Source organism: Convolutriloba macropyga, chromosome 13 (assembly GCF_964194025.1).
Source record: "Convolutriloba macropyga chromosome 13, txConMacr16.3, whole genome shotgun sequence".
Lineage (NCBI taxonomy): Eukaryota > Metazoa > Xenacoelomorpha > Acoela > Convolutidae > Convolutriloba > Convolutriloba macropyga.
In genome coordinates, this window is record NC_134480.1 from 15,306,630 (window position 1) to 15,370,545 (window position 63,916).

General features: G+C 34.3%; 2 protein-coding genes across 2 annotated transcripts; both read left to right on the forward strand.

The window, feature by feature from the left end:
* The first annotated feature begins 1,432 nt into the window (after positions 1–1,432).
* Positions 1,433–34,562, forward strand: LOC142352177 (uncharacterized). The gene is made up of 6 exons (XM_075404586.1): positions 1,433–1,678; positions 2,278–2,607; positions 31,773–31,915; positions 32,738–32,961; positions 33,212–33,298; positions 33,746–34,562. The coding sequence occupies exons 1-6, from the start codon at positions 1,560–1,562 to the stop codon at positions 34,466–34,468; spliced, it is 1,626 nt and encodes a 541-aa protein (XP_075260701.1). The 5' UTR covers positions 1,433–1,559; the 3' UTR covers positions 34,469–34,562.
* Positions 34,563–41,337: 6,775 nt separating this feature from the next.
* Positions 41,338–51,665, forward strand: LOC142351467 (uncharacterized). Its single transcript, XM_075403495.1, has 2 exons — positions 41,338–42,073; positions 50,915–51,665. Exons 1-2 carry the CDS (start codon positions 41,579–41,581, stop codon positions 51,416–51,418), a joined length of 999 nt encoding a protein of 332 aa, XP_075259610.1. The 5' UTR covers positions 41,338–41,578; the 3' UTR covers positions 51,419–51,665.
* The last annotated feature ends 12,251 nt before the right edge of the window (positions 51,666–63,916 follow it).

The following is a 63,916-nucleotide window of genomic DNA, read 5'->3' on the forward strand; positions in this document are numbered from 1 at the left end:
GTTTGACAGTAATTCCCTTGCGTTTTTTTGAACATTTAAAACGAAATCACTCCTGAAGACTTGAGAAAGTGGTTATTTGTGAAAAACAACTCAATTAAAAAATAATATTAGTTTTGTGACGACAACGATTTTTCTGTGTTTGTCTATAGCAACTTGTCCGCATTTTAACAATACTTTTATATCAGAATAATTACGCACAACTTTGTTCTGTTTACGTAACAAAATATTAAATACATTTGAATCCAATTGACACTCTTACAGAAAACTGTTAATCATCTCAAATACCGAACTTCTCAATGTGGCATTATAGTTGAGCGTTCATCAATATTAATATAAAATATTTTTGACATAACATTTGACAATTAAATAACATTTAAAACTGGAAAAAAACTGCTTCATCAATCGAATATCAAACACTTTTTTTAACCCCAGACTTGTATGAATTTGCCCTTTTATGAATAACTAGCTCGGATTAAAGACTTCTCTCGACATTTAGAACCCATAATAGTGCAATGAAGCTATTTGAATAGATATATACGTTTGGAAGACTAGGTGTAATTCATTAAATAAGCAAATACTCGAAAAATACTCGAAGCAAATTCAAAGTCAACTAGAAAAATTTAAACAAATAGACAATTGAGAACAGCACTAATGAATAGTATATCAAGTGAAACGTCTTTTATTGTCCTAAAATCATCTCCCGAGGATCTGCAAGGCTTTAAAATTTAGAACTTTTATCGACATTATTAACTTTTATTAACATTATTAAAAAGTGAAAACTTGAGCTGTATATTGTCGGATTTGGCTGTATTGTGCTAGACAACAACAACACATATCTAGTGTATATGAATTTGACCTTGACGGTAAATCATCAAGGACACTAATAACTTTTTAGCAAAAAAAACTATCAAAAACTCAACAACATTTTTAATTAAATCCCTTCTCTTAATGAAATTTAACGTTATTTTAGTTGTAGGATTAGGGAGACAACAAAATACATTTTACATCGAAGTAGTAATGCCGTTTTCAAAATTAAGCTTCATTAATAATAAAAATAAAATAAAACGTCAAAAGTTTTGACCCACCATAAATGTTTCTTGGAAACCATAGGTAAGACATGTTTGGTTGTATGGCTTCTTTGATTCCAAATATAAGTCCTTACAAAAACTTAAAGGTGATCTCAAATGACGCCTTTTGTATCACGTAATACAACAAATATATCGTAGTTGCCATTGGCCTTCGACGAGAAAAAATTTAGTGGTTTATTGGATCTTGATATCATACACCCCACTATTTATGGTATCTTGGATACCATGGCAAGATTATACATGAAAATTTGGCCCTCCGTGGATGGAACCATGAATGATCTTAAGTATGGTATCTCATATGGGCCAACCCGGGAACACCCAATTTTAAACTGACGTCACTCTTATTGGCTAAAATTGCCTTCGGTTATCTGCCCGATAAGACATGAGAGAACTCAAACACCCGAAAGAATTCATCATTTCTACCAGCAACGCACTCTGCCATCTGGTACGAGGAAGAGTGGAGTGTGTCACATGCAGAACTATTATAATAATCGCAAGACCCTTTCAAATGGCCGACTGCACGGATCAGCCGAAAATACTCCAAGAAGCGAAGGTTCCTGCAGTCCTCCGAGTACTGTGCATTATAACAAGTAAATAATTTGACCGAGCGAGAGAGCATATTTCCATAAATTTATCCTTTTTTACTCAATTAGGGAACAGAATTTTGCATTCAGAACGAAAGATGTAGGTCTGTTTCTCAGGATGAGGTCAGCGATACAAAACGGGTATGGGCCAGACAATCGGGTCGCTGACAGGAGGTCTGGTGCGACCAAGCTCATGGTTTGGACTAAGTTATGGTCGCGCCTTTCCGTCTGGACCATGCTTGTGTTTGGTCTGGCTTATTTACCCTATTTTGGTTTGTTCGCTTTGGTCCATATTCTAAACTGGGGGTCTTTTTCGACTTATTCTCCTCGCCCATTTGTGGAAAGAAAACTTTTTACTTCAATTCGAATTAACTCTGAGTTAGAATTAAAATGAAAATTTTGGAAAATTATTCGTTTTTTATTTTCTATAATTGCATGTAGCCAGCAACAGTTCGTGGGTAAAATTTTGTGCTTTACTGAGATTTCTTTTTTGCTTAGACTTTACATATTATGAACCTACATTTGGAAAAATTGTTCAAATGATACAAATTTTTCTCTTTGTATTGCTGTTCCATTTGTTCATGCTCTCTCGCACTTTCTCGTAGAAACTATTCCAAAGTTCTCAGTTATCGCAAGACATCCTACGCGAATCACAGACGAGCATTGTCAATTTGCGAACAGCGCAAACGTTCCTCAGGATTACGAGATCCGAGCAGCGTCTTCCGAGGAGAAGCCGAAGTCCGGATCCGAGCCCTAAGCACTGGAACCCCTCCCCATGAGGGAGAACTGGACAAGATGCCAATATTCCCGGGCAGCCGGTTGTGTACTGCGCATCAGAAAACGTCAAAAGGAAGTGTGAACTTGTTAAGTCCTCAAAGCACTTCGTGGGAACTGGAATTCAGGAAATTGTCGGCTTCGTGTCCGATTCAGATCACGTTAGTTATAACCATTTTGGGAACAATGGTTAACCGTTCATGCAAAATAATAATAATAGTGGTTTCTACGTAATGCTGGGGAACAGCATTAGGCCAGAGGGCCTTGTTCTCAGCTACCCTTTTTCTTATTGTTGTCCACATTTCAGACAATTCTTTTCCTGGGCAGTATAACTCGTTTTTGGTCAGATAATGGTCTAAAAATTAAGAGCAACCACAGTTGAGACCGGATAGTTATCTTGCAAGATCTTGCAAGAATCTTGTAAAACAACGGTTATCTTGCAAGATCTTGCAAGACGAATGGCTATCTTGCACGATTCTTGCAAGACGAATAGTTATCTTACAAGATTCTTGCAATACGAATGGTTACCTTGCAAGATCTTGCAAGAAAATCTTGCAAAACGATGCATCGTCTTGCAAGATTTTGCAAGAATCTAGCCAGATCTTGCAAAATAACCATTCGGTTTCGGCTCGGGAATCTATCGGTACCAAATTTTCGAGTAAATTTACTCGTTTTTTTACACTTACAGCCGAAAGTAAGTACTTTTCACATTTATTTGATCCTATTTCTTACTTTGAGGCTTTTAATCGCATTGTGAAAACCATTTTCACAAAATTTAAGCGCTTTCCAGATTGAATGAAAGTCAGCGCCCGAAAGCGCCAGCCACTTTCTCTAGAAGCAGTCTTAGTTCGGTACCGGCAGAGGCTCTTAATGTTAGGCTCGCTGCCTTTTAAGAGGAAGGGTGAAAATGGTGGTATCGTATGTCTTTAACGCAAGCTGTGAACCAAGACATGATAAGCAGCAAAAACTCTGTACCTGTGATATTTTAGAGAGATTCTTGATTTTCTAGGGAACTTCTGTTTTCTTTCAGAATAAATTTTGCCTGAGCCCGCTTTAAGCCCAATGGTAACTTAAATTAAAATGAACTTTATGAGAGCTTAAGGAGTTTTATTGAGATTTGGATTTTAACTTAAACTTTTTCAAAAAAACTCAGAGGACTTGGAAAATCACGCAAGATCTTGCCAAGATCTTGAAAACTGTGGTGTGGCGCTTGGGAAATCCAAGATCTTGTAGGGAGTTGGTGTGGATAATGTGGTATGCCGCACTGAGTAAGGATCTAAGACAAAATTCTGGTCGTTTTGATTTTTTAGTTGTTGACGTAGCAATTTAAGGTCAAAATTATTTTAAGGTAAAGCCCGATGTGTTTGCGTTTGTGACGTGTTGCAATCAGGTATGTTTCATGACCAGCGCAATTGCCTTTTTGTAGTTGCTTTTCAGGTCCTTACAGTAGCTCCAACACTTACCTTAACTACATTTTGTGTGAAACATACAAGCTTGAAAATGTTTATGAAGGAAATGCTAAATGCTAAATGACATCCAGTTTACTGAAAAAGCTTTTCTGATGTTTTAAAAACGCCTCGAGCAACCATATTCTATTAATTCAATGAACTTGCGGTTTAACAATGGTATACCTTACAGCTAATAATTTCTGACATGAAAACTGACTATTGTGCAAATGTGAAGTTTTGATTTTATTCAATTTCATTCACCTTTTTTGCTTCTTTTTTTCTTCACTACCTTTAATGAACGTTTCCGCTTGTAGTAAACATTATTTTTATTTACTCTTTGTGTCGGTTTGCAATTGTATTTCAAAAATGCAATTTTGAGCTTGTTGTTTCTTATCAGGATATGCTGATGTGTCCATTCGCAATTTCACAATTATACACACCATAATTACTTGACTTACATATTGTTGAAAACTGATTTTAAGGAATTGACGAAAACTGCCATTGAAAAATTACCGCAGTTTTTACTATTTAACGCTTACATTATTCGTGGTTTTTTCTCTATAAAAATAGCCACTGTGGAAAAAAAAGAAAGATTTTTTTTGCATCTGAATTCAACTTTGTGTTGCTTTGAGGTCATTGATCACTGCTAACATATCTGCAATTTTGATGAGAAGAAAAAGTTTCTCTCTATAAATACCGGAAACAGTCAAACAGAACAGGTCTCCTTATTGACCACAGAATAATAAAATTTGAAAAATTCACAGCAAATTGTGATAATTTTTCTTTAGGATTATAAATATAGCGCAATTAAAGAGCCTGCATCTCATTTGGAGGGTTTCAAAATTAACAAGAAGAGAAAGAGACAAATTGATGAATTAAAAAAATGCTTAAACAATACCGTCTTTAAAACAGCACCCCGTGAAAAAAGAGTGAAACAGTGAGCGAAAAAATGCAAACATGAAAAAAACGGATCATAATATGGACACTATCACAATTTTTTTTCTATTAAGGTTTTCAGCCACAACCAGGTGCTAAAATGTACGCCAAAAAGGTTAAGTTTGTCAAATGAGACATTATACATGTGAGCTAGAATGGAATAATTAAAACACCCGAGTAGAGAACTTCAAATCTCGGAACTGAATGCATCGTAACCACAGTCAAACTTTCTGCTAGTTAAAGTTTTTTTTTTCATTTCTCATGCCTTGAGTTGCCAAAGTAACAATAGAGTAGCAGATTGCAGCAACAAACTTTTATAAATGAATTTAAATTGTGTTTTGCTTAATACAAATCCTTAATTTATTTGCTTCAAAAATAAGAATTCCCTTTACCTTTAAAGTTTTTTTTCGAATCAAATTTTTTCGAAGCAACTGCAGCCACGCTGCAAGACAATCCTATGGCTGCAAATTGCAACGAAACAAAATATTTTCTGAAAATTGAAATCAACAAAAGAAAAAATTGATCTTCAATAAATCTAAATATTTTTTATCAAAATACGAAAAATTGTTTCTTAAACAAATTGTTTTTGGTTAATATCATTCTGCTGGACCTGTTGGGACCTTTATTCTGCTGAGGTATTAATTTTTCTCATATTTTTATATACGTATTTATATGTTGTGGTGAAAGAACAAACAATTTAAACAATCAAAATCTGGAGCCTCATTTCAACTGTTGCGGCTTCTCCTCCTAGTCCAATTTATTGGAGTTTTTTACATACGTCTCTATTTGCTCTTCTCCTAGATTTGTATGGAAGGTTTTGGATATTTGCAGATCTTTGTGGCTTCCTTCAGATGCAAAAGGCACCTATTTATTAATTTCAGCTGATAGATAAATTTTTCCAGACTTTGAAAACAAATGTTTTAAAAAAAATCAACGCATTTTTAAATTTTGCAACGTTGCATTTTGCTGTTCTTTTTGTCCAATTGTGTCACAATCTTATTAATTACAGGTGGCACATCACATAATTGGTGTTGAAAAATGCACAATTAAAACAATCTAATGTTTTTAGTGCTTTGATTTTTGTTTTGACGGATTCAACATCTGTTTTTCGCAAAGTTTAATTTAATTTTTGATGTTTGTCTGAATCTTCGTTTGTTTTGTAGACCTAAGATATAATCTAAAAAGTGACATATCTGAATAGTTTTTTTGAAAAAAAATGAACCTATTTAATGATTTCAGTTGACAGCAAATTTTTTCATTTTTGTGAAATTAATTGTTTTCGAAAAATACAAACGTTTTAATTTCGCCCTTTTGAGTCTTTTTTGTCTATTTGTTAGCCAGTCTCATTATTAGGAGGTCATATCACACCTTATTGGCGTTTAAAGGAGGCAAGTTGATTATATCGTAAATTTACGGAACAGATAATGATTTTAAGGGTTTCGACACCGGTTACTCGCGAAATTTTAATTAAACTTTGTTCGTCTATTGTCGTCGTTTGTTTTTGTAGACGTTCAACTTTAACAGGATAAGGACAGGTATGAATGTTTTTAAATGGATGTTTGATTGGACATCAATATATTTAAAGAATCAGTTGAAATCTAATGGTTTTCATTATTTGAAAACTTTTATTTTCAAAAAATTTGAACGTTTTTTTGAACTCTGCCGTTTTTGTTCTTTTTCTCATCGTGGTACTGAATCTCAAAAAAGACTGGTTCCACGTTCAACTTAGTGTGTTTAATTCAAATTTCTCAATGATATCATTTGTTTCAATCAGCACAAAAGATATCGATTTTTCTATGTTTGTCTAAAGCTTGGTACTCATCCCCGAATGAAACTGAAGTATTGGAGTAATAAACCATTACAGATGAATTACAATTAAATTTTCCTAAAAATGAAACCGTGGCGATGTTTTAGGACGAAAAAAATTGGATGCTGATATTTAAAAAGACAAAGAGTTAAGTTATTGGTAAAAATTGTATTTGGATTGACTTTTGGTTGATAGGTTCGGTGTATTGTTTATTTAGATTAGAAGTAAACTTCTGCTTTGTCCATATTTGTGTATTGACGTTGCTCTGCGTTAAAACTTTGCTTGTACATGTGCTGTTTCTAGATGTTGCAGAGAATCTTTTGAACAAAGATAATAGCTCTTAATTAGACCCCTCATCTTTAAGAAGTCTATCATCATTAGCATCTATTAACTTGAGATAAGTTTTTTTTTAAAAAAACTGCTTTTTGGGAGACCATTCAAGAGTCTGACGAACTCGATTTATTTAATTCGCGTCAAATGGACTTTGCAGCAATTGTTAGTCTTGCTATCATCCGGTAATTTAGTCTTCTGTGGCCTGCTCTTTTTTCATAGGACTTATGTTTTTTTTTCATTCAACAATTAGAAGTTGATTTAAAAGTTAGAAGCATTTAGAAGTTGATCTACTTTTGCGTAAATTAATAAATTTTGATTCGAAATATACTACTGCTGACCACAATTTGCAACTTCGTACAACCAAAAAAAAATTGAACCAAAACAGAACCGACTGGTATCATTTGAAGCTTGTGATTATAGCTTTGCAGTTGAAGGAGCCCATTTTGCGATTTCGTAAGCATCGATACTTGTAAATTTTCATTTTTGCAGCTCTAAGTATTTTTTTCAACTCATTGTTTTCAACTCATTTTCCACTCAAAGAGAACTGCGTGCAGTAGTAGTGATAACAGCAGAAGATTTAATAGCTGTTAAAAGTATATACATTATTTAACAAATTGGACACGTGGTGTAAGTTCAGTGATAGAAACTATATACAAATAATTTAATCTAAAAGAAAAAGGGAAGCAAAAGTGATGCGTTAAGTTTGAGAAAGCTTCCCTAGTAAAAAAAATACCCCCACCCCTCATATTTTTGTAGGATTCAGTACTAGTTTCAGACTACATGTACAGATAGCTGAATGGGCTTTTACACTTGAGACGCGTCAGGTTTTTATCGCTCAACTCCTTCAAAATCTGAACAACCTTTTCAATTTTTCAATTTACCCTTTCAATATGGACTCGCTTTTATGAACATAAAAGAGCATTTATTTACCTGAGGGCTTTCTATTAAACATCCTTTCTATTCTATTAAATATAACCCCTCCCACCCGCACCCTCACACACACGCATTTTAGTCCCAGTTTTTACTATCCGTGGCACCTATAAATTGTACCCCCCCCCCCCCCCCCCCTCGAGTTTGGTCCGGTTTTTTGCTCTCAACAGTACAGAACCTTACAAACTGCACCCCCTCCCCCACATGTGTAAGAGCTTAGTCCTGATTTTTAACTAGTCTTCTGAAATAAGTATGTGGATAAAATAATTGGATTGCCTATTTGCCTATTTTCTCCCCTCTTTTTATGACCACACGTTTCTCAAATCAGACTAACAAAAGAGAGCAGTGATGTCTGGAAACTGCGTCATTAAGTACATTTTGAATAGATTAAGTGTCCCTCAAATATCACCACAGAAAGTCGACTTTTCAGTTTCAATTTTGTAAAATTCTGTCAGAAGTTTTGCGGTTTTGTCTCATTTTATGATCTCAGTGAAAATTAAACCGCTAATTGTTGCCTTTATTTCTTTTTTGTTTGTTATAGACAAATGTGTTTCATTGAAAGTAAAAAATGTGTCAATTTTCCTACTCTTTACTGAGTTGTTTATGTATCCATTTAAAAAATTATGTAAGATGTCTTGCAGTTTTGTTTGGTTTTATTATCTCAGTGAAAATTAAACTGCTAATTGTCACTTTTCCGTTTCTCTTTCGTTATTTATTGTAGACAACTGTGGTTTATTAAAAGAAAAAATACGTCGAATTCTCAGTTTTTCACTTAATTGCGCATATCGACGTCATTTTTCAAAGCTAGCTTCATTTATTTTACTCGCTTGTCATGAGTTTTTTGTTACTATCGTAGTTAATTGTTCACAAATTTCACATTTTTTGAAATCTACTTTTCTTTAATCTTTTCTCTTTAATCATGTCAATTGCCGTTCACTTTATTGTCACATCCGCATACTCGCTTTTACCTCGAATATCTTAAAGGGAAAAATGAACGTCAACATTATGGAGTTTCTGTAGGCAATCACTTTTTTACAGACGTAACTTATAAACAATAAAGCCCTAGTCAATCTTAGTCAGCCCTCACGTGACATTTTACCCAATACCCCATTATCCATTTAGTCCCCCCTTTTGATATTTGCGTTCAACGTACTGATCACAGAATATTAGTGCTAGATAACACAATCGCGTTTTTTTTTCAATTTTGCCAGGACTAATTTTTTTTCTTATTTTCGCTTGTGATATTTTCACATGAGCTGGCGAGGCATGGCCGTGGCTCTTATACATTAAATGATATAGACATAAATTAAATATAAGTTTATCTAGCTGAAGATAAAATTATAAATATCCTCTCACATATTGCGGCATTGTGAAAGAAAAAACTGGTAAGCTTTGGGCTATTTTCTCCCTAAACCTTTTTTTGTATAAATACCGTTAACCTTGCAAGGTCCTGGAAGAAAATTTTGCAAGCTTATGCAAAATGTTGAAAATCTTACAAGATTCTTGCAGGATTAACATCCTGAATAGACTAGGGTAGACAAAAATTACAAACAAAACGTACAGACATTACTCAGTTCCAGAAGACATATATGGCAGGGGTCTCCATCATTATTAATCTGGATTAAACTTATCTAGACGTGCGCTTGTAGCCTTGTTTAGTGCGAAATATAAGAGACATAAAGAACGCTGAATCTCAAATAATCTTTTAACATTTTTTAACCAGACAATCTCGAGATGCAAAATCGTTGCCAATTTTCGTTTCTCAATTGGTTTTAGTGACAAAAATTACTTCACAAAACTTGTCTAGCAGGCAGGGGCCTCCAGAAAAGAACATCGCAAAATCCTTCTCAAAATACAGAATTGATTTATGGACTGCAATCATGGGAGGAATTGCCACAAGATGGAGGAACTTCAATAGAGAAAGGACGAGAAAGAAAAAAAGGGACAGCCGTAAAAGTCATTCCGGACAAGCGAAACACATTTTTGTCAAATAGGAGAAACCGAAATCAGAGTATCTGAATTTTGATTTTTCCTAGTGAAAAGTTTGAATCCTTCTAAGTGATCATAGGGGCAAATTGAAATATGGGAGAGGCTATCGCCAACAGACCAAACAAAAAAAGGGTTTTGGTCTAAAAAAGTCAATAGCTGGCGAAATAAAACATCAGCAGAACAAACAAACGACAGACAAGTTTTTAAAATACACTTTAACCTGCCAGTCAACACTACTATGAAGAAAAAAACTCAACCCATATCAGCGACGGGGAATAAGAGTTTCGATATTTGTGATACCAACCACACTAGTAAAAGAAAATGTAGCTAAAACTACATAGGATGTTTCAAATTGATCCGAAAAACGAAAAAAAAATTGAAACACGGACAATACCGAATGTGAAAATGGGTTACTGTCAGGGGGTACAAAAACTGAAAACTTAAAACTCCCAAAATTGAAATTATCTCAATAAATCAGTAGAAAAAATAACTCCAGGAAACTGAGGCTTCTTACTTTTAAAATCGTTTATCCGTTTCTTACGTTTGAAGCCGACAACAGGCGAGCAAAGCAATAAAAACGTAGTAGGGATACTGATCAGTTTTTGCAAAGCAAATCCGATGAAAAGGACACTTTTAAAAATTGAAAATTGAAAATTCTCAACACGTCAAAACAAATGACCAAATATTTAGGTCAAAAATTACAGAAGGTAATTGAGAAATTGTCACAAAACCAAATATCTTGACCATCGATTGTGCAAAACACAGATGAACATGACTGCAAACCGCCGTTGCATTGGAAAATGGTGACATGGTAGCTGAGTTTTGATGGAATTAGATTTAAAGAGAGCCTTATATAGATAGATTACAGAAAAGAAATCCTATCGAGAAAGAATATTTTTTCAAATACCATCTTCTCAATTAACTGTAAAATTAGAGGACGCACGCCGCAAAATCACTCGGTTCTTTGCTCAACTTTCTGTTTCAGCATAGTCAATTTCTTTTCAAGAATCAACAAAACGTGTCAACAGATTTGATCAAAAGGCAGCACCCCAATACAATCCAATTTTTCCAAATCGTAAAAATAAGAATAAGTAGCAAAGGAATAACCAATCACTTCAGTTTAAGCTACACAGAAAATGATCTGAAACAACTTTCCAGACGGAATTAATAATGAAATTGAACATCAATATAAAGAAATAACAGAACAACTATTGACCTACAACTCAAAGAATTTTCATTGAATAAACTAAAACTAGATATATGGATATAGAATGGACTTTGAATGGTTTGGGAAAACCAATTGAAATAAGTGCATTCAATTTTTTTAAAAAAAGGCTATTAACAAAGACAGAACACATTTATGCTTAGTTTTCAGCTCGGTTTTCCGAACATAGGCACAGACTACTCTGCATTACTCAGATTGACCTAAAAGAAAAAGTACCGGCCACGACAGACAGAAATTCACCCAGATTACAGTACTTAATGACATGCAAATGATATTCGGCTAAATATCGACAGAACACAAAACAATTGAAATTGACTAGCTTTTCGAAATGGCATTTCAATTGATATCAAGCATCGATTGCCAACACACTAATATTTCTATCAGAAAGTAAGTGGTTCTTATGCTGCATTGATGAACATGAAATTACACCAAAATATGGAATAAAAGAAGTCAAATACTTTTTGAGCGACTAAGAATGTTAAATTGTTACTCTCAATAGTGCAGTTATCGGGAAAATTCACCAATAATTCCAGCTCCAGAACCCTTCATAGCGTACCCCGTCTCAAAGATTTTAACCAGGAAATTTTAAGCCTTATTTTTTATTACATGATATCAATCAAAGTTAAGTCAATTTTAGAAGCTTCTTTTATAGTCAATTCTCAGTTATCCAAGAAATTTATCGCCAATTAATAAATCAGCCTTAGAACTCAATTCAATCACTCATGCCAAATGCTCATAGCGATGCTTGAGTAGAAAAAACCTCAAATAAATTTCTTCAGCTTGATCGTACCCTTGGTAACAGTCAACACTCATAGCCCGTTATTCGAGGTCCGAAAAGAACACATTAAAGACATGACAAATTACACAAATGGCAAAAATAGTGCCAAGAATGTGACCCCGACAGATCCGTATCTGTCAAAATAAAGAAACCAAATTATCGAGAACAGAAATTGGAAAACTAAACTGTTGAAACTTCAAATCCGGAACTATTGTTACTATTTACGCCCCAACTTAATCGCAACTGAGTCACTTGTTATTATATACGGCCCAACTGAATCCAGCATTGAAATTCAATTATAATAAAAAACCGATACTCATATTGAGTTCGCTTCATTTCTGTCAATAACAAAGTCAAACTTACATCCACAGACTAACAACCAAGATTTAAACTTCCATTGCCTGTCCTGATAAATTAGCCGCGGATAATCAGGCGGTTTCATTGTCGACAAATATTGAAATTATCTCAACATAAAAATAACATTATATTGATTTTGAGTCCTTGTATTGTCACACCAGGAGACCACAGAACTCAAGAAAGTTGCTTAGAAAACTATTCAATGAAAGAAAAAAAAGAATCACTGAATTTTGAGGCAGTTTATTCCACACAAAATTATTTTTTCTTTCGATAAAAAACATTGCTTTTTCACAATCGTTAAAGATAAAGAGGCATTACAAGCATTAATTGTGCTCGTTAAGATGAGTAAAAAAAATTATATATTGCGTTCTTGAAGACTTGAAAAACAGACAATGTCGAAAAGATAAACAGATATTGTCAAAAATATATTTGAAAACAACATACCATAGTGCCGTAAACATAACCCCTTATCAAACCATTCTCAAACCAGTTAAAAAAGACACCTACATCAAGTTAAAAAAAAATCTCATGAAAAGTTTAGCTGGTCAATATCTGACAGTAACAGATCTCCACTCCTAAGCTCAACCCATTTGCAATTTTCAACGGATCGAAAAACAAAACGCAGCCCAATAAAGTTCTCAAAAAGCGCATTAGTCAAAAACTCCACAAGTACAGAGTCAATAATTAGCCTGGGAAAATTTTGATTAAAAGTTCATCTTAAAGAAAAGCCACAACAGAGCAAAGTTATATTTGAATGACGGTATCATACATTTTCGTTTATTCTGAAATGGTTTGACCTTTGAACCACAGCGGTTCAATTGTTCTCATAATTTATGGATCTCTGGGTTAAAAAACGAACTCTGGTTTTTTACCTTCATCTTTACATTTGCAACACGTTTCAATATCATGTGAATTGCAGGAAATTTTTATTTCATAAAGATCAAAAAATTCACCTCAAGTGCTTTCGTTTGAAAATTATCTATATAGCAGAAAATTTTTTCAAAAAGATATCATCTAAGTGGTGTAGTTTTGGTATAGTAATTGATTTTGTTACAATTTGTTGATCAGGAATCAAATTTTCTATGAATGAATAAATAACAAGCTTTTGCTATACAAACTGTAATTTTCTGTTTTCTACAAGAATTTTTTTTCTCAATTAGCCTTCACCGTTTTCACTTATATTTTTAGTGTGAGAAATTTTTACTAACAGATAAAAGACACTGTAAACGAAATTCCGACATTAGTCATCCATTTTTCTTTAAAATCTTGCAGAATAAGTATAAAATCAACACCTAAAGAACTTTGAAACTAATCCATTGATCTTCAGGCCGTCAAGAGACCACAGCGAGTGGGTACTACGCAAAAAAGAATATTTCGACCCCATAAAAGCAGTTTTTTAAAAAAAGCCATCTTCATTTAACATGTTCTTGGCACATTCACTCTGATCTTGTCACGTATTTTTTAGTATAAAATCGTGCGTAACAAGGAAATTTAATCTTAAGATACTAAAGTGGTGCTTTTTGGCCGCTGCCGATTGGTCCGCATGCCTGAAAAAGAAGCTAGGGTTTCGATTTGGGCTAAATTAATCCCACTATCTCCCCGCAAGCCATTCTATTCCATCTCCTATTTTGCCCTTTATATCTGACACGCTCGGTTAAATCACTAGTTATACTTGAAAAGTTATCACTTTTGAATAAGAGCCCTAACTTTTATTAGCTTTGAAATGAGAACTGAAATAGAGGCAAAAATCTTCAATTGACGTATCGAACAAAAATGTAGCAATGTAGGAATACTTAATATACATAGAACTGTCGTTATCGATCTAAAAAAGCTTAAGAGTTCAAATCCTATGATTATTAGATTTTGATTAAGCCTGGATCAAATTTTATAGAAACGAGGACAAATTTTTACTTAAACAGGGCGTAAGTACCCGATTGAGAATGTCTCTCAGTTGTCATTTTTGCTTTGTTTTGGTGACGGGCAATCGCAAATTTGACTTACAAATTCGAAATTAAGCCCCCACTTAAATCCCTAATGCAATCCATGTTTTATTTAGTTATCCCCTATCTGGTGCTAGGAATGTTGGCCGACAGCGTGTTTAGCCGACCCCCAAAAATTTGAAGTTTAACCGACATCTTAATTCGGATTGGTCCACAAATCTGATTGGTTAATAAAGTATACTAGTTTGTCATACTTTTACAATTGGCGTACGGTCGGGTTGTCGATTTAAGTTATCATTTGTGGTTGTCGGCTAAACCGCCTGTCGGGCCATTCGGCGAACATCTCCTTATCCTTTCAGCAGCTGAATTTTGCTACCTTTGCTAGGGTGATTTGACATCTTGTGCGTCGATTAGCCTAAATATTACCTAACAGAAAATCTTTTCTGAATTTTTTGGCAACATTTTTTTTCTATTTGATATGATGAATTTTTGTTGACGTTTTAATATATGCTTTGTTTTAATACTTACTATACCGTCAACGGACAAAAAACAGTACTTTTTCAAGCGAGCGAAAGAAATTAAAAATTCATTCATTATAATGCGGTGAACTAGATTAAACGTTCTAGAACATGATTTCATTGATTGCTTTTTGGGAAATTTTGATAACTACGCGCTGACGTCACTTTTATACCATTTTATTTTGTTGTTACAAAATCTGTCGAGCAAAAAATTGTCAACATTTTTATAAAACTGCAATTTTCTTTGTGTATTTACTGTTTGTTTTCTGGTTTTAAACGAGCTCCAAATATAGCATTTTTGCATTTACGTCTAAAAAATTTATGAGGAAAAATTGATAATGAAAAAGGTGAAATGTTTGAAACACTTTTTGTAAATTTTGAGTTTTATGTGCTTGATTTAGATTACATAAAATCGTCGAATCGAAGTTGAAAATTGAAATAATTTGTAGCGGTTGTTTCAGAAATTGTGGGTTAATTGTCGCTCCTTTTTATCATAACACAAAAAAAATATTAATCAAGCATTTTTGCATGCGCAAGAATTTTTTGAGAGAATTGTGAAATAACTTAGGCTTACTATACTGTAGAATTTATGGAATGTGTCCCTCGTGGTTTGAGCCCACTTACAGTGGTAAAGGAAAGCTTCGGCTGATTTTGATAACAAAGAACTTCCTGCCACTTTTACCCGCTACTTTTTCCCCACTTCCCTTTTCATAATTATTCCCCTTCCTCTTAATTACTCTCTCAACTTCTTTCAGCTTTGCTGAATATTACACGTGAATAAAAAAAAGTACTTCACCGCTTTCAAACACATTTCACACGTGTGTCGTTATTGTAAAGCCAAATTAGCCGTTTCGCCTTTTTGCGCAAATTTGTTTGAAAGGAATTTCAAATTAGTTTACCGCAAAGAATTAAGACCCCGCCCTCTTATTGTAAGATCATAGAATTAGTTAAAATTGATTTGACGGGAGCGCTGAACTGAAATGTTTCTTCCTATTCAAGTTTCCCAATATTTTGGGGAAGGTATTTATTAAGAAATATTCCTCACGCCCTAGCAAGCCCGAAAGTAAACATTACCACCTTTGCCTTTCCGGGCAAAATTTACAATTTGGTTACTGGTTTTGTTTTTTATTCGTTAAAATATCCCATTTCAGGCCCGTTTTATATTTTTTCAATAAATTTTGTTAAGCGTCACAAATTAGTCGAGACTTTTATTGCGAAGGCGCATAGCTTTAAAGAAAACGTAATTTTCGCATTCTCTTTCCATATTTAGCATGTACGTATTTGTAATGCGGATAGGGTCCCGAATTCCAAAAATTCCCGTATTTGTATGTGGGTCTGAAATCCTTTCTAATGCCATAATTACGGCACCGCAAACAGTAGTAGCCGCAATTTCGGGCTAGACAAACTGAGTTTTGAGGGAATTTAGTTTTACTTCTTTTTATTGGGCTGCATTTGTTCATGCTTGTAGTGGCAATTGGGCTTTCTTGTCCCATTTTTGCCAGTCTGATTACCTGTCTACCTGGGTAAACCTGCCTCACCTTTCGATAGAGTATCACACTTGTCACCAAATCGCCCACGTTTAATCAAAACAGTCATGATAGCCGCTTGTTAATGGTAAACATTTTGCTGTTATATGTAATACTTGTTTATTCGTGAATGTTCTCAAAGCAGCGTGAAATATTAGTGTAGGAAACGGTCAAAAAATTCGTTTCAGTTATTTGTTAATTTTACTTCCATTTTTTATTAATTAAGCTTATTTCGTCATATACTTTTTCAAGTAAATTTAAGCATTTTTTGATGAGTTTTGACAGTGATTTGTATCCGTTAACATTGGATGAATTTCCATTATTTTATTTTAAAATTAACTCTCGCCTCAACAATAAAATTGCCTTTTGAACGTTATTGACTCAAAATTGCGCTTAACCATTATATCAGTTCTTGTCATTTTTTCCTAATTTTTTAAAGCTGATTTTCAATTTACCATGACTCATGTTTATGTATTTATAACGCCAACGACAAATATTTTGTTTTAATTACATAGATTACATCAATTAGTTACCAGTTACATATAATTGGTTAATTAGAATCATTAGTTGGTTATTGGTTACTTATCACTATGAGTCTGTTAAACGTCGACCACAAACATCACAACCAGTCTGGGCTTGTTCTGGATTCGCCATCTTCTGCGCCCGGTGGAGGTGTGGCTGGTGGAGGTGGATTTTTCCGTAATTCCGCCTCCTCCTTCCACGCCACCAGTCGCGATAATAGCCCAAATCACCCACATTCCACCCACCCCTACCTTCTAGCGCCCAAACTCAGCGTCTGCTTCAGGTGAAAGAATTTTCTGGTTTCACCCTATGTACAGTCTAAAAAAAGCTGTAAACTGCTTGAATTTTTTAATTTCAGTGATTACTTCTTAAATATTTTTCAGAATAATTGTTAATTGCTCCTAAAAGTTATTAGAAAACGACGAATTTTTGATAATTCGTGTCTTTCTATGCATATTTTTTGTCTTGTGTTTTCTTACGTGTATACCCGAACTTGAGAGATTTTTGAGCTCAGATTTTCAAGTGTTTAATGTCATGCGTGTCACGGTTTCAGCTAGCGCGATTGTTTTATATTAGTTTAGAAAGGCTTGGTTTAAACCGGCGATTACTGTCACAGTTAAGTGAGGTTTCATAAGTTTCATGTATAATGGTAGAAGCAGGCCTCAAACCACAGGCCTCAAAGGTTTGGCCTCAAACGACAGGAGAAATCAAATTTAGTTATATGAATTCAACGAGGATTGTAAACTTGAAATATATAAAATTGAAGTAATGTTGAAAATAAAAAGAATTAGGGGCAAAGGTTTTCGGACCACTCACAATTTTTCGAAACAATTTATGTTTATTTTACCCCGAGTTGAGGTGTCAACGCTAGGCTTAAAAATGTATCAAATTGCGGTGAATGCGGTGAAAAGATTTTAAAAAATGAAATTTTTTGCGTTGAATGCGGTGGGAGAAAAAGAATTCACCGCTAAGAATCTCAAATCTTACAAAATTTCGTAGAAAATATTGCAAAAAATGTAAAAAAATATCGTCCAATGCGTTGAGAGCGATGAAAAAAATAATTCACCCTTAAGAATCGCAAATCTTACAAACATTCATCGTTAAGTTTGACAAACGTCTTCAACACGGAAAATATTGCTAAAAAGACGTAGGATTACCGGCGAACGAGCTGAGAGCGCTGTAAATAGAATTCACTTCTAAAAACTACAAACAGTAAAAAGTTTCACCTGTAAATTTGCACAATTTTCTATCGAGTCAAATTTTTGATTTAAAATATGAAAGATTCGAGGTGAAGGCGTTGAAATCGTTGAGCAAAATTTACTGAATAGCGCAGGTAGCTGCAGAAGCGGATGCAAGGGTTTTTTAAATTATTTTCTTCAAGTGATTTCTTATTACTACTCTACACCTTTTTATTTTAAAATGTATATTTGAAAGAACCAGCACACCAATTGAAGACTTTATACTCTTCGAATTTTTTTAAGCGAAACAGCGTATTTAACTCACGAAACTTTATTTTGTTACAGCCTTTGTGTCAAATGAGATGAAAATTCAAATAAATTCAGACTCATATTACGAGATCCCCTATGTATATGAGGACTAAATTGTCAAGAACTTCTCATGCTATTTCTCTAGAAAAAGTTAGATTTTTTAATTTTAGTCGAAACAATTTAGTTTTATTTTACCCCGAGTCGAGACGTCAACGCTAAAGAAGGCTTAGAAATGGATCAATTGCAGTGAATGCGGTGAAAAGATGAAAGAAAGAGGAAATTTTTTGCGTTGAATGCGGTGGGAGAAAAAGAATTAACCGCTAAGAATCTCAAATCTTACAAAATTTCGTAAAAAATATTGCGAAAAATGTAAAATATGGTCTAATGCGTTGAGAGCGATGAAAAAAATAATTCACCGCTAAGAATCGCAAATCTTACAAACATTCATCGTTAAGTTTAACAAACGTCTTCAACACGGAAAATATTGCTAAAAAGACGTAGGATTACCGGCGAACAAGCTGAGAGCACTGTAAATAGAATTCACTTCTAAAAACTACAAACAGTAAAAAGTTTCACCTGTAAATTTGCACAATTTTCTATCGATTCGAATTTTTTATTTAAAAGATGAAAGATTCGAGTTGAAGGCGTTGAAAGCGTTGAGCAAATATTACTGAAAAGCGCAGGTAGCTGCAGTAGCGGATGCAAGGGTTTTTTTTAAATATTTTCTTTAATTGATTTCTTATTACTACTCTATACCTTTTTATTTTAAAATGTATATTTGAAAGAACCAGCAGACCAATTGAAGACTTTATACTCTTCGAATTTTTTTAAGCGAAACAGCGTATTTAACTCACGAAACTTTATTTTGTTACAGCCTTTGTGTCAAATGAGATGAAAATTCAAATAAATTCAGACTCATATTACGAGATCCCCTATGTATATGAGGACTAAATTGTCAAGAACTTCTCATGCTATTTCTCTAGAAAAAGTTAGATTTTCTAATTTTAGTCGAAACAATTTAGTTTTATTTTACCCCGAGTCGAGACGTCAACGCTAAAGAAGGCTTAGAAATGGATCAATTGCAGTGAATGCGGTGAAAAGATTTTTAAAAATTGAAATTTTTTGCGTTGAATGCGGTGGGAGAAAAAGAATTCACCGCTAAGAATCTCAAATCTTACAAAATTTCGTAGAAAATATTGCAAAAAATGTAAAAATATCGTCCAATGCGTTGAGAGCGATGAAAAAAATAATTCACCCTTAAGAATCGCAAATCTTACAAACATTCATCGTTAAGTTTGACAAACGTCTTCAACACGGAAAATATTGCTAAAAAGACGTAGGATTACCGGCGAACAAGCTGAGAGCACTGTAAATAGAATTCACTTCTAAAAACTACAAACAGTAAAATGTTTCACCTGTAAATTTGCACAATTTTCTATCGAGTCGAATTTTTTATTTAAAAGATGAAAGATTCGAGGTGAAGGCGTTGAAAGCGTTGAGCAAATATTACTGAAAAGCGCAGGTAGCTGCAGTAGCGGATGCAAGGGTTTTTTAAAAATATTTTCTTTAATTGATTTCTTATTACTACTCTACACCTTTTTATTTTAAAATGTATATTTGGAAGAACCAGTAGACCAATTTAAGACTTTATACTCTTCGATTTTTTTTATGCGAAACAGCGTATTTAACTCACGAACTTTTATTTTTTTACAGCATTTGTGTCAAATGAGATGAAAACTCAAATAAATTCAGACTCATATTAAGAGATACCCTATGTATATGAGGACTAAATTGTCAAGAACTTTTCATGCTATTTCTCTAGAAAAAGTTAGATTTTCTAACTTTAGTCAAAACAATTTAGTTTTATTTTACCCCAAGTCGAGACGTCAACGCTAAAGAAGGCTTAGAAATGGATCAATTGCAGTGAATGCGGTGAAAAGATTTTTAAAAAATGAAATTTTTTGCGTTGAATGCGGTGGGAGAAAAAGAATTCACCGCTAAGAATCTCAAATCTTACAAAATTTCGCAGAAAATATTGCAAATAATGTAAAAATATCGTCCAATGCGTTGAGAGCGATGAAAAAAATAATTCGCCCTTAAGAATCGCAAATCTTACAAACATTCATCGTTAAGTTTGACAAACGTCTTCAACACGGAAAATATTGCTAAAAAGACGTAGGATTACCGGCGAACGAGCTGAGAGCGCTGTAAATAGAATTCACTTCTAAAAACTACAAACAGTAAAAAGTTTCACCTGTAAATTTGCACAATTTTCTATCGAGTCGAATTTTTTATTTAAAAGATGAAAGATTCGAGGTGAAGGCGTTGAAAGCGTTGAGCAAATATTACTGAAAAGCGCAGGTAGCTGCAGTAGCGGATGCAAGGGTTTTTTAAAAATATTTTCTTTAATTGATTTCTTATTACTACGCTACACCTTTTTTTTTTAAAATGTATATTTGGAAGAACCAGCAGACCAATTTAAGACTTTATACTCTTCGATTTTTTTTAATGCAAAACAGCGTATTTAACTCACGAAATTTTATTTTTTTACAGCATTTGTGTCAAATGAGATGAAAACTCAAATAAATTCAGACTCATATTAAGAGATACCCTATGTATATGAGGACTAAATTGTCAAGAACTTTTCATGCTATTTCTCTAGAAAAAGTTAGATTTTCTAAATTTAGTCGAAACAATTTAGTTTTATTTTACCCCAAGTCGAGACGTCAACGCTAAAGAAGGCTTAGAAATGGATCAATTGCAGTGAATGCGGTGAAAAGATGAAAGAAATTGAAATTTTTTGCGTTGAATGCGGTGGGAGAAAAAGAATTAACCGCTAAGAATCTCAAATCTTACAAAATTTCGTAAAAAATATTGCGAAAAATGTAAAATATGGTCTAATGCGTTGAGAGCGATGAAAAAAATAATTCACCGCTAAGAATCGCAAATCTTACAACCATTCATCGTTAAGTTTAACAAACGTCTTCAACACGGAAAATATTGCTAAAAAGACGTAGGATTACCGGCGAACAAGCTGAGAGCGCTGTAAATAGAATTCACTTCTAAAAACTACAAACAGTATAAAGTTTCACCGGTAAAATTGCACAATTTGCTACCGAGTCAATATTTTGATTTAAAATATGAAAGATTCGAGGTGAAGGCGTTGAAAGCGTTGAGCAAAATTTACTGAATAGCGCAGGTAGGTGCAGTAGGGGATTCAAGGGTTTTTTTAAAATGATTTCTTATTACTACTCTACATTTTTTTATTTTAAGATGTATATTTGAAAGAACCAGCAGACCAATTGAAGACTTTACACTCTTCGAATTTTTTTAAGCGAAACAGCGTATATAACTCACGAAATTTTATTTTGTTACAGCCTTTGTGTCAAATGAGATGAAAACTCAAATAAATTCAGACTCATATTAAGAGATCCCCTATGTATATGAGGACTAAATTGTCAAGAACTTCTCATGCTATTTCTCTAGAAAAAGTTAGATTTTCTAACTTTAGTCGAAACAATTTAGTTTTATTTTACCCCAAGTCGAGACGTCAACGCTAAAGAAGGCTTAGAAATGGATCAATTGCAGTGAATGCGGTGAAAAGATGAAAGAAATTGAAATTTTTTGCGTTGAATGCGGTGGGAGAAAAAGAATTAACCGCTAAGAATCTCAAATCTTACAAAATTTCGTAAAAAATATTGCGAAAAATGTAAAATATGGTCTAATGCGTTGAGAGCGATGAAAAAAATAATTCACCGCTAAGAATCGCAAATCTTACAAACATTCATCGTTAAGTTTAACAAACGTCTTCAACAAGGAAAATATTGCTAAAAAGACGTAGGATTACCGGCGAACAAGCTGAGAGCACTGTAAATAGAATTCACTTATAAAAACTAAAAACAATAAAAAGTTTCACCTGTAAATTTGCACAATTTTCTATCGAGTCGAATTTTTTATTTAAAAGATGAAAGATTCGAGGTGAAGGCGTTGAAAGCGTTGAGCAAATATTACTGAAAAGCGCAGGTAGCTGCAGTAGCGGATGCAAGGGTTTTTTTAAAATATTTTCTTTAATTGATTTCTTATTACTACTCTATACCTTTTTATTTTAAAATGTATATTTGAAAGAACCAGCAGACCAATTGAAGACTTTATACTCTTCGAGTTTTTTATGTGAAACAGCGTATTTAACTCACGAAATTTTATCTTTTTACAGCATTTGTGTCAAATGAGATGAAAACTCAAATAAATTCAGACTCATATTAGGAGATCCCCTATGTATACGAGGACTTAATTGTCAAGAACTTCTCATGCTATTTCTCTAGAAAAAGTTAGATTTTCTAATTTTAGTCGAAACAATTTAGTTTTATTTTACCCCGAGTTGAGACGTCAACGCTAAAGAAGGCTTAGAAATGGATCAATTGCAGTGAATGCGGTGAAAAGATTTTTAAAAAATGAAATTTTTTGTGTTGAATGCGGTGGGAGAAAAAGAATTCACCGCTAAGAATCTCAAATCTTACAAAATTTCGTAAAAAATATTGCAAAAAATGTAAAATATCGTCCAATGCGTTGAAAGCGATGAAAAAAAATAATTCACCGCTAAGAATCGCAAATCTTACAAACATTCATCGTTAAGTTTAACAAACGTCTTCAACACGGAAAATATTGCTAAAAAGACGTAGGATTACCGGCGAACAAGCTGAGAGCACTGTAAATAGAATTCACTTCTAAAAACTACAAACAGTAAAAAGTTTCACCTGTAAATTTGCACAATTTTCTATCGAGTCGAATTTTTTATTCAAAAGATGAAAGATTCGAGGTGAAGGCGTTGAAAGCGTTGAGCAAATATTACTGAAAAGCGCAGGTAGCTGCAGTAGCGGATGCAAGGGTTTTTTTAAAATACTTTCTTTAATTGATTTCTTATTACTACTCTACACCTTTTTATTTTAAAATGTATATTTGAAAGAACCAGCAGACCAATTTAAGACTTTATACTCTTCGATTTTTTTATGCGAAACAGCGTATTTAACTCACGAAATTTTATTTTTTTACAGCATTTGTGTCAAATGAGATGAAAACTCAAATAAATTCAGACTCATATTAAGAGATACCCTATGTATATGAGGACTAAATTGTCAAGAACTTTTCATGCTATTTCTCTAGAAAAAGTTAGATTTTCTAACTTTAGTCAAAACAATTTAGTTTTATTTTACCCCGAGTCGAGACGTCAACGCTAAAGAAGGCTTAGAAATGGATCAATTGCAGTGAAATCGGTGAAAAGATGAAAGAAAATGAAATTTTTTGCGTTGAATGCGGTGGGAGAAAAAGAATTAACCGCTAAGAATCTCAAATCTTACAAAATTTCGTAAAAATTATTGCGAAAAATGTAAAATATGGTCCAATGCGTTGAGAGCGATGAAAAAAATAATTCACCGCTAAGAATCGCAAATCTTACAACCATTCATCGTTAAGTTTAACAAACGTCTTCAACACGGAAAATATTGCTAAAAAGACGTAGGATTACCGGCGAACAAGCTGAGAGCGCTGTAAATAGAATTCACTTCTAAAAACTACAAACAGTATAAAGTTTCACCGGTAAAATTGCACAATTTGCTACCGAGTCAATATTTTGATTTAAAATATGAAAGATTCGAGGTGAAGGCGTTGAAAGCGTTGAGCAAAATTTACTGAATAGCGCAGGTAGGTGCAGTAGCGGATTCAAGGTTTTTTTTAAAATAATTTCTTATTACTACTCTACATTTTTTTATTTTAAGATGTATATTTGAAAGAACCAGCAGACCAATTGAAGACTTTACACTCTTCGAAGGCTTAGAAATGGATCAATTGCAGTGAATGCGTTGAAAAGATTAAAGAGTTGCAATGTTTTGTATTGAATGCGGTGGAAGAAATCACCGCTAAGAATCTCAAACCTTACAATAAAAATTCTCTGTTAAGTTCACTAAATTTCTTCACCCCAGAAAATATTGCAAAAATTGTAAAAATTTTGTCCAATGCGTTGGTAGCGATGAATAATATAATTCAACGCTAAGAATCGCAAATCTTACAAAATTTCGTAAAAAATATTGCAAAAAATGTAAAATATCGTTCAATGCGTTGAGAGCGATGAAAAAATAATTCACCGCTAAGAATCGCAAATCTTACAAACATTCACCGTTAAGTTTGACAAACGTCTTCAACACGGAAAATATTGCTAAAAAGACGTAGGATTACTGGCGAACGAGCTGAGAGCGCTGTAAATAGAATTCACTTCTGAAAACTACAAACAGTAAAAAGTTTCACCTGTAAATTTGCACAATTTTCTATCGAGTCGAATTTTTTATTTAAAAGTTGGAAGATTCGAGGTGAAGGCGTTGAAACCGTTGAGCAAAATTTACTGAATAGCGCAGATAGCTGCAGTAGCGGATGCAAAGGTTTTTTTTCAAATGTCTTTAAATGAAAACTCAAATAAATTCAGACTCATCTTAGGAGATCCCCTATGTATACGAGGACTTAATTGTCAAGAACTTCTCATGCTATTTCTCTAGAAAAAGTTAGATTTTCTAATTTTAGTCGAAACAATTTAGTTTTATTTTACCCCGAGTTGAGACGTCAACGCTAAAGAAGGCTTAGAAATGGATCAATTGCAGTGAATGCGGTGAAAAGATTTTTAAAAAATGAATTTTTTTGCGTTGAATGCGGTGGGAGAAAAAGAATTCACCGCTAAGAATCTCAAATCTTACAAAATTTCGTAAAAATTATTGCAAAAAATGTAAAATATCGTCCAATGCGTTGAAAGCAATGAAAAAAAAATAATTCACCGCTAAGAATCGCAAATCTTACAAACATTCATTGTTAAGTTTAACAAACGTCTTCAACACGGAAAATATTGCTAAAAAGACATAGGATTACCGGCGAACTAGCTGAGAGCACTGTAAATAGAATTCACTTCTAAAAACTACAAACAGTAAAAAGTTTCACCTGTAAATTTGCACAATTTTCTATCGAGTCGAATTTTTTATTCAAAAGATGAAAGATTCGAGGTGAAGGCGTTGAAAGCGTTGAGCAAATATTACTGAAAAGCGCAGGTAGCTGCAGTAGCGGATGCAAGGGTTTTTTTAAAATACTTTCTTTAATTGATTTCTTATTACTACTCTACACCTTTTTATTTTAAAATGTATATTTGAAAGAACCAGCAGACCAATTTAAGACTTTATACTCTTCGATTTTTTTATGCGAAACAGCGTATTTAACTCACGAAATTTTATTTTTTTACAGCATTTGTGTCAAATGAGATGAAAACTCAAATAAATTCAGACTCAAATTAAGAGATACCCTATGTATATGAGGACTAAATTGTCAAGAACTTTTCATGCTATTTCTCTAGAAAAAGTTAGATTTTCTAACTTTAGTCAAAACAATTTAGTTTTATTTTACCCCGAGTCGAGACGTCAACGCTAAAGAAGGCTTAGAAATGGATCAATTGCAGTGAAATCGGTGAAAAGATGAAAGAAAATGGAATTTTTTGCGTTGAATGCGGTGGGAGAAAAAGAATTAACCGCTAAGAATCTCAAATCTTACAAAATTTCGTAAAAATTATTGCGAAAAATGTAAAATATGGTCCAATGCGTTGAGAGCGATGAAAAAAATAATTCACCGCTAAGAATCGCAAATCTTACAACCATTCATCGTTAAGTTTAACAAACGTCTTCAACACGGAAAATATTGCTAAAAAGACGTAGGATTACCGGCGAACAAGCTGAGAGCGCTGTAAATAGAATTCACTTCTAAAAACTACAAACAGTATAAAGTTTCACCGGTAAAATTGCACAATTTGCTACCGAGTCAATATTTTGATTTAAAATATGAAAGATTCGAGGTGAAGGCGTTGAAAGCGTTGAGCAAAATTTGCTGAATAGCGCAGGTAGGTGCAGTAGCGGATTCAAGGTTTTTTTTAAAATGATTTCTTATTACTACTCTACATTTTTTTATTTTAAGATGTATATTTGAAAGAACCAGCAGACCAATTGAAGACTTTACACTCTTCGAAGGCTTAGAAATGGATCAATTGCAGTGAATGCGTTGAAAAGATTAAAGAGTTGCAATGTTTTGTATTGAATGCGGTGGAAGAAATCACCGCTAAGAATCTCAAACCTTACAATAAAAATTCTCTGTTAAGTTCACTAAATTTCTTCACCCCAGAAAATATTGCAAAAATTGTAAAAATTTTGTCCAATGCGTTGGTAGCGATGAATAATATAATTCAACGCTAAGAATCGCAAATCTTACAAAATTTCGTAAAAAATATTGCAAAAAATGTAAAATATCGTTCAATGCGTTGAGAGCGATGAAAAAATAATTCACCGCTAAGAATCGCAAATCTTACAAACATTCACCGTTAAGTTTGACAAACGTCTTCAACACGGAAAATATTGCTAAAAAGACGTAGGATTACTGGCGAACGAGCTGAGAGCGCTGTAAATAGAATTCACTTCTGAAAACTACAAACAGTAAAAAGTTTCACCTGTAAATTTGCACAATTTTCTATCGAGTCGAATTTTTTATTTAAAAGTTGGAAGATTCGAGGTGAAGGCGTTGAAACCGTTGAGCAAAATTTACTGAATAGCGCAGATAGCTGCAGTAGCGGATGCAAAGGTTTTTTTTCAAATGTCTTTAAATGATCGCTTTATTAATAATCTATACTTTTTTATTTTAAAATGTATTTTTGAAAGAACCAGAAGACCAATTGAAAACTTTATACCCTTCAAATTTTTTTAAACAAAAACAGCGTTTTTAATTCACAAAATTTTCGTTTGTTACAGCCTCTGTGACAAATGAGATGAAAACTCAAATAATTTCATACTCATATTTAGAGATCCCCTATGTATATGAGGTCTAAGTCGTCAAGAACTTTTCTTTCAATTTCTCTGTAAAAAGTTAGATTTTCATCTATTGTCATTCAAAAAAACTCCAACGCATAGTCAGCAATCCCTTTGTAAGGAAAGTTGAGAATTATTCATGCAGTTTCTCCAGACAAAAAGTATATTTTCATCGGCGGAAGCGGTGAGATATTTTCATCGGAGGAGCGGAAGCGCTCATCTCTCGTCAATTTACAGATAAGAATCACGGTTAATTTTTTGCGGTGACCTTTCACAAGAATCATGGTTTTTAGGTAGCGCTGTCGGCAGCTTCCTGTTGGTAGCTGAGATTTTTTCAACTCTTAAGTGTCTTTTCACCGGCTAAAATAAAAAATACACCGCTCAAAGTGAAAAACTTACAAAATTGAAAAAAATTTGTTTCCCATAACGTTTATTGAATCAGATTTTACTTCACGAGAACTATTATAGATGTCGTGACAGATAGCGCAGAGAAATAAGAAATTGTTGACCTGAACGAAGTGACAGGTTTTAACACGTGTACGGCGGTTTGAACACGGCAGTTTATTTTTTCCGATGAATTCCGTTGAAAGATTTCCGTCGAATTTGGTGAAATTAAGAATAAGACCTCTAAAAACCGCAAGTCCTACAAAAATTCAACGATTTAATCGCTAAAAGATGCGGTTGCTCTGCAGTGAAAAATAGTTTCTTCACCGCTATTCACCGCAATTATTACATTATTACAACAAAACCTTGACCCAGGACGTGACCTTTTTCTACTAGTAACTTATTGGTTTTTGCATAATATATTTTGTTTTCTTCATTATTTACAGGATCTGAACACAACTATGGGAACTTCTGTTGAAAAGGTTGATAGTTATAAGCTGGCGCTCTTTTGGGCCCATTCAGTTTGCCAAATTTTAGTGCAAATTGCTCTTTTATCTGAAAATTTTCCCATTTTGACCCAAACTGAACTATGATGGAATCATTATTTTGGAATTCACTACACGTATTGACCCCCTACAGGATTTTTATGTTGAAGTTGTAAAAAAATCAGTTAAAACAAAAAACCAATAGAAGAGATACAGTTTGCTTTACAAGAAAGTAGACGAGACCTGCCACTGATGAGGCTAAGTTAGATGTTGACAAAAAGAAGAACAAAGGCATGTTCAAAATTACTCCGCTCATTATGGAAACAAGTGAAATCAAAAACATTAAAACCATTACGTTTCATTGACGGTAATAACCAGTCTCAGAGATAACTCAATAAGACGCCAACGGTACCTGACAAATTTAGAATAATTGTTTGACTACAAAACCTGATGTTCAAAAGAAAGGAGCGCAAATAATGTGTCGAAGACATTAAAGCTATCAGCTATCCATTGAAATTTTTTTGATATGTTTGTTTGACTTTCACTTCAAGGTCAATAAGACCTTTCATTTTTGTAATAATATGAAAAGATATCAAAACTATAAAATATGAACAAATATCACAGATCACAAAATTTTTTGAAAGAATTTTTATGATAATATTCGAAAACAATAATATTTAAAGGCCTAGGAATCAATAGTTTCCAACTGAAAGAGTTATATAGGTTCAATTATTTCTTTTCATGCATCAAATTGAGTTTTCAGTTAAAGAGATTGACTCAAAACTACACATTGAAAAGTAAATGAAGGCAAAACTCAATAATCCATGAAACATTTACGCTCACTTTTCCTAAGGTTGTGGTTATTTTGGTGCATTTACGTTTTGTTGCATAAATTTCAAGCAAGTCTCGCTCTCATTGAAATGTAGCCCCATCGGACGTATCTAGTGTTTTCATTAAAAAGCTTAAAATTTTAATGGCTTCTACGCTTTTTCCCGAATTATTAGTTGATTTTTTTTATTCATGCCTGTTTTTGATGATTTCAATATAGCCTTATGACAAATTCTGTATAATGTCAGGTCTCGGTGGCTTCTTTTGGCGATACAATGATCTCATTTAAAATTATCAATCGATAGAGAATGGTTATTATAACTTTGAATTTTATTTTTCCAAACACACTGATACGATTTTGCACGCTTCACATTTTCCTCTTCTTTTGTGAACTTGTTTTTATGTACATCAATTACGGCCGCTCTCAACTTCTTTTTTAAAGCAAACATTAATTTTTAACCGATGCTCTGATGATTCGAGCAACATGAATTTTCATTGAAAGCTTGTGAATTTTAGACACTGGTCATTTTTTTTGGTTTTTTGATTTTCTCAGATTGCCCCTTCAAAAGCCGCCTTATAGATATTCAAATTAGGTCCAAGTTAACTGGTGAATTCTATTCCTTTTAAGTTTATGCTTTAAATGGCTTCAGGACGTTGGATTTACGTATTTTTTAGTCCAGACTCCTATTGCATTTAAATCGTTGAGTCATGCCTGTATTTGTTATTTTGTATTCGCATGGATTAAATTACCACCTAGTGCTCCATTTGGTTTCCCATAAAAATAAAATTTAATCAATAATGTTTTTTTAATTGAAAGTTGATGGTTTTTACGACTTTTGAAGTTAATTGTTTTTAGTAGTAAATTTTAGATGAATGCTTCAACTTTTCCCTTTTCGTTCTTCTTATTGTCAAAATGTTACCTGGCTCCATTAAAGACAGATCCAGTTCAATGTTGTAAATTATAAATTAATTAATTGGTTTAGGTTTTACCTGGCGTTATTTTAACTTTGTTACTAAGAAATTTTGGAAAAAGATGTTGAGTTTTGCACCTAATTAATGTTTTTTGTTGCTTTTTTGTGCTGTTTGTCTTGTTGCCTGGTCTCATTAATGGCACGTATAATCGGACCTCTAATGCAGCATTATTTGGTTTATAGATTGTTTGAGTTTATAACAATTTTTCTACTCATACACCATTTTTTTGAGCAGTATGCGAATTGTTAAATGTTTCGTATCTCTTCCTCCTTTACTAGATAATTAAGTCAATATGGGGATGAGCGGGATCAGAGCACTATGTGCAAATACACTTTACCAAACCTCCTTGTTCAATTTTAATTTAATGTTGTGTTTCACTTCACTGTTTTAGAAAGCTTTTATTTGTTTTTTTATTTATCAACCAATTTTATATGCGATGCTCTCACTATCTCCAAATATTGTTTTTAAATCATTTATCAAAAATTGATACACTTTAGGACCATGAAGTCCAAACCCATATTATCTAAACGATAAGAAAAAATTATTTGTCGTCCGGAATAGAAAGTGTTTACCTCATTCACGATTAATTTTGATGTCTTTTGAATCTTAACGTTAGTTCGTGCAAGTTCTACACCCCTAGACAGACTGGAACGATTGTCTGCTATGATCTTGCAAGATTTCTGCGAAAAACGGTTATCTGCTAAGATCATGTAAGAGTCTTGCAAATAACGGTTACCTGCTAAGACGCAAGGTTGCAACGGTTATCTGACAAGACATTTACAAGAATCTTACCAGATAAAGGTTTCATCTTTTTTGGCTAAACAACTAAAAAAATAAACCTTTTTTAATGGAAAACTTAACAGAACAGAAAGAAAGCTATCACCCCGTTGAAACACGTTGAAACACAAATTGAACTAACTAGAATATGCTTTTTGTTTGTCAGTATCGCTAACATTCAAAATTTTTATGCCGCTCAATTTAGAAACTCCAAATCCATATTTTGCCGTAATTAAGCAGGCTTCTTTCTTATAATTTGTATTAGCCTAGCTTCCTATCGTTTGTATCACTTTTGGCTTCTTAGAAAACAAGCACAAAAATTGCATCTTTGTACCAAAAAAAAACAATTGAGAAGCAAAATGCATCACAGATGCGTTACCATTTGGTAAGCACACTTTCAGTAGTGCCTGTGCTTTCATTTTCTAAACCGAGCCAAGCAATTTTTGGAAAATTATGCAGGAAATTTTGGGAATCTTTTTTTGTAGGAAAATTTTTTTTGCGCTAAAAAACATCTCACATAATTTATCGGTGAATATTATGACGTTATACCATTTGATAGCTGGAACTGAGGTAGAATTATTAAAAAAATATCTACGTTTGTCTTCACCACAGATCGTCACCGCCCAGAATTCCTGTCTACAATTCTACAACGATGCCAACATTCTTTACGTAATAATTGAAGAATACATGAATAGGGTTATAAAACAATGCATTGTAATATTTTTATAGAATCTTTCAGCCTTTTGACAACAAATGTTTCTAACTTTTGAATAAATTCTACGCTATGGTATCAAAAGGTTACGTACACGTGAAGAAATAATAAAAAGCGCCACAATCATCCAGTGAAACAACAATTTGAATTAAAATCAGTTTTCTAGTAACAATTAAGACACTACGCCTACAACTTTTTAAAAATTTAGTTAAATGTTTTTTACGCACAAGTTATAGCATATTTTCAAAAGTTTCTAACGACATCAGCGTCGATTTTGGACAGTTTCTTCTCTTTGATTCGGTAATCTCTGCTTCGAAATCGGTCATAAATTTTAAAATGTGTTCGGATGCCGACTAAATGCCGCCATTTCAGTACCTCCCACTACTTCTTTTGGAATAAATCGCTGACAATCTTTGATTTATGCAGGGGAGCATCATCTTTATGAAAAGTAAAGCCTTGAAAATACTATTTTTATTCGTAGTTTTGACCTGTATTTTAGCGGACAGTTACCAGATGGTGTGTTGAATGTGCGAACCTCATTCCAGAGCAGACCCAGTTTGATAGCTCTGGGTTCCAAGGCCAACAGTGTGACTAAATTCCCCGTGTTTGTCCAGACATACAGCTCTAACCAAACTGACCCCGGTAAGCATCAAAACTGCATCGCAACCGACCATCTATAGTCCCCCTAGCCTAGTATAGACCTGGAATTATTAAAATATATTACTCGGCCTATATAAGGCAGGAAAAGACGGTCCTGGATAGATTTTTGGAATCAAAAGAATGTGTCTGGATTTTAAGTGCTGTCCTCGACTTTGGATGGAACTAAACCAACAGTCCTCGAATTTGGCTAGCCATTAAACGTGTCCTGGAATTTGGCTGTATAATAAAACGTGTTCCGGTGTTTGACTGGACAGTGAACGATGCCAGGGTCGCATTGTTCTTTTTAGTGACTATGCGAAGCACAATATATAGAAACGACTACCTATATGAAGTGAAAACAAACAAAATTTATCGCAATGTGAGACGAATGTCCCTATTTCGCATTTCGTTTGATTGTCATCGAAACATTTTACAATCGCAATTTTCAACTTCCGAATCTGTATGATAACAATCAAATCTTTTGCAATTATTATCAAACAAAGTTGAAACCTGATGTGAACAACAAATAATTTCAACTTTCTGTTTATTTGTTCAGAGAAAACCAAGATTAATTTTTATTCGCCAACATTTTTCAACATTTATTAAAGATCAAAGCAAGCTGCGCCATGAAAATTCCATGACATAAATAGATATCTTCTCAAAAGTCTTTCTGTTCCAAAAAAATTTTTGCCTATCAGGATCTTGGCAAAGAGTTTGTAAGAGTCATCAATATATTTCATAACCGTATGGGTCGTCTTATTATCAAGGTGCATCAAATTTCGATTCATTGGTTTCATTTTACGATTTGGTAATTTGTCGTTACAGATGACGCGGACAGCTTCCTCGGTGACCGAAAGGACTCCACAATTATCATCGCCTCAGGACCCGAAGAATCCAGCCCTCAGAGGAGCTTCGACTTCTGCCAAGTGGCCGTTCTGCTTAGTGAACTTCAATTACTAGCCGGAATCCTGGCTGTCACATTTGCAATATCAATGCATACCTCGCCGAGTATTGAAAGATACTACACACCACATTGGGCAGGTGTCCCAGTAAGCAGAAAATTTAACATAAATGATGGTTTTATAGGTTTTAACGCTTCCCGTGTGAGAATGTTAGATGTCTCATCTCTCATTAGGTGTTGTTGAGTTCTGGAAATCTAAATAGCGTGGTTATTTTCCTCGATACTACAAAAAAAACAAATTGAGTTTAATTGTTTCATTTTTAATAACAATTGTTGATCCATTAAGCGTATTGCTATCATCAACTATTCAAATGTTGCGCAAGAATATATTGTTTCAGCTGTTTGTGGCGGGTCTGATGGGAATGGGAATTAAGTGTCGTGATTGGAAGGCAGATTGCAGCCAACTTATGATGCAAGTTATAAAAGTATGTAGCATTCAACACAGTCGTAAAACCCGTCCTCCCCTCCCTTCCTCCCTCACTTTATCGAAGACTCTGACTAATGCAAATTTTAATCTTTTTGGTACAAAAAAAGATCTTTACGGAGATTTGTAAGCAATTTAAGAAATTGCTAAAATGTGCCACACTCTAAATAAAGTTCAGGTAAATTTACCTGAAAAAAAAAACATTCGAATTTACCTGAATCGTTCAGGCAAATTGTTCCCACCTGAACTACACCTGATGTTACCTGAAACTTATCTGAAAATTTCAGGCATTTCAATGGCTGAACTTTTACCTGAACTGTCCTGAAAATGCACTTGAAAAGTTCAGGTAGTTTTTCTGGTTCAGGTATTGTTACCTGAATATCAGCTGAACTTTTTTTGAGAGGAGAAGAGAATATGTTAAGGAAGTCTGATTGCCGTTCTTATTTAGAGCGCATTCTCAATAACAGTGGCAACAGCTGGTGCAGTATCCCTAACAGCTGCTATATTCTCTATTACCTTCCTCAACACATTAATGGACCTCCGAGACCCTATAGTCCAATCAATCGACTTTGACCAACCTGTCAACACATCAACAATAAACAACAACAACAACAACTATACCTCGCCAATGGCGGAACACAATTCAAAATATCACCTTAAATGTGTGTTCCAGCAATCAAACGAACAGCGAAGTTCTAACTCGTCATTTCAGGAATTTTACGTCACAAATATGCAAACACCCACCGATTGTGAAAACTTTCTCTTCAACGTGAAGAACTATTCGTTCATGCAATGCGTTATCCTTTTAATCGGATCCATAGTTTCTATTATCATAATCACCAACAATTATTTCCACGCAATAAAAGGAAAAGTGAAACAACTTAAAGAAAACCGCGTTTCGTTAAGTTTCAGTAATTCCGAAAGCAAACATCTTGATAAAATTAGAGACTTCCAAAACCGAACAACCACAGGGCTAAATTATCATTCCGACTACCCGGCTATAAGTGCCCCCGATTTAAGTGAAGATAATAACCAAATGGACGAACATAATTTCCAAAATTCCAGTCCGACCAGCAGTCGAGCAATGATGTATCAACTACCACGATTCCGTAACTCAAAAGACGGCAACAATGTTCTACCCGGAGTTATTATAGAAGCAAACGATGACTGATTGATGACGCAATAATTTATAAATGACCTTGAATAAGCAGCCAAAGCCCCTCATCAGGAATCGTTTTGATATCAATATATAGTTTTTTTTTCTCCGTCAAACTTAACATAGCGTTAACTATAGTAAACAGAACTAGCTATCTTTCTGCCTTCGCGCCTCCATCTTTAGAAAAATTACAGTAGAAATTAGCAGAATTGGGAAATGAAAATGTACTTGCAATTTGGTTAAAAAAAATTTGCCGAAAAAAGAGGCGAAAAGCAAATTTGTTTTCAAAAATAGACCAAAAAAGCTCACCAAAGTAAATTTGTTACTCTCGAAAGAGGCGGAAGGAAAAATGATGGTTTCTGTATAAAAAAATTCCCGTCGTTTTATTTTAGTTTACCATTGAAATAATTCCATTTTATTTTTAGTATAAATTTTTAGAATTAACAACTGCTCTTTTAAATTATATGAAAACAAGGGCGATTGGAATCGGCTGTGTTTCGCCCTAGTGTTTTAGCAGCCTTCCAAATAACCTTGTTTAAACGGCGCTACTAAAAAAGCATATGAGGGGAGAGCAGTCGAGAATAAGGATTTTTAATCCGATAGATTGGAGTACTTAAACTGAAGATTTTTTGCTCTCTCAGTTTACAATTGTAAATTTACCTGCACGTTTTACCTCAATTTTACAAGTAATTTTCCCTTCAATATCCTTACTCGAAAGGTAAAATACCTGAAAAATTAGGGTAAAATGTGCAGAAAAATTTACTTAAATTTTGTCCTGTGCAGGTTAATTGCAGGTAATTTGTGCAGGACGGCAAGAATTTTTCAGGTAATTTTACCTATTGAAATTGCAGTTACGTTCAGATATCGTGCAGGTAGCTTGCAGGAGCTCCAAAACACGTGCATAGTTCAGGTAATTTTACCTATTCAAATTGCAGTTACCTTCAGATATCGTGCAGGTAGCTTGCAGGAGCTCCAAAATACCTGCACAGTTAAGGCAATTTTACCTATTGAAATTCAGGTTACCTTCAGATATCGTGCAGGTAGCTTGCAGGAGCTCCAAAATACGTGCACAGTTCAGGTAATTTTACCTATTGAAATTGCAGTTACCTTCAGATATCGTGCAGGTAGCTTGCAGGAGTTCCAAAATACGTGCACAGTTCAGGTAATTTTACCTATTGAAATTCAAGTTACCTTCAGATATCGTGCAGGTAGCTTGCAGGAGTTCCAAAATACGTGCATAGTTCAGGTAATTTTATCTATTGAAATTGCAGTTACCTTCAGATATCGTGCAGGTAGCTTGCAGGCGTTCCAAAATACGTGCGCAGTTCAGGTAATTTTACCTATTGAAATTCAAGTTACCTTCAGATATCGTGCAGGTAGCTTGCAGGAGCTCCAAAATACGTGCACAGTGCAGGTAATTTTACCTATTGAAATTGCAGTTACCTTCAGATATCGTGCAGGTAGCTTGCAGGAGTTCCAAAATACGTGCACAGTTCAGGTAATTTTACCTATTGAAATTCAAGTTACCTTCAGATATCGTGCAGGTAGCTTGCAGGAGTTCCAAAATAAGTGCACAGTTCAGGTAATTTTTTCTATTGAAATTGCAGTTACCTTCAGATATCGTGCAGGTAGCTTGGAGGTTTTCCAAAATACGTGCACAGTTCAGGTAATTTTACCTATTGAAATTCAAGTTACCTTCAGATATCGTGCAGGTAGCTTGCAGGAGTTCCAAAATACGTGCACAGTTCAGGTAATTTTACCTATTGAAATTCAAGTTACCTTCAGATATCGTGCAGGTAGCTTGCAGGAGCTCCAAAATACGTGCACAGTTCAGGTAATTTTACCTATTGAAATTGCAGTTACCTTCAGATATCGTGCAGGTATCTTGCAGGAGTTCCAAAATACGTGCACAGTTCAGGTAATTTTACCTATCGAAATTCAAGTTACCTTCAGATATCGTGCAGGTTGCTTGCAGGAGTTCCAAAATACGTGCACAGTTCAGGTAATTTTTTCTATTGAAATTGCAGTTACCTTCAGATATCGTGCAGGTAGCTTGGAGGTTTTCCAAAATACGTGCACAGTTCAGGTAATTTCAGCTATTGAAATTCAAGTTACCTTCAGATATCGTGCAGGTAGCTTGCAGGAGATCCAAAACGCGTGCATAGTTCAGGTAATTTTATCTATTAAAATTGCAGTTACCTTCAGATATCGTGCTGGTAGCTTGCAGGAGTTCCAATATACGTGCACAGTTCAGGTAATTTTACCTATTGAAATTCAAGTTACCTTCAGATATCGTGCAGGTAGCTTGCAGGAGTTCCAAAATACGCGCACAGTTCAGGTAATGTTTTCTATTGAAATTGCAGTTACCTTCAGATATCGTGCAGGTAGCTTGGAGGAGTTCCAAAATACGTGCACAGTTCAGGTAATTTTAGCTATTGAAATTCAAGTTACCTTCAGATATCGTGCAGGTAGCTTGCAGGAGTTCCAAAATACGTGCATAGTTCAGGTAATTTTATCTATTGAAATTGCAGTTACCTTCAGATATCGTGCTGGTAGCTTGCAGGAGTTCCAAAATACGTGCACAGTTCAGGTAATTTTACCTATTGAAATTCAAGTTACCTTCAGATATCGTGCAGGTAGGTTGCAGCAGTTCCAAAATACGTGCATAGATAAGGTAATTCTATCTATTGAAATGGCAGTTACCTTCAGATATCGTGCATGTAGCTTGCAGGAGTTCCAAAATACGTGCACAGTTCAGGTAATTTTACCTGCATGCAAATTTTTCAGAGTTAAACTTTACAGTCGTTTTACTCGCTTTACAGTCCATGATGAAAACTTTTTCTACTTTCTATTAAGCAAGATAAGGCTTAAAATGCATTTTCAGAAAACTTCACTTCAGTCTCATATCAGAAACTTCAGTGAGTCCCAAGAAAAAGTGACAATTATCAACAGTTTTCAAAGAGCAATTTGCATGTTCCCTTGAAAGTCAAAGCGCCTCTTTCAATGCTATTGGCTTTAAAATAACATTCATATGAAACTTTTAAATTATATTCCAAACTATTTTTCCTTTTGGGGGCGAAACAATCATAAAAAATCAGACGTAAGCAACACACAAGCAACCATCAGTATATGACTCAAAGTGAAAAGGTAAGATACAACGTCGATAAATTGGCTCAAACGATATTGATTACGCACCACAGTTAATAAAATCAAAATTGAATTTCACAGAAAATTTTGTGGATAAGTTTTTGGTCAATTTACTTTCTTATTGCAACCAAATTTATGAGAATTACTCAAAGATATCTTCCGGAAAAAATTGACAAAAAAGACAAAAAGAAATCATCAGCTTTTCAAGTCTCATAATGCAAAATGACACTAGTACCATCCAGTTTTTCAAACAATTTTCAGCAATTTAGACAAATATGTGCTCACAAGATAAGACAGCGAGTTTTGCAAATAATATCAACGGCATAAGTCCTCTAATGAAAATTTTATGAAGGCCTATAAATGTTACCAAAGATTTTGGTTCAGTATTTTTAGGTTTCAAAAATAAGGACTCGGGCGATGGCATATTTATTAGAAGCCGCCGTCAGCATTTAGCAATTACTATTTAGGCACTCTCTTTTTTTACAGTCATTTCGATGAATTTGATTTTTATTGGTTTGCTGCCTATTTTCATTGTCACTTCACATTTTTTTGACTTGCCAATGTTATATCAAATCAGAGTAGTGATCTTAGTCACGTTGGAGTAAAAAACGGCCAAAAACCGAGGGCAGTTGGTTCAAAAATCTTTCGAAAAGAAGTTTGATTGCGGTGTTTGAAGAAATTATCGGTTTTCTGATGCATTTTTAACGTACGGAATTTGACTCTTAATCTCGCTGCTTTTTCTCCTGATTTTCTAAACTAATAAGTTTTGAAGGTCAAACATGTGTTCTAATAATGTATTTTTGTGTTTCTGAACTTGTCGATGGGTATATAAATGTTTATATGCCTGGGACTTTTTTCACTTTAATAAAAAAAACAATGGTTTTTCATATCCACTTTTAGCCTCATTATTGACTGCTTTTTTGACACTTTAATGAGACTCAATAATCAAGCTTACTGTTGTTTATTCTTAGTTCACTTTTAATTGATGTCTGAATTTTTCAGTTGACGTCTAAAATTTCCAACTTCTTTGGCGTCACTTTGAAAAAAAAATGTCGGTGATTGTTCTTATGCCTACCCAACTTTTAGTTTTTTTTCTATTTTGTCAACACTACGTCCTTTCAAAGGACGCAAGAATTTTTTGGCTTCCCTCATGTGTGCAATGTTTTGTTGTACTCTGACTTAATTGTCGTTAATGAAAGCAAATCTCTTGAAGCAAATGTGTTTTTGTGTGTCTCGTTGTTTAAAAACATCGTTGTTCCGTTCAATTGAGACAAGTTTGAATCCATTTCATGAATCCAATTTGTAGTTTTTGTTTTTTGCTTCGATCCTGTTCAATTTAAAAAATCAGTATTTCCTCAATTTTTTTGTTTTCTTCTAGTGTTGTTATGCATCATTATTATTTGGTGTTTTAACTCTAAAATTTTTACATGTTTTCTAATAATTGTTTTTTCTTGTAAATAGATTAAAATTATAGTTACGTTTTTTGGTGGCTCTTATGCAACTTTGTTTGGTTCAGTTTGAATGCCCAAGTTTGCTATCAGTAGTCGTTTTACTTTGTCTGGCACATATATTTTTTTTCAAATATGATGATTACCGTCTAAAGTTGAATTTATAAAAAATTTTAATTCTCTCCAGTAGTCACAATCTCATAGCCAATATTTTTCAGCGCCTGAGCTCATCAAACTTTTTTCGTGCTCGTATTTTTACATGCTGAGCAGACTGCTGGAAGTTTTACTTCTAATATGGCCGAAAGTCAAGTTTTCAGTTTTCTTAAAACTCTTTAGATTCTAATTCAGAACTTGCATTTCTCTGGTGTTATCATTCAAATTTTTTGTATTGTGTTGGTACGCTATTTTAAAAAAATCTAATTACAGGATTTGATGTGTTTTAAAGTTAAATTTGCTAGATTTTTACGCCAGAAGAACTAAAAAGGAAATTGGGCACTCTGTATAGACGCCAAATCACTGTTCACATATTACAACAAATCCTGTTTTATGTTTTTGTGAAACTTTACCACCAGGAAAAGGAATTGAATTACCTTTTAATATATAATCAAGATGAGAAGACGCTTAGCCTGATGATCTTTACTATTCTGAGTACAAAAGGAAAAAGGTTTTGTACTGTTTGTCACCAGTAGTTTTTGTTATTTTGAACAAAAATGCCTGTTCACTACAACAGTCACAGAGCGCAATTAAAACTCTAAAACCTATCAAAGAAGGTTAAAATTTAAGAATTATTTTTTATTTCCTTCCTTTCAGCTTGCGAAAAACATATAAAAGCGTCAGAAGAATGTTTTTCCGGTCTTAAAAAATGGTTTACAAAAAGAAACGTTTTCAGAATGCAGGTTTCCAGAAAATGTGTATATTTATCCGCTAAAAACAACAAAAATTGTAAGTAATTTACCTTAATTGACATTACTTTTTCACTGTTCAGATAAACTTAACTATGCATTATTCGGGGTGAGTCATAGTCTCCATATGTCTGAGTAAAATGTGCAAGTTTGAATCATGAACTCACGTTTCTGAAACATAATCAGCATATTTTTTTATGAGCGCATTTGTCAAATCATAAATATACAGAAACATGATGATTCTATTCTTAATCCGATCAAATCTGCTCCATGGTCCCCATGAATTCTAAACTTCTTTATTTTCTTTGTCAGTTAATTGAAAAAGATAGCATGAGATGCAAGTTAACACAAGCAAATTGAAAATAGTCAAGTCTTGTACAAAAGAAAAATATTTTTCGATAAGGACGACAAAGTCATTGTTAAATTATTCCAATTGTTTATACAGTCTTGTTGTTTTTTTTTGAATTTTTGAGAACTTATACAAGCTAAAATTGAACATAAGTTGTTTTTTTGTTCTGTTTGACTTTTCGTCAGTTTTTTTTGTTGAGGGTTTAGTGTGCATTTTTCTTAATCACGTTTTTCCGTTGCTCTTGTGGAGCACCTAACATTTAAGAAATAACTCATAATGAGACAAAAGAGATTGAGCTTGTATTAAAATTTTGTCTGATTATAGTCGCGCTGTTTCGCACTGTTTGGATTATTGGATCATAGTTGCACACTCTTCCACTGTTTACTCGGTCTGATTATGCTTGTCTTATATTGCACAATTTCAAAAAAAATTGAACCATTTTGCACGCAAGCACACAACCTCTTGTCCTAACACTGGGTCATACGGTCTGATCATATTCGCACGGTTTCCAATCGTCGCACATTCGATTCATAATCACATAATCTTTGAATGGTCTTGTAGGGTCGACGCATAAACGCGTTATTTCGGATTTTTCGTGATAGTGCGTGCTAATGAGAACTAATTCGAGTCATGGCACGTTATTCTTCTGGACCTTCTAATAACGACAAGTTTTGGTCTGCGTCAACTGGTATATATTTCCACCACCTCACCCTGAGTAAAGCCTTAATCTAATTTATCCTAAAACGATCTTATGGATTTGTAATACTGTGTAAGATTTCTGAAAAATTTGCTGCCCAAGGCCAAACAAAATTAAGTATCCATCGTTTCATTCAAAGAAGATCAAAAAATACCCTTGACCTTGTGGGAATATAATAAAAGATACTTGTAGACTACCATGTTGCTGACAACCTTTTCGAGAGTTTAAAGTTCAAGATCTTGAATATTTGTGAGAGGAGAATCAATTTGTTACGGTGTAAAAGGTAATTAGAATTCCACAATCTAACGGCCTCAATTTATATATATAGTTTGCTTGAAAACGGTTCATTATAAATACATAAATAAAGTGGAGGCTGTGTTTGTGTAGTTTAACATATCATAACGCTATTTTGATAAAGATCTCGTGCGTAAATAATTTGAATTAAAGACATCAAAACAGTGCATGCAGTTTAACAACAACTTCGACTGCTATAGATAATTGAAGTTGATTTTTCTTTTCAAGCAAAAAAACGGGTAACGATAATATTTGATTCTCGTACATAAATTGCAAACTTCAGCTGCAATGGCTCGATATACTGAAATCCCGAGATCAGTTTTGGAGATGTTGCCAGAATCTCTGGATGTTGATAATCAAATCAGAGTGATTTACTTCCTAGCCACATCAATTCACAATGGGACTGCGGATCCCTTCCTCAGCGCGTTAGAAAGTGTTATCGCAAATCAGCAAGTTTTCCAAGGCGTTGCCCAGCGTTTTGCGGATGACACGAGGCTTGTGGAAATTGATCCGGATTACCGTCAATTTATGCAAGATATCTGGACCAATTACTTAAGAGAAGATAACTTGCCTCCGGACCGTGATGGGCAAGAATTTGACTTCAACGCACATCAGCTAAGCATAATGCCAGCTTCTCAGTATAACTTTCTACTGGCAGTCTCGAGAATGCCAGCCAAAAATTACGAAGCTTTGATTGCGACTATCAAATCTGTGGGTGGTGCTGGAAGACTGGCAGTCTGGGCCGAACATTCCCTGACGAGTGCTCGGAAACTCCTACCTGTGGTTTGTTATTTTACTCAAGAAGTTGCTAAATTTCACACGACATCACTTGCGATACATTTTTTGTCGAAATTATATCCATCTTCGCACCTGTCACTGTTTAAAGATAGAGCAGAGTAGGCGAGGTTGCAAAAATAGTGACAGAAAGTGAAACTTTTCATGTTCTCACCGATAGATATATATGTGACCACACACCGTATTTAGAGATTATGTAACTCCGCAGAAAAGCTGACAAACTGTCGTCACCATCATCCGCGGCTGTTGTCCTAGTTATTTTTTGTCCCAGATATTTTTCGTGTAAGGTCTGAAGAGAAAATAACGTGGCCATTTGCTACAAATCGAGTGTACATTCTCAATTTTGTCGGGGTTTTTTCACGCCCCATGTTTTAAGATTAGAGTTTTTAATTAAGCGTTGGTGGAATACACTGACACTAGGCTGATTTTTTTCAAATTTCCTACAAAATTGGTCATATTTGCGCCTACATTCCATTAACAGTTATCGTGAAAACCTGCAAGAAATTTCCGTTCCACGCAATAACTCCTTAGTCCACCCACTAACAGTAACTCATTTCTACTTCACACATTCCCGCTATATCCAATTACCGAAATGAAAGAACGCCTAATTGGTGAGTGATTTCAGAAATTTCCCGCACGATACTTTTAGTGGATTAAGAAGACAGTTCGCGGTTTTACAGTTACATATAAAACTACTCACAAAAAGCAATTAAATTTGGTCGCAACTAATTGCTAATGAAATTGGGATATAACGTGTTAGGCTAATTTCATGCTCAAAAAAGTGGATACTTTTCCGTGAAGACTCGTGACAAAATGTAAGCCCTTTCCACGATATAAATTACTTAATTTCATGTTTTGATTAATTTTCTTCCATGGTGGAGAAAATATATGAACCGTTGAAAATGGTGGCATGTTTTGGTCAATCGACTCCACAAAAGGCAGAATTTATTCAATTTTGTTATTTTGCAAAATGACCATGTAGAGAATTTTTATCGACTAAGGTGAGTTAAGACCTTACAAGAAATCTTAGAAAATCTTACGCCGTAAAAATTATGGTCAGCGGAAATTTCATCTTGTCAGGTCTAACAAGATAACTTACACGAAAAACATTCCACTGCTTTAAATTTGTATCGTTTCAAATATAGTAAGAGGACTTATCGGATAACCATTCCTCTTACTAGACTGAAATATCTATAAAGACATAATTCTCAGTCAAATTAACCTAAAATTCACAACATAAGGTAATCCGATTCACAGTAAAGACAAGGGAGAAAGTTCTGAAAAAAACTCTTGGACGACTGCGCTTTTTTACAAACATTAAAATTTTTCTTAATTCTTAATCACTTTTGAAGACTCCAATGTCGGAAGTGATACTTCAGGAAGAAACTGGTATAGATAAAACCAGTCAAATTAAAGTTTGTATATAGTGTTTGCTTTGGTTTGATATTGATATTGTTGTATCAGCTTTAGCCTGTTGGCGGTGACAAACAATTGTCAATTTATGAAATTGCATAATTCTGTAAGACAATTTTTTACTTTGTAAGATCTGAGACGACAAATTAGAAGACAATTTTCTGATAAAAATTCTGTGTGATCACAAGGCTATATTTGCGTTGTTTCGTTGGATCTATTTTGAGTCAATATGTTGAAACCTTTGTCTGTCAAGTAAAACCATATAGCCTATAATTGTTTTTGCGAGTTTCATAATCCTTTACTCAAGATCATTTCAGATATCAGTGTCTCATAGAGTTCTGGTAGTTGTGAATCAGTGTTCAGTTTCTTAATCTTTTGTTTGGTAAGCCCAGAAACATGTCTTTGACCCCCTTAGTTTCTGCTGCCTAATTAATTTGTTGTAGATTAAGTATTCATACGGATTTCAAGGCTCAGAGAATTGTTGACAAAATAAAACATAAATCGACTAAGATCGGAAGAATTGCTCTCGAACGACATGCAGGTAGAAAAACATTTTTGGCCTCCAGGATGCGAACCATTGACCTCCCGATCCATACCCAGATGCACTGAACACTCGGCTATCGGGCCGTTATTTTTTTTACTGCAACAGCCTTCATATTAGCAACAAGTTTTAGTTCGAAGTGAGAGCAATAGAGATCACTCAAAAATGAAGAATAAAAGCGTGAAAAAGTCACATGAGAAGTCAAAGAACGTTCCAGAAGAGAAAAGCAAAATGGTCAAGCGAACAATTTGCCATAAAAAAGACCAACACGTTTACAATAATTGTAATGAACTTCGGTCAAGAGCAATTAATCAACCTTTCGTCACTAGTTTTCAGGGTTAATGTAGAGTTTCTTCAATGCAACAGAAATGGAAAAAAGAATGGCAGTGCTAAAACATGATAACTGTTCTCTGAAAGGCTAAAAATGACAATCTGTTCAGTAAGTATTGGATTTTGGAAACTTTGATGCTCAAATCATCGTGTTCATGACGTCACAAGACTTGCCGCAAAACGTACAGTCTTTAGCCAAATAACCAAAAATAAAACATTAAAAATAGCCGGTGAAACGTCAAAATTAGCCGAAAAGTGGACAGCAGCAACAACAACATCAATAAGCCTATATTTTATTCTGGAACTTTTCATTAATTAATTAAGATCCAAATTTGTATATAGTTTTTGCTTTAGTTTGATTTTGTTGTATCAGATTTCGTCTGTTGGCGGTGACAAACATTTGTCAATTTATGAAATTGCACAATTCTGTAAAACAAATTTTTACTTTGTAAGATCTAAGAAAACAAATTAGAAGACAATTTTTTGGTAAAAATTCTGTGTGATCTCAAGGCTATATTTGCGTTGTTTCGTTGGATCTATTTTGAGTCAATTTGTTGAAACCTTTTTCTGTCAAGTAAAACCATATAGCCTATAATTGTTTTTGCGAGTTTCATAACACTTTACTCAAGATCATTTCAGATATCAGTGTCTCATAGAGTTCTGGTAGTTGTGAATCAGTGTTCATTTTTTTAATCTTTTGTTTGGTAAGCCCAGAAACATGTCTTTGACCCCCTTAGTTTTTGCTGCCTAATTAACTTGTTCTAGATTAAGTATTCATACGGATTTCAAGGCTCAGAGAATTGTTGACGAAATAAAACATAAATCGACTAAGATCGGAAGAATTGCTCTCGAACGACATGCAGGTAGAAAAACATTTTTGGCCTCCAGGATGCGAACCATTGACATCCCGATCCATACCCAGATGCACTGAACACTCGGCTATCAGACCGTTATTTCGTTACTGCAACAGCCTTCATATTAGCAACAAGTTTTAGTTCGAAGTGAGAGCAATAGAGATCACTCAAAAATGAAGAATGAAAGCGTGAAAAAGTCACCTGAGAAGTCAAAGAACGTTCCAGAAGAGAAAAGCAAAATGGTCAAGCGAACAATTTGCCATAAAAAAGACCAACACGTTTACAATAATTGTAATGAACTTCGGTCAAGAGCAATTAATCAACCTTTCGTCACTAGTTTTCAGGGTTAATGTAGAGTTTCTTCAATGCAACAGAAATGGAAAAAAGAATGGCAGTGCTAAAACATGATAACTGTTCTCTGAAAGGCTAAAAATGACAATCTGTTCAGTAAGTATTGGATTTTGGAAACTTTGATGCTCAAATCATCGTGTTCATGACGTCACAAGACTTGCCGCAAAACGTACAGTCTTTTGGCCAAATAGCCAAAAATAAAACATTAAAAATAGCCGGTGAAACGTCAAAATTAGCCGAAAAGTGGACAGCAGCAACAACAACATCAATAAGCCTTTATTTTATTCTGGAACTTTTCATTAATTAATTAAGATCCAAATTTGTATATAGTTTTTGCTTTAGTTTGATTTTGTTGTATCAGATTTAGTCTGTTGGCGGTGACAAACATTTGTCAATTTATGAAATTGCACAATTCTGTAAAACAAATTTTTACTTTGTAAGATCTAAGAAAACAAATCAGAAGACAATTTTTTGGTAAAAATTCTGTGTGATCTCAAGGCTATATTTGCGTTGTTTCGTTGGATCTATTTTGAGTCAATTTGTTGAAACCTTTTTCTGTCAAGTAAAACCATATAGCCTATAATTGTTTTTGCGAGTTTCATAATCCATTACTTAAGATCATTTCAGATATCAGTGTCTCATAGAGTTTTGGTAGATGTGAATCAGTGATCAGTTTTTCTAATCTTTTGTTTGGTAAGCCCAGAAACATGTCTTTGACCCCCTTAGTTTTTGCTGCCTAATTAACTTGTTGTAGATTAAGTATTCATAAGGATTTCAATGCTCAGAGAATTGTTGACAAAATAAAACATAAATCGACTAAGATCGGAAGAATTGCTCTCGAACGACATGCAGGTAGAAAAACATTTTCGGCCTCCAGGATGCGAACCATTGACCTCCCGATCCATACCCAGATGCACTGAACACTCGGCTATCGGGCCGTTATTTTTTTACTGCAACCGACTTCATATTAGCAACAAGTTTTACTTCGAAGTGAGAGCAATAGAGATCACTCAAAAATGAAGAACGAAAGCGTAAGAAAGCCATCTGAGAAGTCAAAGAACGTTCCAGGAGAGAAAAGCAAAATGGTCAAGCGAACAATTTGCCAAAAAAAGACCATCACGTTTACAATAATTGCTATGAACTTCGTTCAAGGCAATTAATCAACATTTCGTCACTAGTTTCCAGAGTTAATGTAGAAGTTCTTCAACGCAACAGAAATGGAAAAAAGAATGGCAGTGCTAAAACATGATAACTGTTTTCTGAAAGGCTAAAAATGACAATCTGTTCAGTAAGTATTGGATTTTGGAAACTTTGATGCTCAAATCATCGTGTTCATGACGTCACAAGACTTGCTGCAAAACGTACAGTCTTTAGCCAAATAGCCACAAAAAAAAACATTAAAAATAGCCGGTGAAACGTCAAAAGTAGCCGAAAAGTGGACAGCAGCAACAACAACATCAATAAGCCCATATTTTATTCTGGAACTTTTCATTAATTAATTAAGATCCAAATTTGTATATAGTTTTTGCTTTAGTTTGATTTTGTTGTATCAGATGTAGTCTGTTGGCGGTGACAAACATTTTTCAATTTATGAAATTGCACAATTCTGTAAAACAAATTTTTACTTTGTAAGATCTAAGAAAACAAATTAGAAGACAATTTTTTGGTAAAAATTCTGTGTGATCTCAAGGCTATATTTGCATTGTTTCGTTGGATCTATTTTGAGTCAATTTGTTGAAACCTTTTTCTGTCAAGTAAAACCATATAGCCTATAATTGTTTTTGCGAGTTTCATAATCCATTACTTAAGATCATTTCAGATATCAGTGTCTCATAGAGTTTTGGTAGATGTGAATCAGTGATCAGTTTTTTTAATCTTTTGTTTGGTAAGCCCAGAAACATGTCTTTGACCCCCTTAGTTTTTGCTGCCTAATTAACTTGTTGTAGATTAAGTATTCATAAGGATTTCAATGCTCAGAGAATTGTTGACAAAATAAAACATAAATCGACTAAGATCGGAAGAATTGCTCTCGAACGACATGCAGGTAGAAAAACATTTTCGGCCTCCAGGATGCGAACCATTGACCTCCCGATCCATACCCAGATGCACTGAACACTCGGCTATCGGGCCGTTATTTTTTTTTTACTGCAACCGACTTCATATTAGCAACAAGTTTTACTTCGAAGTGAGAGCAATAGAGATCACTCAAAAATGAAGAACGAAAGCGTAAGAAAGTCATCTGAGAAGTCAAAGAACGTTCCAGGAGAGAAAAGCAAAATGGTCAAGCGAACAATTTGCCAAAAAAAGACCATCACGTCTACAATAATTGCTATGAACTTCGTTCAAGAGCAATTAATTAACATTTCGTCACTAGTTTCCAGAGTTAATGTAGAGTTTCTTCAACGCAACAGAAATGGAAAAAAGAATGGCAGTGCTAAAAAATGATAACTGTTTTCTGAAAGGCTTAAAATGACAATCTGTTCAGTAAGTATTGGATTTTGGAAACTTTGATGCTCAAGTCATCGAGTTCATGACGTCACAAGACTTGCCGCAAAACGTACAGTCTTTAGCCAAATAGCCAAAAAGAAAACATTAAAAATAGCCGGTGAAACGTCAAAAGTAGCCGAAAAGTGGACAGCAGCAACAACAACATCAATAAGTCTATATTTTATTCTGGATCTTTTCATTAATTAATTAAGATCCAGCTTTGTATATAGTTTTTGTTTTGGTTTGATTTTAATGTATCAGATTTAGTCTGTTGGCGGTGACAAACATTTGCCAATTTATGAAATTGCATAATTCTGTAAGACAAATTTTTACTTTGTAAGATCTGAGACGACAAATTAGAAGACAATTTTCTGATAAAAGTTCTGTGTGATCACAAGGCTTTATTTGCGTTGTTTCGTTGGATCTATTTTGAGTCAATTTGTTGAAACCTTTTTCTGTCAAGTGAAACCATATAGCCTATAATTGTTTTTGCGAGTTTCATAATCCATTACTTAAGATCATTTCAGATATCAGTGTCCTATAGAGTTTTGGTAGATGTGAATCAGTGATCAGTTTTTTTAATCTTTTGTTTGGTAAGCCCAGAAACATGTCTCTGACCCCCTTAGTTTTTGCTGCCTAATTAAGTTGTTGTAGATTAAGTATTCATACGGATTTCAAGGCTCAGAGAATTGTTGACAAAATAAAACATAAATCGACTAAGATCGGAAGAATTGATCTCGAACGACATACAGGTAGAAAAACCTTTTCGGCCTCCAGGATGCGAACCATTGACCTCCCGATCCATACCCACATGCACTGAACACTCGGCTATCGGACCGATATTTTTTTACTGCAACCGACTTCATATTAGCAACAAGTTTTACTTCGAAGTGAGAGCAAAAGAGATCACTCAAAAATGAAGAATGAAAGCGTGAGAAAGACACATGAGAAGTCAAAGAACGTTTCAGAAGAGAAAAGCAAAATGGTCAAGCGAACAATTTGCCATAAAACAGACCAACACGTTTACAATAATTGCTATGAACTTCGTTCAAGAGCAATTAATCAACATTTCGTCACTAGTTTCCAGAGTTAATGTAGAGTTTCTTCAACGCAACAGAAATGGAAAAAAGAATGGCAGTGCTAAAACATGATAACTGTTTTCTGAAAGGCTAAAAATGACAATCTGTTCAGTAAGTATTCGATTTTGGAAACTTTGATGCTCAAATCATCAGGTTCATGACATCACAAGAGTTGCCGCAAAACGTACAGTCTTTAGCCAAATAGCCAAAACGAAAACATTAAAAACAGCTGGTGAAACGTCAAAATTAGCCGAAAAGTGGACAGCAGCAACAACAACATCAAAAAACCTATATTGTATTCTGGAACTTTTCATTAATTAATTGAGATCCAGATTTGTATATAGTTCTTGCTTTGGTTTGATATTGTTGTATCAGATTTAGTATGTTGGCGTTGACAAACATTTGTCAATTTATGAAATTGCATGATTCTGTAAAACAAATTTTTATTTTGTGAGATCTGAGACGACAAATTAGAAGACAATTTTCTGATAAAAATTCTACGTTATCACTAGGTTATTTTTCCGTTGTTTCATTGGATCTATTTTGAATCAATTTGTTGTAACTATTTTCTGTGAATTAAAAGCTTATATCCTATAAATGTTTTAGCGAGTTTCATTATTCATTACTCAATATCTGAGTAAAGAATAATGAAACTAATTTAACGCTTGGCAACTCTAAATCCAAGTCTGATTTAAGACCTGGTAAGTCTAAATCCAATTCTTGGCATGTCAAAAACGAGTCTGGAAACCCCTAAAATAGCCGAAAAAAATGTCAAAAATAGCCAAAAAAAACGTCAAAAATAGCAGGAAAATGTCAAAAAAAGCCTAAAAGAAAATGTCAAAAATAGCCGATGAAACGTCGAAAATAGCGGAACAAAAAGTCAAAAATGGCCAAAAAAACGTCAAAAGTAGCCAAAAAGAAAACAACAAAAAAGCCGGTGAAATGTCAAAAACAGTCGAAAAGTGGACATGTCAGGTTTTTGCAAAAACAGGTTTTTGCAATTTCGAACTGTTTCGATGTAAATTTTTTTACCATAAGGCCTACCTGCAGAGCAAATTAAATTTCGAAAACATTACCTTAGAAAAATTACAAAACTTGATACGGCCTTATACGGCACCGTACTAAGTTTTGTAATTTTTCAGAGATTTAAAAAGTTATACCCAGTGCCATAAAGTGATGAAAAAGTGACTTGTATGAGATAAGCGATAGATTTAAAGTCGATTTTAGGGATTTAGAATTTACAAATTGGTAATTACATCAATTGGCTACGGTGCCGTAGAAAACTTATTACGGCCTTAAACGGTGCCGTACAAAGTTTTTTAAGTTTTCTACGGCACCGTATAAGTCTTAGTAAGTTTCCAAGGTTTCATCTAAGGTGGGCAACCTGGGCAGCAGCAACAACAACATCAATAAGCCTAATTTTTATTCTGGAACTTTTCAATTAATTAAGATTCAGCTTTAAAATTAATTTTTTTACGAGGTATCTTGTTATGTGATAATGAAAATTTTTTCTTAATCTGCAATTAGCAATCTGCATTTACATCAACACTTGTTAACGTTGTTAACAGCTATTTTGGAAAGCTGAAAAACAGTTTTCAATAAATTTACACTAGAAATAATTTACTTACTAATGTAATTATAAACCATCATGGACCATGTCAATGTTTTAATGTTAAAATGCTAGTTTATCAATGCTAGTTTGTTCACACAGACGTGAAGAAAGAATTTGCGAAAACCAAATTTGCGAAAAACCAAGTTTTTCTTCACATTTCAGGCACGCGTGGCTTTGGTTGCTGTCTTTTTGGCTGCTGACATTATTATCAATATACGTCGGTGGTGGAAAGGTGAAATTACGGGAGTAAGGTGTGTGAAAAACATACTGGACAACGGAGTTTCAGTGGCTGCCGGAATCGCTGGGGGAATTGGGGGTGAAATTGGGGGGGCTGCGGTGGGAGGCGCTATTGGTGGCCCAGTTGGGGCTGCAGTGGGGGCTGTGGTCGGGGCGGTTGCGGGAAGCATTTCAGCGTCATATACAGCGCACGTTCTAAGTGATAAACTAACTCAATGGATATTTGGGTTACCCCAAAGTGAAGCGCTGGAAAATGCTTACAAATTTTTGGGAGTGAAATGCAGAGCCTCAAATGCGGATATAAACAGAGCTTATCACCGATTGGCTCTTTTGTACCATCCGGACAAAGTTGGAAACACGCAAGCAGACAGCTGGACCAGACTTCAGTACTCAATGGCTGTCATTAGGGAAGCTCGCAGAGAATACTAACTTGAATCCCAAGTTGCCCACCTCAGAAACTCAAAACTTAAAAATAGAAGACTTAAAACTTAGAAATAGAAGACTTAAAACTTAAAAATAGAAGACTTAAAACTTAAAAATAGAAGACTTAAAACTTAAAAAATGGAGAAAACCTCAAAATACTTATAAACTCGCTTAGAGAACTTACCAAAATCAACACGGGGCCGTATAAGGTTGTACCATGTTTTATACGGCCCCGTAATCATTAGCTGCTTCAACTCTCAAAAAATGGTTCAAAATTAAAAGCTCATCTCATTCAAATTATTTTCTAGCGCTTTTCATAAGAGATTAGAATATTCACAGCTGCATGTTTTGTGGTTTGTAAGATATATGATATATGGCCCGTTTTATGATTAGAAAGATAAAATAAATGGTTCGTTTTATGGTAGGTAAGTTAACATATACGGCCAGTTTTATGGTAAAACAAAGAAGCACCTGCCGGAAAAACCTCTTAAGTGCAGTAAACAAGAAAGAAAACTGAATGTATACGGTAAGTTGCCATAAAGTCCATATATGGCGTTTTATGGTTGCTAAGTTTCTTTTTTTGGTGGTACCCTAGTGATCGAAGAATTCAAAATCTTGCAAGAATCTTGCAAGCAATCTTGGAAGGGAATACATACTACTTGCAAGCTGCTTGCAAGATTCTTGCAAGATTTGAATCATCTTGCAAGAATCTTCATGCATCCAAAGTTTTCAATGCACGCGTAGCCATGCTCTATTATTTATTTGCTTCAATTTGGCAAATACTACAAATTTGCTTTTTGACAACCTTTAAGTTGAAGTTTTTTTAAATAGATTGTCAGAAGCAAAATACAAGGGATGGTGGCACCAATCTGCCTTGCAGCACTTTGCAAGATTTTGGTAATTAATACTATGATTCTGCCGAATAGCCAAAATAAAAGTAATCAAATTGCAGTTAAAATCTTAATACTTGATTTCGACAAGAGAATTACAAATGCATTTGGTTAAGTCGCATTCGAAGTAGGCTGCTTACTGGGCAGTTAATCTGGATTACTTGACCAGAGTAAATTGCATAACAGATTTAGTTTAGTGGCCAAAGTTGTAAAAATAATACATGTCCTGGTCATGTTATATACTAATATGTTGCATAACAAATAGGTAAAAAGAAAAGACAAAAGTGATTTTGAATGAAGTTTTCGTTGATCAAATTTCGAAGATAATTCAAGGTTTTTAAATTCATGCTGGTAATGCTTCTGTTGTGTTGGAGTCGAGGTTTGGGTCGAATGTTACTCTGTTTTTGGATGGGACTGTTTTTTTGTTTATTTGCTTTTTGAGTAATGTCTCTAATTCACCGTAAAATTGTCAAATGATGGAATTTATTTACTTGTTCCAGTCAAGAGTAGACATTTTTATAGATATTGGGCAAAAAGCCATGGAAAATTTAGTTCTTAATTATCCTTTGTTTTTGTGGTATGCTTTATTTTTGCATCAATTAGCGAGTGCTTTAGTGTTACTATTTACATGGAAAGTTTGCAGTTGTTCACATTGATCGCACAGTTCAGATTACGGAGTTTTTAGATTTCCAACACTATTTTTTTCTCGTTGTTGTTTTTTGGTAATTTTAATTAATCGTTGGATGTCTTTGTGGCTCAAAATTGATGTTGCGAAATAAATTCAGATTTCCATTAATTGTTTTGTTTTCGTAAGAAATGCGATGAAATGCGATGAGAAAAAATAATTTTCACCTCGTATTTCTTACATCTTTTTGCAGTGATTGCGGTGAATTGCGGTGAATTATTTATTTTATTATATTTTTTCAGTATTCTAACAAAAAACCATCTGCCCTACATGGGTTCGAACCTCTGACCTCCTGCATTCCATCAACTGCTTATTCCACTGCGCCAACTGTCACCAACATATTGGGGTGTTGAGGCTTTTGGGTGAATTTTGTAAGAAAAAAGCAGTGAATGTGGTGAATTTTTGTAAGAAATGCGATGTAGGAATTGACGCTATGGTACGACACACTGTTCAACCTAAGGCCAAAACTAGTTTAGCTCGATCAAGAGAAAAACGAGCGCTACAATCAACCGAACCCATTTTAGACCCTGCGAGGAATTATATCGTGAAATCATATGGAAACAACCGATTGAAGGCAGCTATTGCTGCATTTGTTTAGCGTTGTTCTTTATGAGTTGATAATAACGAACGGAAGTTGCTTACTAAGGTGCAATGTTTGCCAGGTTTGCAAAGTTTGAAGTAGTCGATCGAACAATTTAATCTATTTACAGGAGTGAGTGTACGTTGTACCTCTCGTCTGTAGGATTAAGGTATCATGGTTCGTAAGCAATTGCTTTTAACTCATTTTTTTGTGCTTTAGTCTAACGCAGTGCCCACCCTTGATGTTGAATAGTCAAATTTTAGTCTAATATCAAAATTTGGTTTGTAATGGCAATTTTGTGTACTGACTGAGTCCTTATATTCTTTTACAAGGCGTTTCGTAAACATCTGAATGTTCGATTTGCGATTTCGTTAGAGGTGACAATGGGTAAAAGAGTTGGGACAAACATGGAAATAAATTGCGGACAAAATGGACTGAGCCGATGAAAGATCTTTAATCTTTCAGTATAGATGGTGGCGGTATGGCTAAGATTCCAGATACATTAGGACAAAATTTTGGGAGAAACCAAAGTATGAGAATTTTTGACTGAGCCAATGAATCCCTGTTTTTACGAAATGGCGTTTGGGTAGGTTGATTCACAAATTTTCTTCCTCCAGACGTTCAAATGGAAATAGACGTATTTCATTTGACCTTCTGTTTTCCCGATAGTTAATACTAATATTTCTTGCGAAGAACAGAGGTTTTTTGTAGTCCAATTAATGTGTAATATATGGCCTTCTGGAGTGCAGCTTGCATATCAGTCAGAAAATAGAACCCAGGTTTAAAACGGTATGTTTCAGCTGACAAACACTGAAAGTTAAAAATTTTAATGTTCTAGTGTTTCAGTATGAGATGACAGTAGGCAAAATTTAAGTACTTTGCCTGAATTTAGATGTTTTGTCTATCCCTCGAATCAATGGGATTTTGCGATGTTGATTCTATGAGTGTTTTAGTGTTTAATATTTGATACTTTTTTATGAACTGTTTTATTAGGTACTCTAGATTTTGGTGGCAGTTTTATATTCTTGTTCGTTCTCTTTGGCTGTTATAACCCATGGGATGAAAAAAATTTTGGTTTGAACAATTCGCTAATTTGTCACCATATATTCTTGAAGGATCACTTTCTGATATTATTTGTGTTCAAAAATTTATTGAATTTTCCTCTCGTTTTGCAGCGTATTTTTTTCGAAAATTGATACGCAACAGGCGCCTCTGATAAACCAAAACCCAACAGGCAAAATTATATCAAGGATTTTTTGGCAACTGCTTGTATTGTTGGACTCCACTTTGATCGGAAATGTTTTTAAACAAATTACTTGATTATGGTTGCTGTTGTTGTTGTTGTATTACCCTAAGTTCAGCCTTCTAGAACAAATATCAATTCCATCTTCAACCACTCTCGCTAGTCCATTTTTTTCTTCCAACTAATCTATTCTACTGTTGTTTGTACTTAGCTATTTGACGTAATCGGTTCGTTTAAGCGCGATTTTAATACGTTTTTGTCGTTTTTTTTCGTTCAGATTGAAAATTTCGATTCATTGAGTATTTTGTTTGCAAAAGTTTGATTATCATGCTACAGACACTTAACAATTCTATCATTGAGCGCCACTCTGTTCAAAAGATTTTAATATTCAAATTTATTGGTTCCACTTCTGCTGCATTGGTGGATGATATTAGTAAGACAAAACTATCCTCTAAACTGTCGTAACAAAAATCGTAGATTGGTTTTGTAGTTAATAAATGCGATAGCTCCTTCTCGTGTTTTCTCTTCGTTCTCTTCGATTTGACTTCCGATTGTTTGTCTTTTTCCACCTTGCTGTAGCTGTTCTTTTATTCAGTTATCAACAAACTCAAACAAAATGATTTGCAACTCCGCAATATTTGCAAGTTCCATCTTGACCAAGACATATATATAGGTGGTTATTATTCCCCTTGGGTCCGCAATTTCTGCATGGTTTAGATTAGCTTCTATTTTGCGGGCCAGCATTTGCGTTGCTATTTTTTTGATACTGTCGGTTGCGATTTTTAAAAACTCTGCGATCGCGATTGGTCTGTTTGGTGAATATAATAATGCCTTGCAAATTTGTTGTGTTTAGGTTGATGCGTTTTTGATTCTTGAAAAACGTTTCCTTTTGCAAGGCTTTCTCTAACGTTTTATTTGGACTGATTGTTTCCCGATAAAGTTTTTTGTCTTCTGGAATCTATTTGGTTTGATACGAGAACCTATCTGCTTATTGTATCTTCTTCGTCCCCCTGTTTACAATGTTCTGACTGCTCCTTTAGTTTTCTGTATAAACTTTCATCAGACACTTCATTCTGTTGTTTTAATATGAATAGGACATAGCGCCCGTAAGTTTTTTGCGACCTCTAATTAAAGTTTCTTCGATTGCAGTCCAGAATTGTTTGAGTTACATTGTTTCAACTTCAAAATGTGGATCGTTGCAGTTGAAAATTTGTAAGTTATACTAATGAGACAGTTCTTTTTTCAATAATTTTCCACGGTTTTTCTCCGCTTAGAAAACCTGTAGAGGCCGAGCATTATTTATTTCCCCAAACATTCATCATTCAATTCATTAAAACAAATTTATGTCAACATATTTCGTTTCTAAATTTCATACATTTGTAAGCATGTAAAAAGAGCACCAAACGTGCGAACAAGCTGACCGGGTTAAAGTCTTAAAAAAACAAGGTCACTAAAACTATTGTATGACAAAATTGCGTTTTACATCTGGTAACAACTAAGTGTTAGTTTGACTTTTCTAAATAATCACATCTGCTGCCACTTACAGAAGTTAAGCGAAAGAACTAAGACTCGTGAAATTCCGCATAGATCTGATTCCACACACTTCAAAGCTTAATAAAAGTAGGTGTGTGTCGGTCGCAGATTGCTGCGAAGAGCAGATAAATATGCCTGAGCTTTGTTGTGATCATAGAAACCAGGTTCAGTTTTTGTGGAAAAACGGGAGCTCTAGATTGAGCAGAGCACCAGATTATTAGTTGAAGTCAGGTTGGCTTTGAAAGAACTGGGAAATATATATTCATAAGGAAATCTAGTTTGCCTAACAATCTCACTTGAGCAGTAAAATACTGTGTCTTGCTAACGTGAAACTTGTAATTTAACTTATCATCGATTTGGTCTTGAAAAATTGAGTAGCTTGAGAGAAAGGAAATTAAAGAACCTCTGATAACTGAACATTAGGGTGACAAAAATTCCTCTTCTTCGACCAGACGAACGATTTATAATCAGTTCGTTGAAAGTAATAGGCGGTGAAAGATAGATTTTCAGTTCGCAGACTTGAGTTTTCCAAACCAAAAACCTAGATGCTACGTCGTCTCTATGGCTTCGGCCCCAGTGACTAACGAAGGACCTCTGTTTTGACCAACAATTCAAGTCCGCTTACGGCAAAAGACGGGTTCTCCTCTGTGAATTGTGTTCTATTCTGAAATCAAATGTACCCCCTTAGATTCGTTTATAAACATAAACAGTGAGCAACCTGTAGGGATACAAATTTTGGTTTTGATTAGCCCCAAACTGAATTATTGAAATATTAAACAAAACTCAGAAAATTTATTTGATTATTTAATTGGAACTTACTGAGAAGTTCCAGCAATTGAGTTGATTATTCAGCAAAGCTGAGCGATTAGTTATTTGGACTAATAAAGCAACGTTTAATGCAACGGTAATTAACAGAATAGCGGATATAAAGTTACAAAAGCTAACTGCACAACATAGTATCCAGACAGCTTGTAAACCGCTAATAACGAACTTGGCGGAAAAAAACTTTCCTTGTAATTGATAGGAAAGCAGCCGTTACAAAACCAAAATTTCAAATTCTCTTGCTGGCAATTTTGCTGGTTCATTTTTGTTAGGGCATTGCATGATTTCCTTTGGTTTTCCCATTATGCAGAATTGTCCTCTGGTTGATTCTTCGTAATTTGTTTCTGTTGCGTTTGTGACAGTGATTGTGGTTTTCCAAACCAATTTATTCAGCGGAATGCGCCTTCAGCTATTAGGGCCATTTTCCATTGTACCTCCCATTTTTACAGTTTAGTGATGGATTATGTGTTTTTACCTTCTCTGAAGGTGTAGCTGTTTAGTGTTGCCGTTTCAGCGTTTTCTTCTATTGTTTTCTGTCATCACCACACTTGGCAAATTTTGCGGTGCAAATATTGACTACAGGAAAACTTTTGTCTTGCGATGCCAAATCAGTACATTCTATTATTCGATTAAACCAAGTGTTTTCAGATTGTCAGATTGCGTTTGTTGAAGCCAAAGACGCTAGAAATATGATATTGACAGTACAGTTCAAAATTTAATTAGTTTTGGCTGTAAGAATGACAAAATTAGACTCAAACTGCAAAAATAAAGAAAAAAACTATAATCATGCTGACAACGCGTCTTGCAACAAAAAATGAAATTGCTTACTTTATGTATAAAAAAAATTAAAAACAAATTGAAAGGTGAATTGAGCAAGTTAAAAGACGCAAGTTACTTCCTTGGATAAGTGATTTGATTAGCAGGAACTAAAAGTAGAGTTAGAGAAATAGCATTGAAATATGAAATTAAAGAATTAAAGTCACAAACTAACTGGCATGTCGTGAGATACTGCTTTGCAACTTAGTTTCCTTCAATAAATCAAGAGGTCAAATTAAACAGTTCATATAAGACAATCGTCAACTGTTCAAAAAACTACTGCATTTGGACTTTTTAGGTTGTTTTAAGTTGAGTTATTACTGAGGACATATGCATATGCAATTTTCTTCAGTAGTTTCTCTGTGCCCTCATTTTTTTTTTGACGAAAAGTGACTATACAACAGTCACTGTTTGCATGACTTTGAAGTTTTTTATCAGAATGATCTCCCCACTCATTGCTGCTCATTGGGTCAGTCAATATGAACAAGCAAAGGCCTCAAACAAATTGTTCCATTAAAAGCATCCAATATTTCCCTGCAGTAAGATAGTTGAAACTGTTTTAATAGATGCCGTTTTAACATTTGCGGTTTCCAATTTTTTCAAAAATCTCCGATGTAAAAATTAATTGACCTCTATTCCATTTTTGAGCGAACATTTTTATTGACTTTGAATGCATATGTTGTAGAAATTTGTGCGCTCTATCTACTGATCAGAATTGTGTAAAAGTCATGAGTATGTTATGTTGTGAATTTTCAAATTCTGAAAAATCAATAAAACTGGGGTAAGACGGTGATCACAAAACATTGCGTTAACTTTTTGACTCGGGAAGAATTTATTTCACCAAGAAAAACTTTGGCAACCAATTACATGAGCTCCTCAAGTGCATCAGTTGTGTCCTTTTTAATTCAATATGACCGGGGAAATATTCTTAACTGCAACCTCCGAAAAAGGACATTTGATTTTTGTTCTACCCGTTATATAAACCATTATCCGTTCACTATAAAAACACTGAATAACATGTATGAGTGGGTGGTTAATACACCTGTAAATTTAAAATACGCTGCCTGTAATTTTACACAAGTCTGTAAACACTCAGGTAAAATAAACTAATGAGCCAGTTCTTTTTTAAATAATTTTCCACGGTTTTTCTCCACTTAGAAAGCCAAAATTTCAAAATCTCTGGTGCATTTTTGCCGTTCATTTTTATTGGGGCATTGCTTGATTTCCTTGCGTTTTTCCATTATGCAGAATTGTCCTCTGGTTGATTCTTCATAATTTGTTTCCGTTGCGTTTGTGACAGTAATTGTGGTTTTCCAAAGCAATTTATTCAGCGGAATGCGCCTTCAGCTATTAGGGCCATTTTCCCTTGTACCTCACATTTTTCCCAGTATAGAGATGGATTAGGTGTTTTTTTTCTCTGAGGGTGTGGCTGATTAGTGTTGCCATTTTAGCATTTTTTTTCTATTGTTCTCCGTCGTATCCACACTTGGCAAGTTTTGCGGTGCAACTACTGACTACAAGAAAACCTTTGTCTTGCCATGCGAAATCAGTACATTCTATTATTCGATTAAACCAAGTGTTGTCAGATTGTCAGATTGGGTTTGTTGAGGCCAAAGACGCTAGAAATATGATATTGACAGTACAGTTCAAAATTTAAATAGTTTTTGGCTGTAAGAATGACAAAATTAGTTTCAAACTGCACAAATAAAGAAAAAAACTATAATCATGCTGACAAAGCGTCTTGCAACAAAAAATGAAATTGTTTAAATTATGTAAAAAAAAAAACAAAAAGAAAGGTGAATTGAGCAAGTTAAAAGACGCATGTTACTTCCTTGGATAAGTGATTTGATTAGAATAAACTAAAAGTAGAGTTAGAGAAATAGCATTGAAATATGAAATTAAAGGTTTAAAGCCACAAACTAACTGGCATGTCGTGAGATACTGCTTTGCAACTTAGTTTCCTTCAAGAAATCAAGAGGTCAAATTAAACAGTTCATGTAAGACAATCGTCAACTGTTCAAAAAACTACTGCATTTGAACTTTTTAAGTTGTTTTAAGTTGAGTTATTACTGAGCACATATGCAAATGCAATTTTCTTCAGTGGTTTTTGACGAAAAGTGACTATACAATAGTCATTGTTTGCATGACTTTGAATTTTTTTATCAGAATGATCATCAAGCCCATTTCTGTTCATTGGGTCAGTCAATATGAACAAGCAAAGGCCTCAAACAAATCGTTCCCTCTCATTGGGTGACAAAATTTTATTAGAACACCTATTAATTAATTAGAACACTCACCATTAATTGGTTGAGTGTATAAATTCTTAACTCAAAAAGTTGTAATTTATTTTTAAGCAAAACTCATTTTAATAATGAGTTTGTTGAACTGGAAAAACTATGATTGCAAAACTGGGGTTAAAATTGATGTGAAATGTCAGTTGATGTACATTTTTAACTAGTATCTGTTGACATTTTTGATAATAACTTAAAGGTTTTGTGACCTACCAATGCAAAACTAACTTTCAAAGCATCCAATATTTCCCTGCAGTAAGATAGTTGAAACTGTTTTAATAGATGCTGTTTTAACATTTGCGGTTTCCAATTTTTTCAAAAATCTCCGATGTAAAAATTAATTGACCTCTATTCCATTTTTGAGCGAAAATTTTTATTGACTTTGCTTGCATATGTTGTAGAAATTTGTGCGCTCTATCTGCTGATCAGAATTGTGTAAAAGTCATGAGGATGTTATGTTGTGAATTTTCAAATTCTAAAAAATCAATGAAACTGGTGGAAGACGGTGATCACACAACATTGCGTTAACCTTTTGACTCGGGAAGAATCTATTTCACCAAGAAAAACTTTGGCAACCAATTACATGAGCTCCTCAAGTGCGTGAGTTGTGCCCTCTTTAATTCAATATGATCGAGGAAATATTCTTAACTGCAACCTCCGAAAAAGGACATTTGATTTTTGTTCTACCCGTTATATAAACCATTACCCGTTCACTATAAAACACTGAATAACATGTAAGAGTGGGTGGTTAATACACCTGTAAAATTAAAATACGCTGCCTGGAATTTTACACAAGTCTGTAAATACTCAGGTTTCTTTTTTCAAATTATCTTTTACCCCCTCACTCTTACATCATTTTACCCCCCCCCCCCCCCCCCCCCCCTCGGTAGCCCATTGCAGCCCAAAAAGATGTAAGAGTTTCTTGTAAGATGTTTTCCTAAAAATCCTCCCATGATTTCTTTGATTTAATTCACCTAAGCTAGATGTGTTCTTTTTACGCGTTAAGTATGAAATAATTCGAATAGTTCCAAAAAGAGTTATCGCTGCTGGCTATCTTTCTGTCAATTAAGAGTCATTTGATAGACCTAAATCAGTTGAATGTCGCCAGCAAGGTAACTTAAAGCCGGTGATATAACAACTTCTGTTCATTTTGCGTCACTTTTAGCAGTAATTGTAAACCACTATGGTATTACGAATAAGTCATTAATTATAACGACCCGCCTTATTGGAAGCAGGAAATAGTTATATCAATTTATATCAATTAGTAGAAATGGGCTTTCTTCGGAATTATTCTTTGTAAATTATGCTTTTTATTTGGGATATTTTGACGTAACTTTATAAATGTCATCAATTGAAGAAAAAAATTAAACCGGCAAATAAATTTTATTTTTGTGCAAAATTTTAGTTCAGCTATAATTTTTCAAAAATTTTATTTGAGAAAACAACTAAACTTTCGAGTGTTTTTTTTCAACTAAACAACTAAATTTTCAAGTTTTTAACAGTTAAAACAGCTCTAAATTAATCTTCAATTGTCTCCCAAAAAAACAATGGATTCTTCTCCAAAGCGGAAGCGAACACAATTTAGTCTGGGTCAGATCCAGATGCTAGAGGAATTGTTTGAGGAGAGCCACTACCCGGACTCTTTCGCCCGGAGAGAGGTGGGCCAGAGGGTACACTTGACTGAGGCCAAAATACAAGTCTGGTTCCAGAACAGACGAGCCAAGGTTAGTTCCAAAATCCAGTTTAGATAAAATTGTAAAACATACTGTGGCTGAGATTATTCACAGTGTTAAATCAGAGATCAGCTATCATTTGAGAGTAATTTTTATAAGTTAGATGCAACAGACGCTGAAATAGTTTTGAACTCAACTCTGGTTAAACCAGCAATTACTATTAAAACATACTTGAATGAAAGACAATTTCAGCATTAGACACCAATTTTTGTTATGTATCAAAAGTTGTGCCATATGGTTAATAGGTGGAGAGGAAATTGATAATTTTGATTATAATTCAATCACAATTCTCAATTGCAGCTCACGGAATAATAGCGATAACTTTTCAATATTTTTACCCTCAACTAAGGAATTACTGCACATTTATTGAGTTTCAGGGTTTACTTTATGTGAACATTGACATTAAATATGGAAATGTTCTCATTCATTGTCGTCAAAGGCTGTATCTTTGATCTAAACAGTTTTAACGTAAATAACTGAAAACTTAACTCATAATTCAAGAAAAAAGGTGCCACGTCCAGAACATAAATCGAGTTCCGAGCAGTGAAAAATCGATACCATACAATTGAATGTTATTTCTTATCAATCCACTCTAAATTACGCTCTTTGAAAAAACTTAGAGTCTTTTTCCCAATAAATAGGAGTGGGAAACGCACACATCCTAATCCCCCTCTAATTAGGAATGGATTAAGGGTACAACCTTGACCCGGGCAATACCAAAAAAACCCAAAAGAATTTATATATATAAATATATATATATATATATATATATATATATATATATATAATCAGTGGTGGTAGGGATATAGGCAGACAGAGCGCTCAGTCAGCCGAAAAGCCAAAACTGAGTAATTTAGCCGAAAAGCTTTCTGATAACTCAAAGACTAATTCAGAGCATATTAAAAACTAATACAAATATCAACAATTGAGCTCCAGTAGTTTTCAACCCCAATACTTTCGCTCTAGTATGAGCATCTAACTATAAAGATTTTGACATTTAACTGAATTTCTTGACGTTTCTGAGAGGAAGCAGGCTCCTTTCTACTCTGTCTAAAAAACTTGGGTTTGATAATTGAAGTTCCTTGCCGCGGCCCAATGTCCAATTTTTGTATTTGTTGATCGTTTTCAGGCTAATAGGTCGGCCAATATCATTCCGCATTTGAAGTATGATATTTTCACAAATATATGTAATTTACAAAAACTGAAAAATTTGACCGAAAAAATTGAAGTCAATTTGAGCTTGGCATCAAATCCTTCAAAACTTGTACCCACCTGCAATGCCGAAGTGTGCTTGTACCCACTTGCTTGTTTTCCCACCAGAATGCTAGAGCGTTTTCGAATGTTCCTATCGGCAAGTACACACTTTGATCGTGATAAGAAGCCGAGGCTTTGAATGATAACAAAAGGTAAAATTCTTGATTCTGAGGTAATAAAAACAAATCAGTTACCATCTGTATCGGTGCATTCTTCTGATAAAAAATTGCGTCGAAATTTTCTTAAATTTTTGGCTATTTTGTTTCATTGTCACAACCATTCTCCTTCTGATTTGATAGAATTTTTGATGATTTGTTTCGCTGTAATTAAAAATTGTAGTTTTTCAATGGGCCGGTAGGATTGTTTTCGACGCTTTTCAGAACGCTTTTAAAGCCCAAGCGCCTCACCAAAACCAAGATCAATAATTGCCTTCCGGTATTGATCAGAATCCGGACTGAAGTCAACAAGAAACTTGGCAATTGAATAAATAGTCAAACAAAGACGAATCGTGAGGAAGAAAGGACAACTGCACAAAGAAAATTTGGTCAAAACGCAAGACGAAACAGATGACTAGCAAACAATAAACACATAGAAGAAGTCAACAGTAGCACAGATTGAATGCATCACCAGCATTCAATTCTTACTCTTTGTTTTTTT

Coding starts and splice junctions, on each gene's coding strand:
- LOC142351467 (XM_075403495.1), top strand. CDS start 41,579: ATGGCTCGATATACTGAAATCCCGAGATCAGTTTTGGAGATGTTGCCA. Junction 42,074..50,914: donor CTCGGAAACTCCTACCTGTG/GTTTGTTATTTT, acceptor TTCACATTTCAG/GCACGCGTGGCTTTGGTTGC.
- LOC142352177 (XM_075404586.1), top strand. CDS start 1,560: ATGCAGAACTATTATAATAATCGCAAGACCCTTTCAAATGGCCGACTG. Junction 1,679..2,277: donor AGTACTGTGCATTATAACAA/GTAAATAATTTG, acceptor ACTTTCTCGTAG/AAACTATTCCAAAGTTCTCA. Junction 31,916..32,737: donor CTCTAACCAAACTGACCCCG/GTAAGCATCAAA, acceptor TTGTCGTTACAG/ATGACGCGGACAGCTTCCTC.